General features: G+C 35.2%; 4 protein-coding genes and 1 pseudogene across 7 annotated transcripts; 2 read left to right on the top strand and 3 right to left on the bottom strand.

Moving 5' to 3' along the window:
* Positions 1–7,397: 7,397 nt before the first annotated feature.
* On the bottom strand, positions 7,398–13,388 carry LOC128133505 (uncharacterized). Its single transcript, XM_052770973.1, has 2 exons — positions 12,926–13,388; positions 7,398–7,573 (listed from the first exon to the last, which is right to left on the bottom strand). The coding sequence occupies exons 1-2, from the start codon at positions 13,386–13,388 to the stop codon at positions 7,398–7,400; spliced, it is 639 nt and encodes a 212-aa protein (XP_052626933.1).
* A 31,856-nt stretch (positions 13,389–45,244) lies between these two features.
* Positions 45,245–48,484, bottom strand: LOC111899641 (probable hexosyltransferase MUCI70). 2 transcript variants are annotated; one of them, XM_023895489.3, is made up of 8 exons: positions 48,221–48,484; positions 47,974–48,122; positions 47,186–47,365; positions 47,019–47,087; positions 46,742–46,941; positions 46,248–46,663; positions 45,806–45,990; positions 45,245–45,705 (listed from the first exon to the last, which is right to left on the bottom strand). In XM_023895489.3, the coding sequence occupies exons 2-8, from the start codon at positions 48,053–48,055 to the stop codon at positions 45,332–45,334; spliced, it is 1,506 nt and encodes a 501-aa protein (XP_023751257.1). In that variant the 5' UTR covers positions 48,056–48,122; positions 48,221–48,484; the 3' UTR covers positions 45,245–45,331. The 2 variants fall into 2 exon arrangements, with proteins under 2 accessions (XP_023751257.1, XP_023751258.1); XM_023895490.3 differs by lacking the exon at positions 48,221–48,484 and having other exon boundaries at positions 47,186–47,370; positions 47,974–48,114.
* Positions 48,485–57,617: 9,133 nt separating this feature from the next.
* On the top strand, positions 57,618–62,747 carry LOC111899642 (uncharacterized). 2 transcript variants are annotated; one of them, XM_023895492.3, is made up of 4 exons: positions 57,618–57,850; positions 61,393–62,095; positions 62,250–62,444; positions 62,565–62,747. In XM_023895492.3, the coding sequence occupies exons 2-4, from the start codon at positions 61,415–61,417 to the stop codon at positions 62,583–62,585; spliced, it is 897 nt and encodes a 298-aa protein (XP_023751260.1). In that variant the 5' UTR covers positions 57,618–57,850; positions 61,393–61,414; the 3' UTR covers positions 62,586–62,747. The 2 variants fall into 2 exon arrangements, with proteins under 2 accessions (XP_023751260.1, XP_023751259.1); XM_023895491.3 differs by lacking the exon at positions 57,618–57,850 and adding an exon at positions 60,656–60,880.
* Positions 58,756–60,034, top strand: LOC111899643 (uncharacterized; annotated as a pseudogene).
* A 1,024-nt stretch (positions 62,748–63,771) lies between the features above and the next one.
* Positions 63,772–67,103, bottom strand: LOC111899644 (uncharacterized). Of its 2 annotated transcripts, none has more exons than XM_023895494.2 (6): positions 67,001–67,103; positions 66,380–66,432; positions 66,155–66,246; positions 64,418–64,557; positions 64,189–64,270; positions 63,772–64,083 (listed from the first exon to the last, which is right to left on the bottom strand). In XM_023895494.2, the coding sequence occupies exons 2-6, from the start codon at positions 66,414–66,416 to the stop codon at positions 63,970–63,972; spliced, it is 465 nt and encodes a 154-aa protein (XP_023751262.1). In that variant the 5' UTR covers positions 66,417–66,432; positions 67,001–67,103; the 3' UTR covers positions 63,772–63,969. The 2 variants fall into 2 exon arrangements, with proteins under 2 accessions (XP_023751262.1, XP_023751263.1); XM_023895495.2 differs by lacking the exon at positions 67,001–67,103 and adding an exon at positions 66,529–66,976.
* Between the last annotated feature and the right edge of the window lie 4,986 nt (positions 67,104–72,089).

Genomic DNA, 72,089 nt, shown 5'->3' with positions numbered 1-72,089 from the left:
TTTGATAATGTAACTCTGATATGTTGATTGCTTCCATTGATGATTCATATTATTGATGCTATATCTCAACAATACATGATTCACTTAACTCAATGACAACTTTTGGATGACGATTAAATATATGCAACAACATCTTGAAATACAAGATTTTGACGGTGCCGCTTCCTCCAATCATGATTACATAAAAAGGAAGAAAATTCATGGATAAATTAGGATAACTCTCTCTCTCTCTCTCTCCTAGGTCACTTTTACAACTCATTCAAGCAGCCGAATTTCTCTCACAAAGTCTATCTCTATCTTCATCCTCTTCATTTCGAGTTGATAAAGATTTCATAATGTCGAATGCTCTCTATGTATTTGCTCCTGATGCTAATGTGGTCAAAGGACCCCATGCTCCTGATACTCCCATGGTCATCGAAGCAAACAATGTCTCCTTCACAGATATCATCCCAAATCAATTCAAGAACTCAGGGATTGATTGGACAACTATGTCAAAAGCTGCCCTCTTCACTATGCATTCTGTGATTTTCCGGAGCCATTCTATCCTAAGCAAGTATGTGAGTTCTATTATTCTTGCATATCAATGTCAATGATCAAACTATCTCTGTAACTATTAGAGATGGTCATTCTAGGGTTGTTATCAATGCCGCCTCTTTTCAAATTGCTTTACGTCTCCCTCAATTAGACCACTATTCTGAAATACTTTATGAAGAAAAGTGCAAGTCTCTTCAACCCAAATTAGAGTATAATTTCTCTCCTCAGGGTACTATTCGTGATCCAACTAAGTATACCCTTCACCAATGTTATTGTGCCGATTGGAAGTATTTGACAAGGGTGATTGGCAAGTGTCTTGGACATAAGACTAGTAGTTTAGACCAGGTTAATCGGTTAGAGCAACGAATTGTGTATGATATGGCTTGCAACAAAATACTGGATTTTACTCAACTCTTCTTTGATTAATTGGTTAAATGCATCACTAAGAACAAAAAGCTATCCAATGTTCCATATCCTCGTTGGCTTGGATTAATTCAAGCTCGTACTATTGAAGGGTACAATATCAACCATGAAATCTCAATAAAAACTTCCATCTCTTTCTTCAAATATTATAAATGGCAACCCCATTGATGGAGATATGCATCTTACTCAGCGGATGGAGGATTAGGTTGCAAATCCTTATGTTGTTTAGTCTTATGAAAATGAAGAAGAGGATGATGAGGGTAATGATGAAGAATATCAATCTGATGTTGATACTAAATCATTAGATGTTGATATGGGAGAGGCCTCCGCTCATGGAATGATGATTAATTCTCCTCCAAGACTAAACAAGCACATTCATTTTTCCTCGTCTTCTCCTTCAGCTCCTTCTGTAGAAGCTATAGCACAGCATGAATCATCCCCAACTCAAGTGGAAACCATTGATCCACTAATTCATGTTGTGAATTCTCCAAGACAAGCATCTCCTCCTCCTCAAGCTACAATTGTCCCTCCAATGCCAATTCCTATACAGACTACTACTACCTTTCAACTGACTGTGCTCTCCCAACTCTCCCTATTGGTTTAGATGACTGATCTCTTAGAAAAAGACTGACCAAATTTGAGAATTATATGGTTGGCATCATACACATAATGGCTTTAGTTGATGACGATTATGATGTGATGATTGAAGACACTCCTCCTATCTCTCCAAATTATGATCAACCACCTCCACTACCACCACCATCTGGTAATAATCCACTATCCCTACCACCATTAAATCCCTCTCCACATGATGACCCTCCTACTCAAACTGATGATGCCAAAAAGTAGGAGAATAATCAAGAACCAGTGATGACCACTGTAACTCCAGTATAGATTGATCAATCTAATTCAAGAAGGGATGATAACCAAGGAAAAATGGTTGTCTTTCAGTCTGAAACAATGAATGATGATCAACCTAATCTAGAAGCTAATGATGATCAGTCTGACACTTATTAAGATGAATATGAAGGATTTCTTGATTTGGATTTCATGGCACTGACTGTTATTCCTTTGAATGTCGTTTACTTAGACACCTATGCTGAGGGGGAGATTCCTCAAGGAAATCACAGTTACATTGATTCAAACGATAATTATCGGCTCAATCTAAGAAAAAGGAAGGCTTCCTTCAAGCATCTAATTCATTCTCAATAGTTTTTCTTTATATATAAGTTATATATAAAACTGAAAATGATTGTATTCGCAAAGTTTACATAAATCAAGTTTGACAAATCTACTTGACAAAGCTCCATCATTAGCTAAAGCATGAAATTCATGCTGGTGTTCTAGAGCTTTGTCGATATAAGTAGATGTATTGATTCAAATTTAGTATTTGGATACTGGAATAGTATAAGCAACATATACTGTAGTGAATGATATATTGGATATGAGTCTCTCATTAAATAATTGTTGTGTTCTATATTAGCATGTTTAAATCCTTGAATAACTAGGTTATTCTAAATATCCATAGTCGTTCATAGTTATGGGAGAAACTATGAGATAAGACTAATATGAGCGGATTGGTGGATTCTCATGGAGATGAGAATGGCAAAGAGCTGCTACCAACTTCATAAGTACTTGATTAGGAGAATAAGTATTGGACTTGACCCGCATCAAAACCACTTTATGGATCGTAGTCAAGAATTATGTTTTGATCAAGGTTGTATCTTTTTAATCTTAGACTTGAGATACATATTTGGGACTTGAAGTGTAGGGATTGTTGTACTTAGACATGGTTTAATGTTGCTTCGTAAGAAGCAGTCATAAGGGTCATTGTAGGGTATGACATGAACTACATTGATAGGCGTATGTAGTCAAGATGACCTTTGTATTCTTAGACCTAAGATATATATTTGGGACTTGAGGTGTAGGAATTGTTGTGCTTTGACAAGGTTTAACAATGTTTCGTAAAAGGCAGTCATAAGGGCCATCGTTGGGTATGACATGAACTACATTGTTAGGCGTATGTAGTCAAGATGATATTTGTCCCTCTTATTCATTGAGAGCATGACATCTAAGGCCTTAGTTAAAGTTGAACAGTAAATGAGATTGATCGCGTTCCATATCTCATGTTCAACATGATGTCTGAGATAAAGGAATAATTGATATCACACCTTTAGTAACAATTGTCACTTAGAGCTCCTGGAATTGGCTGTTGATAAAATGGCACTCTTCATATGTTGTTAGGGGCAGTAGTTTGTTGCTAGATGTCAACTACTATCTATGTTAGTCTATAATGAATCTTGTGCAAGTGAGAGATTGTTGGATCTATATGCCCAATAATCATTATGGAGTAATATTGCTAATAATATATGATCTTATAGGGTCACACATTTATCAAGTTGGCACATTTTGTATATTTATTATTAATATGATTATTAATAAATATTATCAATTCTTGTATTTTAATTAGGTAATAATTATTGTTTTGTGAGAATAATAATTATAAGAGAGTATTACTAGTTATTTTTTCATATGCTATGAATTAATAAGTCATGCACATCCTTTCGGGCTAGTTGGATTCTTTTGTCTTTTACCTAAAGACAGAGTTTATATTTTATAAACTTTGAGTTTATAAAAAAAAAATAAAGAATCTTTCTTTTTAAATAAGCATGGCCCAAAGTATGATGAAGGTGTGGGAGGTTGCTTGTCAACCTTCCATCTTTTGTCTTCCATGCTTCTAAATGCTACCATTACTTTTGAATATTTTAATGGTTAAGTCATACCTCTCATGGACTATATAAGGAGTGTCTTATGTATGAGAAATATGCAAGTTTTTGGTCTCATTTCTTCTCTTGAAGCATGTGGCCGAAATTCTCCCTATTTTTCCTCCTCTCTCTCTTTTGAAGTTAGTTTTGTGGTTTAGAAGACCTCTTGAGTTGTTCCCTTTAGTGCTTAATTGAGTTAAGCACTTAAAGGCTTAAGACACTCAAGAATACAACAAGGAACTAGCATTCCAAGTGTCTTACTCTTGATGATGGATACATGTACAAAAATCATACACTTTGATTTTTGCTATCTTCATCAAAACTCCAAAACCAAGTGGGTTCAAATGCTTTAAAGGTTATCTCTAAAACATCATATGGTTGGTTTTATTCCATTCTAACCTCTATAAATGGATCCATGATGGTTCGATTTTGTTATGAACTAAAAATAAATTGTTATTTTTAAAGTCTCGGTTGCCTATTTTTATGAAAAAGAAACTTTTATTTCGTATCAAAATCCATCACAAAACACATGAAAACAACCCTTGAAACTCAAAGAAACACATAAACAACTTACAAACTCTCAAAAACTATGTTTAATGGGTACGGATCGTAAACGAATAAACAAATAAAAAAAAACTAATATTCAAACTCATATAATTGTTATGGGTTTGGATCGAATTCGCTCTGTTGTTATATTTATTTTGAGGCTTTAAATAGACAATACATGAAAAAGAATGACAAAATCTAAAAATGCTACAAGAATCGAAGTATTAAATTTATTTCTTACGAGTGAAATCATTTCCGAAATCATAAAATCCGATTACTAACAAAATATATGTATATTGACCATAGTTTCAAAATTTTATCAAATTCAAAACTAAGGACTTTTCTGATGGAAGTTATTGAAATTAATTCGAAATAAGTTTAATTTTTGTTTGATTTGTTAGAATACAAAAATGCAATAATGTATGGCAAGTGAATAATCTTGATTAACTTTCAATGGTCGTTTTATTAGTTAGGACCACTCATTCGCTAAACAGATATATGTTTTCAGTTATATTCCAAATACTAAAATGCAATTACTAATTCTTGGTGGACTCGCTTACATATAAAATCTTCTAGTTCTATGGCCATATATTGTTTAAAACGGCATCAATAATAGAATAAGTTAGTTTTAGGTCATTTTTTTTATAACTGTATTCGATTAATATATTATGAATGCTGCTGATGGTGGTAATGTTAGTGTTAATGTATTGATAATGATTTTTTCTTGATTGATATATCCATCAGAGTTCAAACCATCACCAGATTTGAATATTGATAGAACTTTTGCTTCATGAATAAACATCGTAGTCGAAAGATCGTTTTAATGGTTCCACTTTGACTTTCCATTTTGTTTCTACTTTGATCGTTTGTTTATTTTAAACCATTCAGACTCTTTGATTGTCTTCTATGTCGCTTGCCCACATGAGATGTCCCTCTCTTTTATCCAAAAATAATTAATTTAAAGAAAGAGCAAATTACAGTTTTGATCACTATGGTTTTGTTAAATTCACATTTTCAGTCCAGTCTTTAAAAATTTGACAAGATACATCCATATGGTTTAAAAAATTACACTGCATATCCTTATTCCACTTAAAAAGATGATTTTATCCTTACTTTTATATTTTTGTTTTATATATATATATATATATATATATATATATATATATATATATATATATATATATATATATATATAATTGTTTAATTTTTTTTTATGTTTTTTTGCTTACATTTTATTTTATATTATTTATATTTTGATTGTTTAGATTTTATTTGATATTTTTTTAGAATATATTGTTTTGTTACATATAGTTTGTTAAAAAAATTATGTTTTTTGGAATAATTTTTTCTAATTTTTTGACGTGTTGTTTGAATACATTTTTTTGACGTTTTGTTTGTTAATACTTTTTAAAATATTTTTTGTAATAAATGTGAAAAAGTTCGTTACATGTGAATATTATTAATATAGATTAGGTATAAAATTATTTATAATAGGATTAATAGATATGCTAACCAAAATTCGAAAACAAGTTTCAAGTTATATAATGGCTAATTGGAAACCATGTAACTCCAAAACGAATATAATTTCTAAAAATAAAAAATAAACTCAAAAACATTGAAACGTGTGTTTGAGTTATAAGAATTCTTATAACATTTACCATTCGGAACAAAATGTTAAAATATTTCTAAAATTAGAAAAATTGAACTCGAAGGCATTGACAATCGTTTCGAATCCGGTAAACCTATATAATAACCCTGTTAAAATAAATAGTTTTATACCTAATATGTGTTAATCATACTCACATTTAACAAAGTTTTTTATATTTTTTATCCAAAAAATATTTGTAAAAAGCTTTACAAAAGTATAAAAAAAAGATCAAAAAAAACATTTAAAAATATATTCGAACAAAACATAAAAAAAACTAGAAAAATTATTCAAAAAAAACGTCAAAATATGTAAACCACCAAAATATAAAAAACACATTAAAAAAATAATCGAATAAAATTTAAAAAAATATAAATATAAATCATAAGAAATATAAATAAACAAATAAAATGTAAATGGAAAAATACAAAAAAAATTAAACAAATATATATATATATATATATATATATATATATATATATATATATATATATATATATATATATATATATATATATATATATATATATATATATATATAAAAGTATATATATATATATATATATATATATATATATATATATATATATATATATATATATAAAAGGGTATATAAAGGTAAAATGGTCTTTTTAAATGTTTAAAGGTGTACGGTATTTTTTTTTTTAAACCATAGGAATGTATTTTGTCAAATTTTCCAAAGTTAGACTGAAACTACAAATCTGACCAAACCTTAAGGGCCAAAACTATAATTTACTTTTAAATAAATAATAGCTAACCTTTTTACTATTTAATAATATGCAAATCACCATCTACTTAATAAAGCTAGTCAATATGTTTCTAGAAATTGGAATTAAAAAGTCATAAAATGAGGAAAAGTTGCGGTAGTACCTCCCTTATATAAACAAGTTATAAAAATATATAAATGAATAGAATTGAAATACTTACCCGAATATGTATAAACAATGTTCACAAATTCAATCCAATAAAAGAAAAGTGTAAACGCTTAATTGTTACAATAAATTACCTAGTCAATTAAAAAAAGAGTGCATTAGTAAATCATAATATTTTCTATATAACAAAAATGAAGCTCGAGTTAGAACACAAGACATCAATTACGATTAACACATAAAAATAAAAATAAAATAAAATAAAATAAATTTTAGAAAATCAATAGAAATAAATAATAAAATATTTTGAGATATCTAATATTTTTTTTTTTACTTTACAAGCCTAAAGCTCATAGCTTTTTTACTTATTTATTTATTTCATTATTTGTATATTCTAATGTTGGTTTCATATCCATGTATAGTATAGAGGTCTTTTGTTTATTTTATATATTGTAATTTGTATATATACTAATGAGAGTTCAATACAAATTCTTAGGAGATCATTTCCACAAACATGGTATCAAAGCCATCACGATGTACGACGCACGAAAGTCTAGCAATCATGCCTTTTTTTTTCTCCCGCTCCTCAGACCTTCACCTGCTACTTGACGATTGATCAACCGCCACTTGTAATCGTTCAAGTACTGTTGCTACCTTCGTATATCCCCTGACTTCATGCTTCTCACAATCGATTCCTCCTACTCCCATTGCCTCGCCACTAATTAGAACGGTGTGGGTTCGTGTAGTAGTTATACTACAATTCCTTCTACCTACGGTTAGTTTTCTGGTTATTAAATTGCTCTTTTACTTCTGTTTATTCATCGATTTCTCGATTAATCATGACCTTGTCAAACTCCTCTAGTAGCACCACAACTCCTACTGCCTAACAACTTGTTTATGTAGTCATCCAGTCACTAATGTTTATAACCACTTCAATTTTAAACTCACATATGATGGATCCGAAAACAAGTTATGGTGTCGTATCTTCAAAGATATGTGTACAGGTGCTAAAGTTCTTGGCCATATAACTGGAAAATCCAATCCAGCCAGTAAAGATGATGAAGATTGGACATCCATTAACTCTCGGGTGAAATCTTAGTTCTACTCCACTTGTGACCCCTCTGTCTTATAAGTCATTACCACTGATTCCTACACCGCTAAAGACATGTGGGATAATATGCATGAGTACTTTCTTGATAACAAGATGCCTAGGATGCTTCAACTGATGCCTAGTGAATGCTATGGCCACTCTGCAGTCTTACAACACCACTATACTACCATGGTCCCAACCCATGGTCTTACCATTCAGCTACCATACCAAGCATAATCAATCATAAGTCAAGACCTTATCCGACCATACTTCAGTCAGGTGATTGGGTTATGCTTTGAACCCTAAAGCCTTAATCAGACAAGAACAGGAAGAGAGGCTCTAACACACCCTCAACCTGAACCTAAACACATATCCACTGATGCGCAAGGTAACCATAATCCTTATTCCTTGAGCAAACCTCAGTCCATAACATGACCAGAACTTTCTCTCATCTTGAATAGGGTATGGAACTCCTCCTTTTTTCTCATCTGAAATCATTCTCTATAAGGTCACAGCTTATGATCTGATGAGTCAAACACATGACAAGTTGATATATCAGCATCAGCTTATACAAGTCAACAGCGCTAGCGTCTCAAGTTCAACAGCGTCAGCACTTAGTATAGTTATCTAATTGTAATCCTTTGTTTATTAGGCAATTATTATAGATAAATATAGAATAGATATTAGGTTTGTAATCTTTGTGATAAGGATCTAATCTTTAGTATATATTAGACGCAATCTCTTTAATCAAGGGATATACATGTATAGATTAATATATATATATATATATATATATATATATATATATATATATATATATATATATATACAACATTGGGCAAACCCTAATGTTGCGATCGTGGCTTTGTGTCATTCGTCTTTGTGACAAACCAGTCTTCTTTGTGAAGACAAAAAAAAAATTCTTGGTGAAAGGAATAATTTGTAGAACTTCTATGTTATTGATTATTTTGCCTAGATTTGTTTTATGTTTCTTATTCATACATGAAGTGTATCCGATCAAATACAAACCTTCAATTGGTATCAGAGCATGTTTGTGGTACAATCAAGTAATCATGTCGACCTCTTTTGTTCCTAAGTTATCTGTCTGTAATAAGATCCCTCCGTTTGACAAATACAACTTCTTTGATTGGAAATCAAAGGCCATGACAGTTCTAGAGTTCATGGATTTCGATATACTCGACGTCGTCAAAAAAGGTCTTAAAGATGTTATTCATCAATCATCCAATAATGGTGCATCTTGCAGTAAGCTAAAAGGGAAATTTGTTCCTTGTTATAACAATGAAGAAAAAAGGATGTTGAATCTCAATGTAAAGGCTAGAACTGCTATTGGAAACTCACTTCCTTTTTATGTCTATTGTTTGGTCCAAAACTGCTCAATTGCTCAAGATATTGTAACATCCCCCTCTGGCACGTATCACAATATTGTCCGCTTTGGGCCACTCGGCACGAGGACTTCCCAGGGGGTCACCCATCCTGGTACTACTCCCGCCCGAGCACGCTTAACTGCAGAGTTCTTATGGGATCTGCTGCCCTCACGGCTTTAAAACGCGTTGTGATAGGGAAGGTATCCACACCCCTTATAAGGAATGCTTAGTTCTCCTTCCCAGACGATGTGGGATCAGATCTAACCCACTTTCACCCCCCATTATAGGGTTCGACGTCCTCGTCGAACACATCGACCCATGCCCTGGCTCTGGTACCATTTGTTTCATTTGGTCTTCGCGCTCCCAGGTGAACTCAGGTCCTCGTTTAACGTTCCATCGAACCTTCACGATGGGAATACGACTTTGTTTCGTTCTTTTGACCTCCCGATCCATAATCTCAACTGGCTCCTCTACGAAGTGGAGATTTTTGTTAACTTCGATCTCGTCGAGAGGTATTATAAGTGTCTCGTCGGACAGACACTTCTTCAGGTTCGATACGTGAAAGGTGGGATGTACCTTATCGAGTTCTTGAGGTAATCGAAGTTTGTATGCCACTGGTCCCATCCTGGCAAGGATTTCAAATGGACCAATATACCTTGGATTCAGTTTCCCACGCTTTCCAAAATGCACCATTACTTTCCAAGAGGAAACTTTTAGTAGCACTCGATCACCAACCTGGAATTCCAAAGGTTTGCGTCGCTTATCCGTGTAACTCTTTTGCCGATCTCGGGAGGCCTTCAGCCTTTCTCGGATTTGAACAATCTTTTCTGTGGTCGCCCTTATGATTTCAGGACCAGTGAGGGTGCTATTAGGGACTTGCCCCCTAGCTATCTGAGTATCCCCCACTTCAGCCCAACATAGGGGTGATCTGCACTTGCGACCGTAAAGAGCCTCGAATGGAGCAACCTTAATGCTAGTGTGATAGCTGTTATTGTAGGAGAATTCAATCAGCGGCAAATGGGTATCCCATGCTTTACCAAAGTCTATCACACAGGCTCTCAACATGTCTTCTAATGTTTGTATAGTGCGCTCGCTTTGCCCGTCGGTTTGTGGATGGTAGGCCGTACTCATGTCTAGCCTAGTTCCCAAGGATTTCTGCAGGGACTGCCAAAATCGCAAAGTGAACCTACTATCTCGGTCTGAGATAATAGATATTGGTACACCATGCAGTCGCACAATCTCCTTGATGTATATCCTGGTTAACTTCTCCATCTTGTGGGTTTCCTTTATTGGCAGGAAGTGCGCAGACTTGGTCAATTTGTCTATGATTACCCATATAGTGTCAAACCCGCCTGAAGTCTTAGGCAACTTGGTTATGAAGTCCATGGTTATCCGTTCCCACTTCTATTCCGGTATATCAGGCTGTTGTAGTAGTCCTGAGGGTTTCTGGTATTCCACCTTGACCTTGGCGCAAGTCAGACACTTGCCCACATAAGTAGCAATCTCGGCTTTCATATTCGGCCACCAGTATAACTTTTTGAGGTCTAGATACATTTTGTCTGACCCTAGATGGATGGAGTATCGAGTCTTGTGTGCTTCATTCATGACCACGTCTCGGATCCCACCGAACTTCGGTGTCCAGATTCGGTTACTGAGATAACGAGTTCCGTCATCCTTGACTTCTAAGTTCTTATCCATTCCCCTTAATGCCTCACCTGCCACATTCTCTGGTTTCAAGGCTTCTAGTTGGGCTTCCCTGATTTGCGTGGTCAGGTGGGAATGGATGGTCATGGTTAAGGATCTTACTCGGCGGCCCGAGTATTCCTTCCTGCTTAGGGCATCAGCCACTACATTGGCCTTACCCGGGTGGTAGCGAATTTCGCACTCATAGTCGTTTAGCAGTTCAACCCATCTTCGTTGCCGCATGTTGAGCTCTTTTTGATTGAGGATATGCTGAAGACTTTTGTGATCGGTGAAGATGGTGCATTTTGTGCCGTAGAGGTAGTGTCTCCAGATCTTTAAGGCGAACACTACCGCCCCCAGTTCAAGGTCATGGGTAGTGTAATTAACTTCGTGTGTTTTAATTTGTCTTGATGCGTAGGCGATGACTTTCCCTCTCTGCATGAGCACGCATCCGAGGCCATTATTTGAAGCATCGCAATATACCACGAAGTCATCAGTTCCTTCTGGAAGAGACAAAACTGGTGCACTGCATAGGGCTTGTTTTAATGTCTGGAAAGCGGCTTCTTGTTTATCTCCCCACTTAAATACCACACCTTTTTTAGTCAAGGTGGTGAGTGGTTTGGCGATCTTGGAGAAGTTTTGTATGAATCTTCGGTAGTAGCCGGCGAGCCCTAAAAATTGTCGAATTTTCGTCGGCGTTGTAGGTGCTGACCAGTTTTTGATAGCTTTGATTTTAGAGGGGTCCACGTGTATCCCCTTCTCGCTAACCACATGGCCAAGAAAATTCACTTCTCTGATCCAGAATTCGCACTTAGAGAATTTAGCGTAAAGCTTCTCAGCCCTCAGTGTTTCCAAGATTAGCCGGAGATGTTGACGGTGCTCTTCCTCGCTTCGGGAGTAGATTAAAATATCGTCGATGAATACAATCACGAATTTGTCTAAGTAGGGTCGACACACTCGATTCATCAGGTCCATAAATACCGTCGGTGCGTTCGTTAATCCGAAGGGCATTACCACAAACTCATAGTGCCCGTAGCGAGTTCTGAACGCAGTCTTGGGAATATCCTCTTCTTGAAATCGTAGTTGATGATAACCCGACCTCAGGTCGATTTTTGAAAAGTAGCTTGCTCCTTGGAGTTGGTCGAAGAGGTCATCGATTCGGGGCAGGGGATATCGGTTCTTGATAGTGAGTTTGTTTAGCTCCCGGTAGTCTATGCACATGCGAAAAGATCCGTCCTTCTTCTTTACAAACAGGACCGGTGCTCCCCAGGGTGAGAAGCTTGGCCTGATGAATCCTTTGCTCAACAGTTCATTTAACTAGCTGGAAAGTTCTTGGATTTCTGCCGGTGCTAAGCGGTATGGAGCCTTGGCGACGGGGGTAGCTCCTGGGATTAAGTCGATCCGGAATTCGACTTGGCGTGCGAGGGGTACACCTGGAAGATCTTCGGGGAATACATCGGGATAGTTGCACACCTCGGGAATGTCCTTGATATCCTTCACCTCTTGTTTCGTATCTATTACGTGGGCTAGAAATGTGTGGTACTCCTTTCGGAGATACTTTTGGGCCTTGACGCAAGAGATGACTTGCAAATTTGAACTGGGTTTGTCGCCATAGATGAAGAGGGTTTCGCCATTTGGCAGATTAAGGCGAACGGCCCTTTCGTAACATAGAATGTCGGCACGATGGGAACTTACCCAATCCATACCGATGATTATGTCAAAGCATTTTATTGTGACCGGCATCAGGTCTACTTTAAACGAATGGTTGTCTAGAGTGAGGGTACACCCTGAGTATATATCATTAGTGTGCTCTTCTTTCCCATTAGCCATTTTTACTACGTATGTATCTTTTAATGAATAAGGAGTTTGTTTTAGTAATTGTTTGAATTCATGGCTCACAAAACTCCTCTCTGCTCCACTATCAAATAGTACGCATGCATATGTGTTATTGAGGAGAAACGTACCAGAAACCACCGAGGGGTCCTTGACTGCTTCTCCGTGTCCCATCGTCAGGACTCTCCCTACACCTCCAGCATTGGTGTTTCGTGCTTTTGGGCAGTTTCTTTTGAAGTGCCCTGCCTCTCCACATCCGTAACAGGTTTGACTTGCTCCGGTGTTGGCGGTTGGGGCGACTTGAGGGGCGGATTGGGCTGGCACCTTACAAAATCGAGCAGTGTGCCCCTTACGGTTGCAATTTCTGCAGTGCATTTCCTGACAAGCACCGGTATGGTGGAAGCTGCACTTGTTGCACTTGGGAAGAGTTCCTGCGTATTGCTTTGGTGGCGCTGGAGCGGTAGCAGTAGTGGCTGCACGGACAGCAACAGTCTGTTGCTTCTTTGTGGGGTCCTGCACCGGTTGTTTCTTCTTACTGTTCCAAAACTTCCTCTTGTTGTTCCCTCCTTTCGTTTGGTCGGTGGTGGCGACCATGGTGCCACGGCTGGCCCTATGATCGATAAGTTGTTGTGCCAATTCATTGGCACTCTCAAAGGTAGTAGGTTTCGAGGCCAGAACACTATCATGAATCTGGGATGATAGCCCCCAAAGGTATCGTTCTACCTTTTTCTCCTCCGGGGTGACCATTGTCGGACAGAGGAGTGCTAGGTCATTGAATCGGGCAGTATAAGCTTCGAGATCCGTCCCCGACATCTTGAGATTCCAGAGTTCTTCTTCGAGTTTTTGTATTTCTCCCCTCGGGCAATACTCCTTTAACATCAACGCTTTTAAGTTTTCCCAGCCTATGGAGTTAGCCATTGTAGGAGTAAGTGACTTAACTCGGCCATTCCACCAAGTAAGAGCTTTTCTTGTGAAAGTGAATGCCGCATACTTGACTTTGCTCGCTTCGGGACAAGCACAGATTTCGAAGACTGCTTCGGTCCTTTCGAACCATTGCATCAGCGCTATGATGCCCCCACTTCCGTCGAAAAGATCGGGTTTGCCATTCGTGAAGTCTTTGTAAGAACACTCCTTAATACGCCCCGTGCTGTCCCCCTGATTCGAGTTAGTATTCCCGGATCCGGAACCGCCGGAACCATTTGTACCCATTTGCGACATTGCTGCCGCCACGGCTGCTGTTATTGCAGCCTGAAATATCACAGAATCAAACTCCGGAGGTGGTGGCAGAGGGGGTGGTGCTGAGTTTCCGGAAGGTCTTGGTCTTTTCCTTGGTGGCATGGTTCTGACACAAAAAAAATAAAAGAAAAGACTTGTCGGTAAGACTTCAATGGTGATAACGAGTCGAGTGTTACTTGTTTCATCTCAATTGTATTTTATCCGAGTTTACTAATTTAGAAGATAATTCATCGAAAAGTTTATGCATTTAAACTTATGAATTTAATAGTGTTGACCCGAGCAGAGTCATATGTTTGGTTTGTGTCAGCATCTAAGGAAGTAAAATACATGCCACATTCATTGATAATTTGTTAGTACATATTGTTTTGATACATTTGGCCTCATAAGGGTCTACATTACATCATAATAAAAGATAAAGTTTTGGCAGTACAAAAGCCCCTTTGACTAGTGTGATCACTTAGTCGCGAGGTCAACCTATTCGCAATAAAGTGTAGCACCAACGCATACTCGAAATCCTAGATTTATAACAAAATATAAGTAGCGCGAACACTACTCGTGGCGGGTAGCATCTGGTCCATGGTGGCCCTGGGATGAGGTCGAGGCTCCCTGAAGCTCCGCAATCTAGCGTTCGGTCGCGATCACTCTCTCCTCGAGAGCTGCGTGCCTCTCCTGGTACTCCCTTACCTCCGCTCGAGCAGCGATAAGGTCCTCGATGATTTGGTCCAATGGATAGAAGTCCCTCTCCAAATCCCGGGTGCGTGCATCGGTGGCTGCCGTAATAGCGCTGAGATTTCGAACCTGGTCTGCCATTTCCCTACCCTGGTTCCCCAAGTTCGTGATGTGCTGGGTCATAACGGGGAGAGCTCTGTCAGCCGGTCCCCCGTGACTGAGGTCATAGTAACCTCGTTGGTCGCCATAGGGTGACCTCTGGCGTTGTTGCCGGCTCCACCTCTCGATCATGGTTGCCCAACGGGGCTCAGGCCCGTTGTGCCCCCAGCAGTTTGCCGGTACCCTCGCGATGTAAGGAGGGTTGAAGACTTCCTCCTCTGGCTCTTCTTCACCTTCATCCTCATCCATGTCCACCTCGTCGTCTTCCTCTTCTTCTTCTTCTTCTTCGTCTACCTCCTCTTCTTCTTCTTCTTTGGGTTCTTCTTCGGGATCCTCTTCAATCAGCTCTTCGGGCTCTTCCTCAATCCAGCCGGCATTTCCCTGGTTGGGAAAGTATGGGTCTCCTGGTAGGTGAAATCCTGCCATGTCGTCTGCGCGAGAATAGAGGGGTAAGAAGCAGATAGCGGTAGATATTAATAATATTGCGATATAGCAACATACAAATACTCCTATAGTATTTTAAATGTTTAGATTTGGTTCTTATAGCATTCTTTGTAGGGTGAAGTTAGGTTATTAGATTTGTTGCCCTCCTACGACTATCCCCCGATATGAGTAAGTCACTTCCCGGACTAATATAGTTGATCAGGCTATATCCTTCCCAAAACTGATTACTCATACCAAGGCATACTCGTAGCGTTCAACTCCTCTTCTTTTAGTTTATGTTCTTCTAGTTATGACACTACGCGAGTATGCAATGCATGTAGGTATACTTTTAAACAAGAACTATTCGTTTTCTAAAAGTATAACCGGTTAGAATGTTTTAAAATCAGAGACTCTTAGTCCCAAATGTGTTTATAGTTTGTATATCCTATGTTGTTTGATATACTTAATTCACTATAAACCGTGCTCTGATACCAATCTGTAACATCCCCCTCTGGCACGTATCACAATATTGTCCGCTTTGGGCCACTCGGCACGAGGACTTCCCAGGGGGTCACCCATCCCGGTACTACTCCCGCCCGAGCACGCTTAACTGCAGAGTTCTTATGGGATCTGCTGCCCTCACGGCTTTAAAACGCGTTGTGATAGGGAAGGTACCCGCATCTTTTCCTAAACTCTTAAAGTCCCGGCCAAAGCGTAAATTTCGGGACGAAATTCCCTCTAACGGGGGGATGATGTGACAATAGTCAAATTCGGGTCAAGTCAAAGCCGGACAAAGTCAACGATTCAAACCGGTCAACTCTATTAAAACTTGTATATTAGGGTTTGCATTATGTAAATTCTGTATAACTCACTATCTTAATGAGAAAACATCACTTGGAAAGTTCGTGTGTTTAAATTTCTTTAACCTTAGTGCTAAACAATGAACAAGAACCATAAAACAATGTTGCATACTCATAGGGAGTGTGTAAGATCCTAAAACATGGCATAACGGGGCTTACGGACCTTGCATTGCGAAGCCGGACACTCACATTCGTCACACACGAAACCGCTCTCAATCGTTTTCACTCTATCTCTTCTTATCGAGAATCTCTCCCAAATCTCTCTAAGTATGTGAAATCTCTCCCAAATATCTCTCTGTATGTGAAATCTCTCCAAGTATGTCAAATCTCTCTAAGTATGTGAGATCTCTCCCAAATATCTCTCTGTATGTGAAATCTCTCCAAGAATGTCAAATCTCTCTCAAATCTCTCTAAGAAAGTGAAATCTCTCCCAAATATCTCTCTGTATGTGAAATCTCTCCAAGTATGTCAAATCTCTCCCAAATCTCTCTAAGAAAGTGAAATCTCTCCCAAATATCTCTTTGTATGTGAAATCTCTCCAAACATGTCAAATCTCTCCCAAATCTCTCTGAGTATGTGGAATCTCTCTCAAATCTCTCTCGAAATCTCTCCCAACTTTCTATAATCACTCGGGGCATCCCGACCCTCGAATTTGGCGAAAACAGCCCAAAAACGGAAGTCTAAGCGAAAAACGGACTTAAGGAACCGAAACCCCTCTTAGGAACCGAAACCCCTCTTAGGAACCGAAAGTCCTCTTAGGAACCGAACCCTCCTGATGAAGAAGGCTGCCGAACCGAACCCTCCTGATGAAGAAGAACCGAACCGAACCCTCCTGATGAAGAAGAACCGAACCGAACCTTCCCTTCTGACCACTTTCGCTTCTGACCCTCGCTTCTGAGCTTCGGACCGAACCCTCGGCCTAGGACCCTTCGCATCTCGCCTCTGGTTCGCAACCCACTTCCGACTCGGCACCAGCAAGGACCGAACCTCGGCCTAGGACCGAGAGGTCTTGCTGGGAATGCTTTTCTTCCCGGTTTTCAACTAAATTCGCGTTTTAGGCCCGTTTTTAATTGTTTTAACATGGGATTTTCACCCAAAACTTTATTTTAACATATAAGGACCCTTAACTATTAATTAATCACATTTTTAAGGATAAAATCTTATCCAAAAGAGAGTGGGTGAAGTACAAAGGTAGAGTGTTGACTTTACTTATTTCTATGACACAAGCAACCACTCCCATACCCACTCCATGTCACTATTCACCACCAGCCCATCCCTAGTCACTTCATAGGTCCTTTCTCACTATTTTCAACTATTCCCACGTTCTTAGGGCTGGGACATCCATCCTCTCTCCTCACACTTTAATCATTTTCTCATTTTTACCAAGAATCACACTCCAAACTCTCTCATCTTTTTCTCTCTAATTCGAGAATTTCAAGGCATACTCCAAGACTCTTCTCCTACAATTAGTAAGTATCATCATCTTTCTTATGATTATTACACATCCTCCTACTCAAAATCATAGATTGCTTACACAAACATCATCACATTCTTGTTAGATCTTCGAATCTTCAAGTGATTCTTCAAGTGTTCTTGGGTTGAACACATCTCTTCTTCAACACTTACCTACTGAAATCACTCAAGGTGAGTTCATACCCCTACATTTTCATGTTTTCTCAAGTTTTTAGGGGGGGGAATACAAGTTAAAACACCAAGAACATAACTAAACTTTTCTAACAGCCTTCATCAGAAAAGTTCAACTCCATTCACGGACTGTTTTGGACAACTTAAACATTTTAGTTTTCAAAACTGTTTTAGGTGCATGTAGTTCCACTTCTTAGCTTTAAAATGACTACTTGCACATCTCCATACGATTTTTCTACAATTTATGGTGATTTTTACAAAACTGCCTATCATTTTAAACATCAATCTGGACCAGTCTGCGATTATGGACTTTTTCACACAAGTAAGAGGTCATTAAAAATTATAATAAAAATTATGAACAAACTAGACTCATTTTCCAAACTCTCAGAAGTTACAGAACTTGATTTGGACATTTTATGATTTTTCTACAAATTTTCTAATAACAGTTACAGAAAATGTTAGAATCAGAAAAGCACTAGCAATTTCATTTCACTTTGTAACATGTTGAGCAAGGTGTATATTATTATGTGTTTTTGTGTTATTGCAATATATGACATTCTTGTGTTAGTATCTAGATATACACCAGTTAACAAATGGATTTTTACTAAATAAAGCATAGATTAAACAAAGGGTTATTATTGAAGTATACCCATTACACACAAACATTTTATTAAAACTATGTTAAGTATAGTTTACGTACTTTGCTTTTACTACCCTTGTTTTGATAAACTATAATAGGTATAGTTTATGATACATTTCCAAATGCATACATTTCAGAAGAGTACATTTATACAAAAGGGAAACTTTCATTATGTTAAGTGTAAATTCGTTAAGAACTTTGTGAGACATTCGCTTCGTATAAATCACAAGTCCTGTATTGTAACCAGAGTCTCCTGGAGGGAGAGCGTGATAGTTGTATATAGATCTATATTGGACTTGACAAACCCACAACAGAGCTGCTTGCAACAGCTAGACCGGCAGGTCTGTGGTGACAAGTGTCATTTCAGTTCTACGACGCCCGAAGAACGTCGTCTTCAGGCCACCTAGGTCATAGTATGGTTATAATAACTCACAGAAAGTATTAACAAACTTAAGAATTTACGAGAAATTCACTAATATCATACGCGTTTATATTTAAATAAACTCACGTTATTTCTGTAAATAAGGAAGATTACTCATACGTTTCAGTCTTTGGATACAAGACTACAGTATTCATTTTAAGGAAAATATCGGATTTTTCTGGAATAACTATACAATTACGAGACAAGCTTTTTTTCATAATCATATACAAAAACTTATGAACTCACCAACCATTGTGTTGACACTTTTTCAAACTACTTGTATTCTCAGGAAATCGCTAAACAGGTAACAAAGTACTTTTGAGGATGGGACGTTGAGGCGTCAACTTATCATCTTTTGTCAACATATTGTAATTGATTTTGAAACATGTAATTCATACAATGATGTAACTCTTTCAATTATATATATGTTGGTTGTGTTTACTTTCATCACTATTTCCATTGTTGTTATGATACTACACATGAAGTCCTCCACCCCCGGACGTTTCCGCCATCCTTGGTTTGGGGGTGTGACAAATATGATGACCATTCTATCATCTACTTTTGAAAAGGAAAACTCTTCAGGCGATCAAGCTAAGTGTCTCATGGCTTAGTTGTTGAATCTCACGCTGACACTTCACACGACAGCATTGGGATCCTTAATGTTGATTCTCCCCACACTGCTGATGACCTCAAGTCAGAATGGGACGATGCATCAACATATCAGGTAAAAATCATGTTAATCTTTCCTTTATTGATAATATCGGAAAAGATGACATGATTGATCTCTTACGTTTCAACTTATTGATCTCAAATAAAGAAAAATCTTCTTTCGGTCTTGAGCTAAAGATTCTCAGAGAAAAACTCCTTTCTCTAGAAAAAAATCTTTTTGTTTTAAAAAAAAGGAAAACACTTGTATCTCGCGTACCAATAATTTTCTTCACATTGAAAAAGAAAAAGCTATTGATCATGCTAATCGCACTCAACTTATTTTGAATTTTTGGGCATCCTCTCACTTTAATGTCACAAGAATAATTAATGCTCAGATTCCAGATCAATGTAAGAAAATTATTGGAGGTGACACAGAAGGTGTTGTTTCTTTAACCAAATTCGAAACTAAACAAACCTTTTTATAAAGTTGACAGCTTAAAAGAAGACTTGTGAGTTCTTACTTTATAAATTAAACCTTAACTAATACTCACTACTCTACTAATTCTAATGGCATTACTAAATGTGTTACTAAATTATCTACTCTTTAACCTTCTCATCGTGATTATGTTCTTCCCCCCACTAAGACTTTGCTAAATTTTCCTATATTTAATGGTGAACTTCATTCTGCAAACGAAATTGTTAGCATGTTTCCTCGGTGCTAAGTTAGCAATTATGAACTTGAAGGTCAATCAAAGCCTTTTACTCCTAATAACTCTTCAAAGGATCATAAGTCTCATGACAAGGTATTATATGAGCATACCATTGATAACATTCCTTGTTCCAGAGCTACATCAAAAACTTTTAAATCAAACAATAAAAGTTCTTTAGATTCAGCGGTTGAAAAGAAATCAAAATCTAATGTTAAAGGAAAGAATCCTGAAATTAAAGTTTGTTAACAATGTGGTGATGCCTCTCACAAAGTCAGCGAATGCACTTTTGAAAAGAACACCATTCGCACTGATAATATCATGACTCAAAATGATAAGTGGATCAAAGAGGGAAACTCGATGAACTATCTCTGTAACGAGTGTTATAACATTTTTTCTTAGTGGTCCTTTGTAAGTGGGTTAGTGTATATTCAATTTATTTTTTTTTATTTTTTTGACTTACTGTACATCTTAGTTACATGGTAAAGAGCATATTTGGTATTTAGACAACGGCTGCTCAAGACTTGACCGGTTACAATTCCCACTTAACAAATTTTGCAGAGAAGGATGGTCCAATGGTAACCTTTAGTGATAATAGTAGAACAGCTGTTTCAGGTGTTGGATCGTTTTAATGCAAAACGATTAAGTTGGAGGACGTCTTTTATGTAGAAGGTCTAAAAGGAAACTTCATCTCGATCAGTCAACTTTGTGATGTTGATTACAAAGTTCTTTTCAACCGTCATGAGGGAAAAGTGTTTGATTATGAAAACAAAATCGTGCTTTCTGCTTTCAGGGAGAACGATATTTATATGGTTTGATTTGTTGGTTTTGACACTAATACTTTATTTTTTGTTTTATGCTTTTATACTTTTAGAATTTTGAACATAAGTTGATACACTTTCAATTTATTTTTGGCACATTTGCATTAAAAAAATTTCTTTTATTCTATTAACAAAGGAGTATACATTATACATACACATTTTACTACTAACATTGCCAATGTTCGTTCTTCTCTTTACTCTATATGTGTCAGGACCTTCCATCTTCATTTCAACATTGATCTTAACTGATTAAGATCAGCGTGTCACTTCTTGAATGCATCACCTTTCTTGAATGCACCACCTGCCCTCTCACTAATGTTGATGCACACGTTGATTGACATGTTGCTTCATGTTGATGAGACCAGATGGCGGATAACTGTGCCACCAGGTGTTCTTCTCGGCACATATCTCTTTTGTCTTGAACTGCCTATTTCAGTTGAAATGAGATGAAGTGGAGTTTCATGACCCGACGCGACTAATTTTCATAGACGATGTCACTACAACTTCATCACCTCAAAGATCCAAAGGCGTATTCTATAAGACAGTGATCCCACCTTCTCTTCCTTCATGGATCTCAATGAATGGAACCTTCGATTTTTGTCTTGGTGACTCTCATAACTCGAAGGTTACAAAGATTGGATCCTTCTAACTCGTTGGTTACAAAGACTGGTTCATGTTCTTCTTTTGATCTGGGTGAATATGAAGCTTGGAATCAATCTACAGAATATGAACGACTAAAGGCATTCTCTCTCTTTATTTAATATGATTTGCATTCTCTTTTATAGTTGAAATTTCAATTGGTAAATGTCTCAAAAAATGGATGTGCATTGATGACCATTCAATTCTAAAAATTTGATGGAACGAGCCTTAATCACCTTTCTGAAAAAGCTGCAACTCTAGCTTCTCGTGCCTGGCAGAGGCCTATTCCAAGTCCTTCTTTGTTTTTCGTTTCGTTCTCTATGAAGGGACCTCGAATCTTGCTCTGGTTCATATTGATTTCTACTTGGTCATCCGAAGGTTGTCCTTTCCTCTCCTTTAGAATGAATTCGCCTGGACATGGCATCGTCTGGCTTCTTGTGGTGTCGTGAGGTAGAACTACCTCATTCAAGTCAAGGTAATCAATGCATTTTCACTATGGCTTTCCATGTTTTCTTGTTGCCATTTGGCTTATAATCTCGCTAGAGGAGTTTGGTTCCTGGGGGGTTCTTGCACCTACTATCCTAACGAATTTGGGTTTTGTTGTCTTGCTCTCCTCGCCTGCTTGCCCCCTCTCTGTTCATCGATTGGGGTTCGCGTTAGCCTTAGGGCAGCGAGAGATTCAAGGTAATGGCCTATGTGTGGGCTAAAGGCAACGATAGTGGTTGATCCATTGTTCATGCAAAATTTCACGGTTCCATGGATCATCGATAGTATGGCTCACAATTGGAAAAGCACCGACCGCCAGAGTAGGATGTCGTGATCTGCCAGGGAGTGTACTACTGAAATTTTATCGCACATATGACACTGTCTATGGCAACCTTCTTCATCAAACAATGCCTTCAGCCCTGTACCTACAACTAATTGTGAAACACTTATTAGATTGTGTTGTAAGCCTTTGACATAAGCTACCTTCTGAATCAAGAATTCGTCATTTGTAATCATTCCATAGCCTTTAATCTCTCCTGTGGAATTGTTTCCAAATTTCACTCTACCGCCATCCTTTAACGATCTAAACTCTCGTAATTCTTCTCTTCTCCCAGTCATGTGACGAGAACAGCCGCTATCAATATACCATTATGAATCGTACTGTTCGTCACGTATAACCTGAAAAAATTAAAGAGATTTAGGAACCCAAACCATCTTGAGTCCTTGTGAAGATTTCTTTTGAATAGGAAAAATCTTAGTTTTTATCAACCCAAAATGATTTTCTTATCAAAACATGATTCTTCCCATTTTTGATTTTGAAAAGTTCCATTTTGTTATCACAAAGATTAATTTCAACAAAATTAGATTTTCGTTGATTATATTCTTTGATTATTGGTGCCATTCTTTTTGAAAATACATTTTCCTCCTTTTTCAAATTTGATTCGTATTCCTTGAGAGTTATCCCTGGTTTCGAAACAACTTTGCTTTTACCCTTAAAAAATTTTGATTTGCTGAGAGGTTTTGAAAACTGAGATTGAGGAGATGACTTTCGTTTTCGCCTTTCAATTGGTTTCAAAACTTGTGATTTTGTAGAAAATTTTGACTTTGGTTTCGGAATTTGAGAGGAATCAACCTTTTTATTAGAAGATCATTCTGAATTGACCCTTGATTTGAATTCTCATTTTTCCAAAAATGCTTTCTTTCTTTCAAATTCTTCTTATATCTAGCATTCAACTGTCTTTTCTTAGCAATAAGTTCTTTTGCAGACCTATGAATGTTAGATTTTGGTTTTCCTTTTCTGACTGGCGTTTCATGTTGTTCAGAAGAAGTATCACTGGAAACATATTTTGTGCCACTTGGTCTAGCCTTATCCTAACAAAGGTTCACACGATTCAACGGTTCTGAAACGTATTTCCCTTTTGTATTCCATTAGGTCATTTCTGAAAGACCTTTTGTTTCATCACCATTATCAATCGACTTTCACCAGAAGAATTCATCGCATCCATTCTCATTTTCATTATTAACCAGGGACCTTAGTTCACATATATCATTTTTTTAGTCATGTCTTAACAAAAACTTGATTCGGAATAGTTTGGACTTTCAGAAAAACAGTTGCTTTTTCTTTCAAAACATTTGAACATTTTTTTTAACAATTCAAACAAATTCGATTGAGTTTTCTGAAATCAATTTGTTCTTAGGTTCATCAACATTTTGCACAAAAACAAAACAGTCAATTCCATCCATTACAGAAATCTCACTCATTTCGTTTTCATCAAATTCAGAAACATTTTTAGAATCAAAAGTGTTTTCTGAATTTAGTTTCTTGCATAATGAGTCATATTTTTGCATAGTACTCAATTTGATTTGTTCTTTATCCTTTTCATTCAACATTTCTTTCAACATATTTTTGTGGTCTTCGGACTGTATGTATTCCTTAATTTTCTCAAGTCCAACCCTATATGAACCAAAAATGTCATTTGATGAAACAATAGATTCGCATTTATAGCAATCAGCATCGATTTCATCATCTTTCAATTCAAGAAAGGGCAAAATCATTTTATGCAAACCTTTCCCTATTTCATTATCCAAATGCAATTGAGTAATACTGAAATATAAATGCTTAGCAATTAAACATAAAATATTCCTCTGTTTCATAAGTGCAAGACTATCTCTTTTAAGATAAATAACATCATCACGTGATCTAGTAAGCTCTAATTCCAAAGCTTCTATTCTTAATATTCTCTCTTCACTTCTAAATGTTACCCAGTTAAGTTGATCAGTCAGATTAGAATTACTAAGACGAGTTTATTTAAAACTATCACAAAAATTAGGAATAGTATATTTTAAATCGTCTTGTTCAGAATCATAACGAGAGACATGAATGTTAAGAGATTTGAGTATAGAATGTACCTTATCAACCACCTTCTCGCATTCTTTCACTTGCTCCGAAACAATCTTCGCAGCAAAAAAGCTTTCGAAAGCTTGAACACTATCAGTAGCATACCCTCTTTGTTCTGAAACCCCGTTCTGAACCATTAAGCACCTGCCTTCGTAACCCTGCAATTCTGACTTTGCCACAAGGCACCCTCCATGTGTGGGTTTCCTAACCTCATCATCTTCAGATTCTGTAGACCACACCTCAACTTGTCCATCGTCATCACTGCCTTCCTGTACAATTAACGGCGGCTTCGCATTTGACACATTCTTTTTCCGAATCCCCTCTATCTTCTGAAAATAATAGGCTTCGTCCTTTTCATTTTCACTCTTCACATTTTGCTTCCTTAACATACATTCCTTCGCAAAGTGATTCTTGTCATGACAATAATTACAATCATAACCTAAATCACCCAACAGCTTCTTTTCCTTCTTCTCGTCGTCGTCCCCGGAGTTCTTAAAAAAACTCATCCCTAGGTTTCTTTTAACTCGAGTTACCTTGCCTGAACTTGTTTTTGTAATGGGAAAAGTTCTTCTTATAGAGCTTCTTGGGATTAGACACCAAAAGAACCTTGTCTTTTTTTGAGATTTCGCTTTCTGAAATGCCTGGCTCGGAATCTTCTTCAATAGTCTTCTTTCCCTTCACAACCAAGACTAAGGATCCCATGCTTGAAACAAGCTTTACTTCTTTTGTTACTTCCTCTTCGTGAGATCTCAGATTGCCCATAAGTTTGGCCAACGAATAGATTTTAAATTTTTTTTGTGCCTTCACAGTAGAAACGATAGCCTTCCATTTGGATCTAAGTTCATTCATAAACGTGACTTTTTGTTCAATTATTTCACGCTTGAGTTTGTTCTTCAGCATCCTGCTTAAAAATGATTGAAACGATTGAACGTTTGATCCAACTTCTCATCAGTATTTTATACAAATGCGTCAAACTCCGATAAGAGTAATGTTTTCACGGAATGTTCCGAATCTACATCACTAGAATATAACTCCTTCAACCTATCCCATATAACTTTAGCAGTATTGAATGCACTTACAAGACGAAAACTGTCTTGAGGAAGAGTAACTCGAATGATTCTCATTGATTTTATATTACTCATCAGTTTATCCTTCTCATCTTGTGGGACGGTATGTTCAGCAAGAAGAGAATTGTATTCAGCCATAGTCTTGATTTCCTTTTTGGTATCTGTATGTGTGGATGTCTCTTTCATAATTGCATGCCATATTGTGGAACCATGTTCTTCTATTCCAAGAACATAATCTTCTAAGTGGAGCATCTAAACTTCATAGTCGTCTTGAAAAAGAATTGCAATCCTTGTCGTGGATCCAATACTGCTTGAGATTTTGAAAGAAAGAGAGTGAGGATCTTCATGAACCATCTAATCAAGAATTCACAAAGACAAAAATAGAACCATATGTGTAAAACTTGAATCGAGTTCAAGCGTAAAACTTGAGATATAGATTTAGAATCTACAATCGATTGAGACGACTGAGATAACAAGAACAGATCTAAGTAAAATGAAAAACACTAGTAAAACTCGACAGAATAATAGCAAATTAATTACACTATCTCCAGCTTTGATACCAATTATGGGAACAATAATTAAGATCGATAGATTCTATAATAAATAACGTGAATTCAATGATAAGAACATTGAAGATCAAAAGAGTGTCGAATGCTTTGATTATAAAAGCTCTAAAAGAGTTCTCAAGAACTTCTTTGTAAGAGCGTACAAACGGAAATTAGGGTTTTTAAGTCGTTAACACTAATGTTACATGCATGCAATATATATATATATATATATATATATATATATATATATATATATATATATATATATATATATATATATATATATATATATAGTCTAAACTACAAAGTGGATCCGTTAATGGACAAGACCAAACCTAAATAAAACTAACTATAATATGCATATAGTTGACACAATACAATTAAACCTAACATTGTCTATCCCATCATGACTGGTTATAGTGAGATGGAGATGTATCATTCCTAGCGGCCATAGACTGTGTACTGTAAACCTTATGATGATATCAGCGGCTGGAGGCGCTAAGCCTTCCTTCCAGGATGCTGGTAGTTGTTGGAAACGGTGCTTGTAAAGGATGTCGGTACCACTGCTATTGTCTATGTAAACACGGTTGATTTGTATCTAACGTATGTGGGCAGATATCAGGAGTGGATCCTTGGGGTTCCAGCATGGTATCCTTGGGTCCTCTGACGAAACGCTAATATTGAGGATGTTTTTAGGGAGTACCTCAATTTCGACATCAGTTTCGCAGCACCCACTCCTTTTACGAGGCCCTGTCATGGTAAGGATATCCTCCTTAACGTGGCATTTGTCGGCATCTTTCCGATCTTGGGTATTCCCCAGGTCAGCGGCGAACTTGGACCTCAAGTCCTTTGCAATTGACGTGAGGTCGCCAGGTAGATGTTTTTCATCCATCTCTTTCCTCAAAACTGTGCACTCGCCTGTATCGTCGGTTTTACTCTTGTGGTACTGTATTTCCCTTTCTCTTTGTCCACATTTGGTGGTGTTTTCTCAACTACATGCACCTCAGCCCAGTGGCTCCAGGGCTCATCTTTTCCGAAAGGGAGAAATCTACAAGGTGAGTGTCGTGAGTGTCGGTTGTGCTTGTCGTGGCTTCTGTAATGGTGATCTCGGTGATTAGATTATGTGTGGGAGTTTTCTTCCTTTTGCATGATATACACATTTGTGAAGGCCTTTAGTTTGGCTTCCTTCTGTTCCTCACCTTCGATCTGTTGGATGTATTTCTCAACTCTGTATTTGAGTTCATCTCTTGACTGAGGTGTCATCCCCTGCATCTTCTTTGACAAATGGTCGGGGAGGAATCCTTGGGCGAAGGTGCCAGTTACAAGGTACTCCTCATGGCCCGGGACGTTGAGTGTTGCCAACGCAATCTATCGTAATATTCCCAAATCGACTCTCCTTCTTTTTGCTCGCATGCCATTATTGAGTTTTCATCTCCCTTCCACTTCCTTGGTCGCATAAAATTGTTGATGAAAAGGTATATTAGTTGTTCGAAACTCGTGATGCTTCCCAGTCGCAGCGCCTTGAACCACTTTCCAACATTTTTGGATAACGTAACAGGGAAGTACATACACACCACTTTTCCATCCTCAATGATGTCATTGTCCACTCATATGTGTCGATGTGTTTGTCGGGGTTATTTATTCCATCATACTTGGGGATATTTTGTATCATCTATAAGTGTGTGATCTCATGCTGCAAGAGCTTCTGGCAAAAGGCGGAACTGTACTTCTTACCAGGTTTTCCATGCGAGAGTATGGAAAACCACCGTACATCATAAACTATTCGACGTAATATGGCTTCTCATATGCTTGACTGTTCATTGCTGCTTGAGAGATGTATAGCTGTTGTCGGGAGCTCGATTGCATGATTTGATGCAGTTGTGAGCTTTTCCCTGGCTACTGGAGCATCTTCAGAATTGAACCATGAGGCTTTTGAGTGGAGGTGTTGAGCTATTGTGTCGATGACAAGTGAGGTTAGACTCTTGTGACGGTGGTGTTTAGTAGTTGGATCTTTGCAACTGCGAGAAATAGGGGTTGAACATCGGAGGTTGTTGAGCAAAAAGTGGGATATGCGACATTCCTGCTACAGGGGAGAACTGATAGCTTGACATCGGGTATTGTGGAGAGGACAGTATGTTCTCTAGGGACCAAGTGTTCATCCCCACATATTTTGGTAATGATTGCGGCTGAGAAACTGTCGGTTGTGACTACTGAATCGACAGTAAGGATTGTTGGGTCAGCGGTTGCGACTGTTGGGTCTCTGTCGACTAAGGTGTTGTGATCGCGGTTGCAACCGATTGCTCTGTTGTGATGGGTGATGTTCACCATAGGGTGGTGATTTCTACCGTTGCGGTTCCCATTATTGGACCTAGCGTTTGTGTTTCTGGTGAGTGGGTGGAGGCTTGTTCATCTGATGCAGATGGTTATGTGTCATCGAGCAATGACATTGATCTGAGTGGGCTCGTTTCTCCCTTGTCGGACGCCACAAGTGCCTTTCTCATCATTTTCATTGTCTAGGGTCCTTTTAAGGTTGTGTAACTCTAAGTACACTCCCGAATGACACCAAATGTTGTGATATGTCTCCAAGATTAACACTATTTGTGGTGGTTTCTCCTGAGTTAAGCCTGAGAATCATAGCAAAGAAAGAGTCGACGTTAGTCGTCGTCCCATAGGGGTTCTCAGAACGAGACTCTGACGGTCTAGTCACTAAGCATATGGGAGAATTAGGGTTTTGTATTAGATAGAGAGAGTGATCTCTTCTTTTGGAGAAGAAGGGTCCTTTTATACATGTCGTTCGAGGAGCATGTCCCCGACAACACCTTTTGTCTTGTTTGGAGTGTTAGGACGTGGAGGCGTCCTATTGGTGTTTCATGCACCACTAACAGTTATCTACTATTGGTGCAGTCTTACTGAGAAGCGGTGCTCTGAGCGCTATACTTGTCCTTTTGAGGAGCAATTTGGTACTATTTTGGCTTGTTATGAGCCTTGGTGTTATGATGTCGGGGCCTAAGCACGAGGTCGCGAGGGTGAGGGCCCGGGCCTAGCATTTAGTTCAGGTAAAGACTGTTAGCTAGAGCGTCCTTTGGATAGTCGTCCCATTATCTTTGGTGTATTCCCAGAGGGATATGTTAACAGTATCGGAGGTAGGGTCCATTTGATATATAAAGATATACTATTTGGAAAATCCACTTGAAACACCTCACTGATCTAGCATTGTCATCATTCCGTAGTAGATCCATCCGTATAACGATTAGTGTTACTGAGAGATCTTATTTATTAGTTCATAACAATGATTATAAACATAAATATAAGTTATACTTAAAGCACGGTAAGCATAACTCAACTAACAGGTTGTTTGAAGAAAAATCAAACATTATGCAGGTAGAACTTCAAAACTGAAAGCACTTTTTCTATGCGCTCTCTGGAGCTCCAGAGCTTTGTGACTAACACCTAAGAACTACTAGATTCAGGCCTCATGGTATCGTGAAACATTGAGAGAGATTTCAAGTGAATTAGTACCAAAATGAGCTACAAATTGGAAGCTTATATAGCAAAAATAGAAAGATGCGTCGCGCCTAGCCGCATCGTACCTTGCCTATGTGGCAGCTCCTCATTTATCCACGTGTCAAAATTCGGGCTCTTTTCTTGGGGAGGAAGTTGATAGGTTTTACATCCAATAACGTAGCTAAATCCTTATACAGTTAAGGGTACATGCAACCTATTAGATCTAGTCATAACATTATTGAAGTAACATTCTATTGAACAACAACAAACCCTATAAACCTAGCTAATTTTGAAATTCATAGAAGAGGTTATATAACTCTTAGTTATTGTAATAAATAACTAATCAAATCCTTCTTCAAAAAACTCTTGGACGCTAGCACCATAGATCTCGTGCCTCTGATGGTTCACACCCAAACCCTAGCAACTAGGAAACTTGAAGAGAATAAGAAAGGGGAAATTTCAGCTGGCTCTTAGCAATAATGATGATGAAAATCAGAGGTTCTATGGACCTATTTATAGTTGATAAGAAAACCTTAAATAACCCTTAATTAAAATAATAATATCTCAAATCAGGTAATTATTTGGTTTCCTAATTATCTTCAGGGCACATTCCAGAAGTCCTTAACTGCCTCCTTAAAACCGTCCATCACTCAGGAAGGTTCTGGAAATCCTATTTGTTCAACTATTAAACAATTACAACTTAGGTCTTTGCACTATTAATTAATCCGATTAATTCCAAATTCTAATTTGTTGGATTAGGTGTCTAAGCCCATAACTATAATTGGTATGTACTTGAATTGATAGCAGCACAGTCCTTTTGGGTTGCCCTCAAACCTAGCAACCAGACAAGGAAATTATGAAAGGAGAGATATTAATTTATTATAATATTAATAAATTAATATAAATGAATTTATTAATATCTTAAAATATTAATATATTAATAAGAAATCATTTTGTTTAATTAATTGTTAGCCAGAAATTAATTAGAATTAATTTTGGGGTTAAAAGAATTGATTATAAGGTGCAGGGACTAGTTTGCAATTATCTAATAGTTGAGTGGAAGGCTCTAGAACCCCCTTGGATGAGGGTGGACGAAATCTTTAGGGGAAACCCTAATAATTTCGTCCATAGGGGCTTGGATAAGGCCATTGGGTTTGCTTAGGCCCTAAGCAAAGGATAACTAGGGTTTCCCCTAAACCCTAGATCCCTCAGCTATATAAGGAGCCTCATGGTTCATGTTTTGGTCACTCTTTTCTTTTGAAGAAACCCTAAGGGCCGAAATTTTGCATACTCCCTCTCCTCTCTCTCCTCTACTTTCCTTCTTGCGAGTTTGGGTGTGATTCCATTAGAGGCATTACACTTGTGGTGCTAAGCTTCCAAGAAGATCAAGATCAAGATCAAGGGAATTATCAATTGTTTACTATAACAATTGAAAGGTATGTAATTACTAAACCCTAGTTTATAGATTTCGAAAATAGCCTCTTGATATGTGTATTTATATATATATATATATATATATATATATATATATATATATATATATTTATGCACTTTATCTTAATATTTTGGCCTTATTTATTCTCTTTTAGAACTAAAAAGTACTTATAATACTTTGAATTATGTTTTGCAGCTATTCGTTGGCAATAAAGCACAAAAGAAAAGACTGAAGCGGAAACCGGACTTAGAAGCTAAAAGAAATTAAAATGCTGGATTAGACGGTTACGCCCCGCGTAGCACACCTGTACGCGCCGCGTAACGACCAATTTGACTTACGCCCCGCGTAACTTAAGGGTACGCGCCGCGTACTGGTTGGCCTCGGATATGTTCAATCGCATAGTGATCCTTAGTACGCCCCACGTAATCCGACTTACGCCCAGCATACGTAAGTCGGCTACAAAGGTTATAAAAGTCGATTTTCAGTTAACCAGGAGGGGGAATTCGACTTCCAACTTAGTTTAGTCGATATTTAACTTATGTTAAGCCGTTTTGAGGGTTTAGAAGGCGGTCGGAAGGCCGTTAAGCTAACGGGAGCGGAGATCGGAAGGATTGGAGAGCGGATACATGTCGGTAATCATATGGATTGTTAACGTGACCATGTTTAGCATTCCATTGTGGTACTTTTCTGTATTTAGTTTCTGATTTAGGTGTAAAAACCTTTTACTTTGTATTTATGATTGAATGAAGCTTTGATTATTAGACTAATTGCTATATTGAATTGTTTATTTATGTTTAATTTATCTTGCCAAGCTTGTTAAAAGACCCTTATGTGTTAATGATGATTATTTTCTGTTAATTGTTAAGTGAATTAAGTTGCATGAACATCTGCTTGATTTGCTTGTCTCTTATGATTTTTGATGACCATCGAGATTATAAGTCTAGAAATAACGAATGTGAAACTAGGATTAACTTGAGAATAAGTAAGTTAATGTGTGAGCCTTGTTTGATGACCATCAACAAGAGGTTAAATTGAATTAATAATTCGATTAACTATATTTACAAGTCTTGCTTGATACGAACTGAACACTAGGAAGCATGTTAGTTTAATCAAGTGATCACTGTTTAAATTGACTTGTTTGCTAAAGGATTAGTTATAGTGAACACGAATCTAATCATTTTAGGAATCGGTGAACATGAATAAATGAATTTATATATGCAATTGTCTATGTTTTCAAGGTGTAATTTGTCTAAACCAAAGTACCTGAAGAGATTTGTTTTCCTGTTAGTTTATCGAGAGTAGTTAATTAATTGTTAGTTTGAAATTTATTTCTTTATTTTTTTCGTGTGACCTATAACCTATAATTAAATATATTAAATTAATCAACCGTTCCCTGTGATTGACACCCGACTTACCTAAGCTATACTGTAATCTGACTAGGTACACTGCCTATAAGTGCATAGATAGTCTAAGTTTGTTAGGTTATAAATATTAAAATTAATGGATACTTTTGTGCACATCACCTCTCTCCTCTAGGGTTCTTGTTTTGCAATTCAAAGTTGTATGTTCAATAGTTAAAACATAGATCCAAAGTAGGTTGCATGTGAACTTAGGAATTGTTTTCTAGTTTATTTGTTTTACCTAAAACCCATCAGTGGTATCAGAGCCATTGTTTGTTTTAAATTGAATTGTTATAATTGTTGAATTGCAAATTAGGGTTTATAGCTATTAAACCCTAAAGGCCATTTTTTCGATTTTTAGGGTTGTGGATCAAAGGGTTTTTGAAAACCCTAGCCTCCAAAGAACCCTAATCGAAATTAGGGTTAGGGTTTTGAAAACCCTAGCCTCCTCCCTTGAAAATTTCGAAATATGCTATAACTCTAGGGTTCTTGTTTTGCAATTCAAAGTTGTATGTTCAATAGTTAAAACATAGATCCAAAGTAGGTTGCATGTGAACTTAGGAATTGTTTTCTAGTTTATTTGTTTTACCTAAAACCCATCAGTGGTATCAGAGCCATTGTTTGTTTTAAATTGAATTGTTATAATTGTTGAATTGCAAATTAGGGTTTATAGCTATTAAACCCTAAAGGCCATTTTTTCGATTTTTAGGGTTGTGGATCAAAGGGTTTTTGAAAACCCTAGCCTCCAAAGAACCCTAATCGAAATTAGGGTTAGGGTTTTGAAAACCCTAGCCTCCTCCCTTGAAAATTTCGAAATATGCTATAAAGATTAGGGTTTCTTTGTTTTGGATAATAGTTGCCTTATTGGATAATTGAGAAAAATAAGGAAATTATCCTATCCCCATATTTTCGAAATCTAGAAGGGATATGGATTAGCATTAAATTAATTGTTTAATTTAATTAGATAATCCTTACAAGATTTAATAAATTAATTAAAAGTTAATTAATAGATAAATATTAAATCTAATTAATTGGTTTATTTAAATTTAAAATTTAATAGTTTAAATTTCGAAAAAAAATTATATAAACCCTTGGAGTTTTAAAATGTTTTTAAAACACACCTTATATATATTATAATTAAAAGTTAAATATTATATATGTATAAGAATATGGTCAGTCAAATCGCTAGTATGCCTCATTCACGAAGCTAGTCTATAAGGGGGTATAAGGAAACTGCCTATAAAATGGTAGTTGAATGGGTGTCCACTCTCACCCACCGCTTCCTTGATTAGTGGAGGATCATTAGCAGAACGGATTTGATAGGACAACTACTTCCCATTAAAAGTATAATGCTATTAAAGAAAGTACTAGAACACTATTTTTCAAAATCCCAACTCTAGTTACTTTAGGAAAAATGTGAAAAGTATGCTAATCCATGAAATTGCACATTATGCTTTAATGGTCGTTAGTGGAGCGTGTGTGGTTAACCGGCACACTAAAAGGCACTAATAAAGAGTAGTAATGGGTATCTTATAATTATCATTTTGATGGAGCGTATGTGGTTTACCGGCACATCAATAGTTAATGATAAAGACAATAAGGTTACCAAGCACATTTGCATGGTTATTCACATCTAGTTTGTGATCCTTGGTATCCCAGTCACAAATAGTAGAGCATAATCCGAGATTAAAACATGCCATTAAATAGTTTTAATGTATCTCAAAAGAATTAGGAATTTCACTTCGTTTATTTTGTCTAATGGTGGAATTGGTGAATCGTCATTCACTTACCTTTATGAGATTTGAACTTGGATCTCGGCATCCCATTTCTAAGTTGTAAATCGTCATAGTTGGGTCCTAACCTTGATATGATATCTTTGGGTTATTATATTGAGGTGTCTTGGAATCTAACTAAAACTATCTTTCTTTTCAGATGTCTACTCCTGGAAACACTTCTGCTTCATCATTCTCCAGCCACAACTTCTCTCTACTAAACATCTGCTCCAAAGTCGTTATGGATGGCTCCAACTATAACAATTGGATGTGTAACATCAAGATGGCGCTTAGATTCGAGGACAAAGAGTATGTCCTTGAAAAGGAGCTCAAAGAACTTGATGAGTCAAAAGCCACTCCCGAAGAGTATGCTGCCTACAAGAAACACTATGATGATGCTACCAAAGTGGCATGCATCATGGTTGCAACCATGTCCCCAGAATTGCAGAGGTACTATGAGGACTACTGGCCTTTTGAGATGAACAAGGACCTTATGGAAAAGTACCATAAGCGAGCTCGTCAAGAAAAGTTTGAGGTAGTCAAGTCACTCATGGCTTGCAAGATGAAAGAGGGGTAATCGGTTGTATCTCATGTGCAAAGAATGCAACGCTACATAGAGCGTTTGATCAAGCTCAACATTCACTTCGATGAGGAATTGGCCATTGACATGGTCTTGAACTCGTTGCCTGATTGTTATGGTCAGTTTATCTTAACTTACCATTTGAACAACATTGAGAAGACTTTGGCCCAATTGCACAACTTGTTGCAGACAGCTGAGGCAGGGATGAAGGGTAAAAGTATACCCTCCACACCTGCAAGTGCCCCTGTCTTGGCCATTGGACAGGGAAAGGGGAAGAAGAGGAAAGGTCCTCCCAAGCAAAACTGGAAGAGCAAGGCTCAAGCTGTGTCATCTAGTAATGGCCCGAAGGCTAAGCCCAATGGTTCCACTCCCCATGTTTCTGATCCAAAAGAGGCCATTTGCTTTTACTGCAATCAAAAGGGGCATGGGAAGAGATCTTGCCCACAATATCTGCAAGATATCAAGGATGGCAAAGTGAAGCCATCCTCGGCAGGTATTTACACTATTTCTGCTAATAACTCATTATCTTCTCGTTCATGGGTCCTTGATACAGGATGTGGATTTCATATATGTTCTGATTTACAGGGGCTAAGGGAAAGTGAGGAGATAGAGCATGGGAGAATAAACTTGATCATGGGGAACAGAAAGTCTTCACCAGTTACCAAGATCGGAGTTTATCAACTTTTGCTCAGTAATGATGTTAGATTAGATTTAATAAATTGTTGCTATTCGTCTGAGATGACGAGAAACATTATTTCATTTCATGCATTGTTCAGACAAGGTTTTAAATATTCTTTTAATGATTTGAATGGTTCAATTTCTGTTTATAAGAATGGTGTTTTTGTGTTTGAAGCTTTACCTTGTGATGGTGTGTATGAAACAGTGACTTGTGTTGATAGCTTAGGAAATAGTGTACTTAATATTGACTTGTCTAATAGTGTAGACAAGGCATGCTTGTGGCATTGTCGTCTTGGACACATTAACAAGAAACGCATAGCCCAACTCCAAAAGGATGGAGTGTTGGAATCATATGACCTAAAATCAGATGATATGTGTGAATCTTGTATTTTGGGAAAGATGACAAAATCACCATTCACAGGGTCTTGTGAAAGAGGTGAAGGTCTGTTGGATCTCATACACACAGATGTGTGTGGGCCCTTCAGATCAACCACAAGGGATGCTAATCGATTCTATGTGACTTTCACTGACGATTATAGCAGATATGGTTACATCTACTTGATCAAACATAAGTCAGAAACCTTTGAAAAGTTCAAAGAGTTTAAGCATGAAGTCGAAAATCAATTGGGCAGAAAGATCAAGATACTTAGATCCGATAGAGGCGGGGAGTATCTTAGTACCGAGTTCAACGACTATCTGAAAGAATGTGGGATAGTCTCACAATTGACTCCTCCTAGGACACCACAGTTAAATGGTGTAGCTGAGAGGCGTAATCGAACCTTGTTAGACATGGTTCGTTCTATAATGAGTCGTGCCTCGCTTCCTATTCACTTCTGGGGGTATGCCTTAGAGACAGCCGCCCACATCCTCAATCTTGTCCCTACAAAGAAGGTTGCCAAAACACCTCACGAAATGTGGACAGGGAAAGTTCCCTCGTTAGCACATATTAAAGTCTGGGGTTGTGAAGCTTTCGTAAGACGAGAGACTCACGACAAGCTAGCAGCTAGAAGTGAGAAATGTGTTTTCATTGGTTACCCAAAGCAGTCTTTTGGATATTTGTTCTACAGACCTAGTGAAAACGTGGTGTTTGTAGCTCGAAGAGGAGTCTTTCTGGAAAGAGAGCTCATATTCAAAGAGGACAGTGGGAGTACCATTGACCTTGAAGAGATTAAAGAGTCAACCAATGAAGGAACCTTATATGACACTAGCACTCAACCAGAGGAAACAGTTCCTGTTGAACCGATTGATAAATCATTACCTCTTCGAAGATCCACTAGGGTGAGTATGCCACCTGAGTTGTATGGTTTTCATATTACTTCAGATGGTGACACATTCATAAGTGACAGAACACCGGTAAACTTAGATGAACCAGTTACTTATAAGGAAGCAATGGCAGGCCCAGAGGCTTCCAAGTGGAAAGAGGCAATGGACAGCGAGATTAAGTCCATGTATGACAACCAAGTTTGGAATTTGGTTGATAGTGCACCAGGTCGGAAGACAGTTGGGTGCAAATGGATCTTCAAGAAGAAGACAGACATGGATGGGAATGTGCATACGTTCAAGGCTCGACTGGTTGCAAAAGGTTTCACTCAAACCCCAGGGGATGACTATGATGAGACTTTTTCACCGGTGGCTAAGATTAAATCTATTAGGATATTGCTCGCCATAGCTGCCTTTCATGACTATGAAATCTGGCAGATGGATGTCAAGACTGTCTTCCTTAACGGGAAGTTGGCTGAGGATGTTTACATGAGTCATCCAGAGGGGTTTGTTGATGCAAAGTTTCTCAATAGAGTATGCAAGCTTGAGAAATCCATTTATGGATTGAAACAAGCATCTCGCAACTGGAATCTTTGCTTCCATGAGAAAGTCAAAGAGTTTGGTTTCTCTAGAAGTAAAGATAAGTTTTGTGTGTATATCAAGGCTAGTGGGAGTATAGTAACTTTTCTATTGTTATATGTCGATGACATATTACTCATTGGTAACGACGTTCCAACCTTGAATGAAGTTAAGTCTTGGCTTGGAAAGTGTTTTGCCATGAAAGACCTAGGAGAAGCCGCCTATATTCTTGGGATTAGAATATTGAGAGATAGAAAGAAGAGACTAATTGGACTTAGTCAGAGCACATACTTGGATAAGGTACTAAAGAGGTTTAGTATGGAAAATTCCAAGAAGGGAGAGCTACCTATCCAGAGCAATACCAAATTGAGTAAGACTCAATGCCCGAGTACAGATGAGGAAATAGATGACATGAGTCGTGTACCTTATGCTTCCGTTGTCGGATCGATCATGTACGCTATGACATGTACTCTCCCTGATGTGGCATTTGCTTTGAGCATGGTCAGTCGCTATCAGGGAAACCCAGGTAGAGCTCATTGGATAGCCGTGAAGAATATACTCAAGTATTTACGAAGAACAAAGGACTGGGTCCTTATACTTGATGGCAATGATACTTTGAGAGTAGATGGTTACAGTGATGCCAGCTTTCAGACGGATAGAGATAACTTCCGTTCTCAGTCAGGCTAGGTATTCTTATTAAATGGAGGAGCAGTTACTTGGAAGAGTTCCAAGCAAGATACGGTGGCTGATTCTACTTGTGAATCAGAGTACATAGCAGCAAGTGAAGCGTCGAAAGAAGCAGCTTGGTTGAGGAACTTCATCGGGGATCTCGGAGTTGTTCCAACCATCCAGGAGCCTATGGAACTGTTCTGTGATAATGAAGGAGTGGTTGCCTTGACAAAGGAACCGAGAGATCATGGTAAAACCAGACATATCGACAGAAAGTACCATTTCATCATACATAGAGTAGAAGAAGGTCATCTTATAGTGAAGAGGGTGTCATCTGAAGATAACCCAGCAGATCCCCTCACAAAGGGTTTGAGTAGGGCTAAGCATATTCAGCATGCTCGGAGCATAGGACTGAAAGATGATATTAGTTTTAGTAGTTAGATTAGTTTTCTGAAACTTGTAACAAAGTAAATGTAATTGACTTTGGGTGATTAAATAATAAAGTATTATTTATAAGTTTGGGTTCTACCTTTTGTCAATTGTTTATTATTGTGTTCCATTTTTGCATGTTTTACTTCCCGAATAATAAGATTATTCAAACTCCACAGTCGCTCGTACTTTTGGAAGTAAGTAGTGAATCAAGACTGTTATGAACTGGATTGTAGATTGTCTAAGGATAGACATGGCAATGTATTTGCTGCAACGTTCATGAGTACTCAGAAATTGAGATTTGAGTATTGGATAAACCCTCGCTCAGAGTATTACTTCATGGAATTCATCACGAGTAATACTGAGACGATAATATCTTATAATCTTGAAACAGAGATATATGAGTTGTGATTTGCAAGTCGGCTATGTATTGGTGATACGAAAACGCATCAGTAACTTGGTGTTATAAAACGTATTATCATGTATGGTTTGATGAGTAAAAGATACAAGCATATGAGTCAATGTTTATTCGTTCCTTTTGCCCTAACGGGAAAAGCGATATATGTGGGCCCCTCAATGATTTGGTGTTGACTTGTGTGCTGGGCCCAGCCAGGACTAAATTGATGTGTTCAATTAGAAGTCCTACATCATCACAAACCAGGAATCAGGAAACATAGATTCTGGACAAAGAGGTTGATTGCATTCCATGTCTTTTGTCTAGGGATATCTAGCAGAACGAAGGATTATATGATCACTTATCTTAGGACACGTAACTGACTGGGTCAGAGTTCGGTAGCAGTTTTTTTTGGAAGCTACAATTTGCTGGTCAAATTTAGAAGGCATACTAGCAATTATAGTTACAGACTTATCCAAGTGGGAGACTGTTGGATTAGGTGTCTAAGCTCATAACTATAATTGGTATGTACTTGAATTGATAGCAGCACAGTCCTTTTGGGTTGCCCTCAAACCTAGCAACCAGACAAGGAAATTATGAAAGGAGAGATATTAATTTATTATAAGATTAATAAATTAATATAAATGAATTTATTAATATGTTAAAAGATTAATATATTAATAAGAAATCATTTTGTTTAATTAATTGTTAGCCAGAAATTAATTAGAATTAATTTTGGGGTTAAAAGAATTGATTATAAGGTGCAGGGACTAGTTTGCAATTATCTAATAGTTGAGTGGAAGGCTCTAGAACCCCCTTGGATAACTAGGGTTTCCCCTAAACCCTAGATCCCTCAGCTATATAAGGAGCCTCTTGGTTCATGTTTTGGTCACTCTTTTCTTTTGAAGAAACCCTAAGGGCCGAAATTTTGCATACTCCCTCTCCTCTCTCTCCTCTACTTTCCTTCTTGCTAGTTTAGGTGTGATTCCATTAGAGGCATTACACTTGTGGTGCTAAGCTTCCAAGAAGATCAAGATCAAGATCAAGGGAATTATCAATTGTTTACTATAACAATTGAAAGGTATGTGATTACTAAACCCTAGTTTATAGATTTCGAAAATAGCCTCTCTCTCCTCTAGGGTTACATTTTTTGCAATTCAAAGTTGTATGTTCAATAGTTAAAACATAGATCCAAAGTAGGTTGCATGTGAACTTAGGAATTGTTTTCTAGTTTATTTGTTTTACCTAAAACCCATCATAATTGTTTTCTGATGAATTTTTAATTAAATAATACTATTTTCAATTAATATATTATTCTCATATATATTAAAAAATCATTTATTGATATTTATTAATTATATAATAAATCAAAAAAATCAGTCTCTCTCTCTCTCTCTGGAAGTCATCCTATTCAATTACTAGGTCTAAGGGCAACCCGAAAGGACTTTGTTAATAATGCAAGTATATACCAATTTAGTTATCGGCTTAGAGACTTAATCCAATAGTCTCCCACTTGGATAAGTCTATAACTACAATTGCCAGTATAGCTTCTAAATTATATGCAAAGGGTGTTTCTAAAAGCAACTCCAGCCTCTGATTTGATCAGACGTCATTCCTATGAAAAGTGATCAAATATTCATTTTTTTCTACATTATATCGTATAAACACGAGACGTGGATTAGAATGAATCTCATTGCCCAAAATTTTGTTTCCCGAATTCCTGATTTGCGATGATGTCTTAAGACTTCTAATTGAACACATCAATTTAGTCTCAGTTGGGCCCAACACTATAAGCCAACACCAAATCACTAAAGGGCCAAAATATATCGCTTTCCCGTCGGGAAAAAAGCAACAATAAACTTTTACTCATATGCTTGTATCATTTACTCAGCAAATCATACATAACACTACATTTTATAACACCAAGTTACTGATGTGTTTTTCAATACCAATCATAGCTCATATATCTCCATTTTAAGAATATAAGACATTTTCGTCTCAAAATTACTCGTGACAGAATCCATAAAGTAGTTCTATAAGCACGAGTTTATCTAATGCTCAAATCTCCATTTTCTAAGTACTCGTGAATGTTATAGCAACATAATTGCTATGTCTAAACTACTTAGACAATCTATAATCCAATTCATGACATTCTTCATTCACTACTTACTTCCTAAAGTATGAGCGATTGTGGAGCTTCGAATAATCAAATTACTCAGGAAGTAAATCATGCAAAACGAAACACAAGAATAAATAATTGACAGAAAAAAAAAATTAATTCATTTTCCTTAGTTGTACGTCTTATAAGAAGAGGAATGAAGATTTGAACTAGGGTTTTTAACCATCTTAGCCACTATTGAGATTACACTGCTGCTATCGAGGGTATTCTACTCTTTGAAGATTGTTTCACTATTGCATGGCTGAGAACGATAACGAAGCTGTATATCTGAGAGTTCATCTACACTACAATAGTGTATTTGTTCGACATCCTTCTGGATATGTTGGTGGGAATCACTTCCTATTCATTGATGTTGATTGTGCAAGTATGAATGTAAGGGACTTTTTTTCTTTTCTTGATAGAGCTATTGGGGAAGACTTTCAAAACGTCTACTACTGCTTACTTAACATCCCTGTATCTAGAGGGATTCGTCCCATTGTAGATGATTTGGATTTTGCCCAGTTTATAGATATCTGGTATGAATACGGGGAAATTTCATTTTATGTTTGATCATAATGGGAATGGGTTAGAGGAATCGTGGGATGATGACATGAATCTGGTTGTTAGTGAAGATAATGAAAGTGGCATTGAAGATCATGGTGTACCAAGAAATGAAGGAAACATTGCCCCTGATGAAACACATCCCAATGTAGGTCTTGAAGATGAAGTAATTGACATTGACAAAATACCTTTGAACAAGACGAGTGGGGATGAGTTTCTTTGTAATTTATGTCCTCCAGAAGGTGATACTGGTGACAATGAAGTTGAAGAAGAAGATTTTGAGATCCATTCCATTTTTAACCATGATTTACAATGGAAGAGGCAAGTACATGTTCTTGGGATGAAATTTAAAAGTCCAAAGCAACTGAAAAATATGTTATGTAACTATTTTGTGGCAAATGGATACCAACTATGATTCAAGAAGAATAACAGTAAAAGTTTGTTGGTGGTGTGTTGCAAAGGAGCTTACCCATTCAGGTTATGGGCTACATGGATGAGGCAGGAGGTGTCATTTCAAATCAAGTCATTGAAGATTGAGCATAATTGTGCTAGAAACTACATAATAGGATCAATTGTCAAATACTCTTGGATAGGAGAACATTATACTAAGGAAATTTTGCATAGACAAAAGTTAACAATTAGACAACTGAGATTGGAGGTCATCAGGAAGTTTGGAATACAGTTTAGTTTAATTCAGTGCAGAAGAGAAAAGGCACATGCCATGAATCTTGTTGAGGGGACCTTTACTGAGCATTATGTAAAATTATGGTCTTATGGAGAGGAAATTAGAAGAAGCAATCTAGGTTCAACAGTCAAAATGGGTGTCCAATGCATGTCTGATGGTTTGAATTTCTTCAGTAAGTTCTATGTATGTTTTGCTAATGTGAGAGTTGGTTGGTTAGAAGGTTGTAGAAAGGTGTTAGGGATAGATGGATGTTTTCTTAAGGGTGTATGCAATGGGGAGTTATTATGTGTTGTGGGTAGAGATGCTAACAACCACATATTTCCAGTTGCATGGGCAATAGTGTGTGTTGAGAATAAGGAAAACTGGATGTGGTTTTTGGAGTTGCTGAGAGATGATCTTGAACTAGGTATAGGCATTGGGTTCACCTTAATGTCTTACCAACATAAGGGTCTTATGGAGGCAGGTAAGGATGTGCTTCCTTGTGTTGAACATCAACAATGTGCAAGGCATATTGTTGCAAAATTTTAGAAGAGGTTTGCAAGGGCTATTTTTGAGAACCTTTTTTGGAAGGCTTGCAATGCAACAACACCACAATCTTTCAATATATTCATGAAAAAATTGAAAGATTAAGTCTGGAAGCCCATAACTACTTGATGGAAAAGGAACCAAAGACTTGGTCAATAGCATTTTTTGAGGTAGGGAGGGCATGTGTTGCAGTGGAGAATGGTCTTTCTGAGAGCTTTAATGTAGTAATTATGGAGGCCAGGAGGAAACCAATAATCACTATGTTGGAGGAGTTGAGGTTATATATCATGGAGAGAGTTTTTAACTTGAAACATAAGAAATGGACAACGGATGTAATTCATGCAATAAGGCAGTTACTGAATGGTTTAAAGATTAAAGTTAGGTACTGGAAAGTGCTCCCAAGTGGACTAAACAAGTTTGAGACAAGAAATAAAGGTCAAGCTTGTGATATAGATCTTGACACCAGGACATGTTATTGTAGATTATGACAACTAAATGGGTATGGGTGTGCCCATATAGTTGCTATAATCTTATTTCTAAATAGGGATGTGGACACCTATGTGGATCCTATTTTCTATAGATCAAACTACAATAAAACATACTTGAATAATATCTTGCCTATGAATGGTAGTAACATGTGGCCAGAGACATCATTCACCCCACCCTTACCTCTCTAAAGAAGAAGAAGGATGCCTGGAAGACCTGCAACAAAAAGGAAGAGAGATATGACAGAGAAAATTGGGCAGCATAAGGTATCAAATAAGGGTAAACCCATTGCGTGCAGTGTTTGTCATATGCCTAGCCACAACAAGGTGACTTGCCCCACAACAAATAAGCTAGTTAAGCTCAGAGTGAAAAGAGCAAAGATAACCAAGACTACACAGGTATATTGAAATGATGTTGTCATTTGAGCAAAGCAAATTTGTAAATCTTAATATTTACATGTTATCTTCTACAGGAATCTGTAGGTGAAGGGTTAGTGAATGGTGGTGCAGTAGGTGTGCAAGGATCAGTGAATAGTGGTGCAGGAGGTGAGCATGGATCAATGAATGGTGGTGTAGGAGGTGTACATGGTGGTGTCGAAGGTATGCATGGTGGTGAAGGTGGTGTGTATGGTGGTGAAGGTGGTGAGTGCAATGTATTCGAAAGAAAAAGGTATATATATATATATATATATATATATATATATATATATATATATATATATATATATATATATATATATATATATATATATATATATATATATATATATATATATATATTAAACATGAGTTCATAGTATATATTTATCATGTTAATTAAATGGTTACCGGATTAGAGCCTACTAGCCTCGTCGACTGATGTTTGCCGTCTCGCCATTAAAAAAAATAAGAATTTTTTTTAAGAGTAATCTGTGTTTATCCATAAAATGTTATTTTTTAAACCTTTAATATAAACTAAATGTTTATTTGGGTTTTAAGCTTTGTACAATTAAGATATTAACAAAAATAACCATTATGAATAAAGGTTTAAATTAAAATAACTAACTTTTTTTATGTTTTGAAAAATGATGCTTTTTCTTAGATTAGGTCATTTCATATAATATAAAATATAAAGATGCATTTTTCTTTTCACATTTGCATAAAAAACTTTTCGTATAACTCTACTCATTTCCAAAGTATTAATTTCGAAAGTTTCTAAGATCACTGTCTTTCAACAAAATTTTAAACTCATTTATCATACATACTTCTACTTTGCTATGTTTTTTTTTTTAAAAAGATGCTATGGTTACAAAACATAACATAGTGGATAATGGTAAGTTCCTTTGGATCAAGCAAGTGTCAATTAAAGTCAATAGCTTGAATTGGAGGGCTAAAATGGGAAGAATTCCATTAGATGTGGAAACTTTCCAAAATACTTGTGGTTTCCAATAATGTTGTCAATGTGAATCATATGCATCATATGTAGAAACAAGTGATCACGTGCTTGTACAATGCCAATTTGCAAAAACAGTTACATAGTGGATATTTAAGTGGTGCAATACTCAAATGGCAAGCTTTCAAATAGTGTAGGAGGTATTAGAGTATGCTTCAAATTGGGGCAATTGTCCGATAAAGAGGAAGAGGATATTGGGTATTTGTTATGGTGTCTTTTGGAGCATATGGAAATCAAAGAATGACCTATTATTCAACAACAACAAAGTATCGGCAACGAAGATGGCAGATATCATAAAAGCAACCACGTTCTTATGGTTCAAACATAGGAATGGTAATGGAAGTTAAAACAAAAAAAAAAAAAAAAAAAAAAAAAAAAAAAAAAAAAAAAAAAATACCCGATCATAATTACATTTTTAATTTCCCATATTGTAATATATTTACTCATTAAATTAAATATTCTTGCCAAGTACTATTTCTTTTTAAACATACACCATGAGCTTAAAAACAAAAAATTATATGAGATGCTACACAAAACATTTCACAAAAATGAGGATATAATAAACATTTCATAAAACCATGTCGCTATTTTTTGCATTCAATCCTAAAACCAATTACATTAAAAATCATCCAGCTTTCGATGTTCTTTCTACCCGTGGAAGTACAACCGAGGTAAGGTCAGCAGGGTAAGTTGACCACAACCCTAACCCACCTCGGCTTTCTTTCAAACCACTATTGTTTCCTTTAAACTCATTTAACGACTTCACCCACTCGATTTTTGAGGAATGTTCACGTGTGTGAGGGTGCAGGATAAAAATGGAGTTATACTCACAATTAGGAAACATAAAGAACTTGAAATTGTTTTTTAGTCTGTAGACAACAAACCCGAAGCTTAATTGATCTCTTGGTGTAAATAGATTCACCTCATTGAACCACAAGCAATTAAATAAGTTGTTTAGTGGGGTGTGTTCGCGGATGATTATAGCCCCTTCTGGCACATCTATTTCACAACCAAAAAAAAAAAATCATTAATAGCAATGTACTTTTATTTATTTGTATAATTATACTATTTGTTTTTTTTTTCTCAAAAAAATAATTACCACTTTTGGTTTGTTTTAGTGGGGTCCACGGGTCCAATCCTTCATAACGATATATTTTCATTTGGTGATCAATAAGAGGCCGAGCATATCGTTTCCTTCTCTTATTGGAATCCGCCTCTTCGTATATATTTCTATGATGCTTGTGTTGAGCTATTGCAAATGTATGCTTCCCACGCCATAAATATCTTTTATAAAAAAAAAAAAAAAAACAATTTCGGTTTATTAAAATTACGAGTAAATTACAAAATTGGTCCCTGTGGTATCCCAAAAAAAGTACAGTTTGAGTCCATTTTGTTTTTCATTCGCACGGTCAGTCCAAAATTGAAACTTTTATAAATGGTCACTCGAGTAAACTACCATCTAAAACAAAAAGGACTCGAAATGTACTTTTTGGGAGACTACAGGGACCAATTTTGCATAAATTTTGATTTGCAAAACTCACCTTTCCAACATGAGCAAAGGGTCAACAATGAGCTCCATTTTTCCATCAATCCAAATACTATATAAAGCTTGTGGAAAGAGTCTATGAGTTAATATCTTAGGAACTTTTCCATTTCTTCTAGGCTCATCATAAGGTGGATTTTTAAGCAAAATAATACGCCAAATTCCCACCCATTCTCCTCCATCATTATCTTCTTTAACACTAACATTTTGCTTTATGAATTTCAGAGACACTTCATCCACCACCATTAAAAAGCAAAAAAGCTTCTTGGATCTTGGGCTTATGTTTGATGGTTGATGAGGTGTATCATATCCATCAAAGATTCCAGATGCAACCACAAATTTACATTTTTTAACGTATTGTTTGTCTTTATGAGACATTTCTGCACCACCATTTTGTATAAACCCACAATGTACCTAACATGGGAAAAAGACCAACTTACCCCTCCTTAAGATTAACAAGAAAAATACCTCAATAATATAACGTTCATTTACCTTCATGGTTGATTTCAGCTTAAAGCTTTCCTCTCTCTGTTTCCAGCTTTGATGGCCTCCAAATAGTGGAGAAGATTCTGATCCATTTGTGTTTATATCATCTTCCTCAAAGTAGGATAAACTTTGAACAAATTTTGAAGGTGATTTTTTCTCTGGGATAACTACTTTTTCTGGATCATTGGCTAGGGGAATAGAACAACCTAAGACATATTACAAAACTACATTAAACTCACTCTGAAAAAGTGAAAATAAACAGTTTCAAATGAATATAATATACGATGTGGTGGTGTTACTAGCCCCATTGTGTGTAGCATTTGAAAAACTGTGCTGTCTTTGTTGCAGATTGCTGCAGAGTAGTAAAAAAAATTGTTATATCAGTTAGGGTTATGATTTCCATATATGAAATATGAAAGAAAAGAATAGCATTGCATACATTTCAAGTACCTGAAAGGAAAACTAGAGAAGATTGACAAGTCCATATATGAAATAATAGTACGGATAGAATGAGCAGCATCCATAGAATGCCACCTACTAAAAGCAAACGAACAAATCCCCTTTTCCAGATGATTTTGATTGAGTAATCTGAGGATGATTTGTCTGAATCAAAGAAACCATCACCTCCATCTGCACTAATCAAAAGTTCAAAACACCATCATTGTTCATATCAATGTCCTTTCAATGTGTGTAGGGTTTAGAAGAAGAGATATTGCAATAGAATCACAATCTCAATCATGTTAATGTCATAATGATCTCATTCCACAATGCATTACATAGTAACACCAAAGGACTAATCACACTCATGACTCATCTTCTGTAGGTGTGTATGCATGCTCTTAAAGTTATATGGAATAAGCATCAAATTAAGAAGCTACTCTTAAAGCCTTTATCTTTTACTGAAATCAAGTTCCAACATCAGCTTTCTGATAACTAAAAAGGCTAAATTCACCACAAAAGTTCAATCGAATTGCTCTTTTTGTTAGTCCTTTAGTGAGAAACTTCACATTTGATATTGAATTCCAATATGTACCAAAGAGAGATTGGTGTAACTTCATTAAATTATGAAAACAGGTGCTTCAACAAGTGTTTGTGGTAAGCAAGTATACATGCCCACTTCGGTTTCTAGCTCAGTTAACTTCAGAAGGACAATGAGTACTAAAATTTGTAAGGGAAATCATAATGACTAATCAGATAACACAAAAGAGAATTCATGTCAATCAGTTTTTACAGATTACCTTTAATCTCAAAGTTATTGTTTAAACGGTCAGGCCTACGGCTTGCCCGTAAAGATACGGAAGGGTGACCGTCGTTGTCCATGATTAGAGCTCTACAACATTCAACAGCAACGAAATCAAACGATCTGAAATTTCATTCGAGACAAGATCTACAGAGTTTCAAGGGCAAAACATTAGATATTTAAACAGGTAAGTTAAATTAAGCAGCAAAAAAACATGAATACAGTAGTGGCTTCAGTAATATTACCTTACTCCTCCGAAATTTGGATGCCCGGTGTATTATCAAATGCTTCGAAGAGTTTACGGATATGGATTTGAATATGAAATGCGGAAGTTGTTAGAATCTGAGGAAGAAAGTGTCGGAATTGATAGTAGTGTTAATGGAAGCCACCGACAGTAGCCTTTCCTTGTGCGTGATTTGCTGGCTAGCCCCTCCGATATGCCTGTGTGATTTTCCGGCCAGCCCTGCGTGATTTCTGTGTGAAACCAGTCCAAAAAAATTCACAAATCAGATCTCCTTTTTATGAACCTTTTATATATATTCTTTGGCTGTTTAATTTATTTTAATTTTGAGTTTATAGATTTTAAGTTTACTTAGTTATATCGTTATGTTTTACTTTTGATTAACCTAACTATTATGTGATGTTAATGTTAATTTAAAGAAAATAATATTTTTAATTTTATGTAAAATGACCAAATGATCCGGAATCGGGTATTTTGGACCTCCGCCCAATTAATCCGCTTAGGTATCGGGGTCCTCCAAATACATAGAATTTCAGACAATTTTTTTGGAACATGGGCATTTCGAAGTAAATATTGGTTGCATTTGATTATTTCAGACATTTTGGATTCATGGTTTTTTGAAGAATATGGCTTCGAATGATGAAGAAATTGACAATGGTTTGGGTAAATTTTCTTTACAATAAGTTATCTTGAATATATTATCAATTAAAAACTAGTCTATAATACGAAGATCTTTCTGGAACATGTAGATCAACATGGTTGTAATGTAGTAATTTTTTATGAACTCATTTCCTTCAAGTATGTATTATTATTTAGGGATAATGTTATAAAAAAGCCTTAATTTTACAAGAAAAAGTCGATTTTACCCTTCGGCGGGTTTTTGGTTCGTTAATATCGCATAGTTGTCTCATTTTTTATATTTATTCCAAATAGTTGGTTGCAAGAGGGTTTACCGGTTACCCCTCCACTATAGCAGACTTTTCCACCCCTGTTGCTTAACCCTATTTACCAAACGTCCACAACCGGGTATTTGAAGAAGATCATCACCAAAACAAAATCAAATTTCCACACCAACGTTTAAATGACAACTTCGAAATCAAATTCAAGCTGGAGCAGCACATCAAGAAGGAAAAATAAAGGAGATAATCTGATGTAGTTGTGGTGATGTTTGGCTTATTTATGTTTCACGTACTCCAGAAAACCCATGAAGAAAGTGATTGCCCTAATTACCAGGTAATTGTGGTGATGTTTGCCCTAATTATGTTCTCTCTATTATCGTCCCTTCTTTATGTAATTTTATACTTCTTTTTGTAGTATGAAAATGGTGTTTGTGGTCATTTCAAATGGGTTGATGATGATGATGAAGAAGAAGAATTTAGGGCTTTTAAGAAGCAGTTAAACCTCGAACATAAAGATACCGAATATGTGATGTTGCTCAAATTGATTGTAGGGCTACTAGTGAGTATTTTGGCATGTCTTGTTGTAGTGGTTATTAAGATGTAAGCAAGGTCGGCCCAATACATGGGCGACTTGGGCTTAGGCCCATGGCAGCATATTTTTAAGGGCATCAAAATATAGTCCACCTATCATATATTAATGGCTCAAAATTAACCGATATATTGTTATCTCTGATCAGTTTATGGAGGAGAAAAGAAAGTAGATGCGTCGAATAATCATCCATCATACGCATAGAGAAACAAAATGTCGCCTGGTGCTTAGAAACTCGTTGTCGTTGGCCTCGTTCTATGGGAAAATCAATGCCTACCTGGAATAAGTCTCCCATAAATCAAAAGTAAGAACTACTTTCTCTATTTTTCACTTCTAGTTGACGAGTCATAAATCGATTTTATGTAGCTTTGATTTCTCCGATCGATCTGCTTTCTCTATCTTTCAAATCTCAATTTCTTAGTATCAGTTAACACTTAGTCCCGATATTAGCAGCAATTTCTCTAATTGGGTCCGATTTTAAGGTCTGATTTTGTCTAATCAAACACATCATAGCCGATTATGAAGTTCTGATTTAGTGGTTCACTGATTTGGGTGTGATTCATTTCTTGTTGGTTGTTTCAGAGAATCAGAAATCATATGTAGGTATGGTGAGTTCATTGTTCATTCGAAATCTATGTTTATTTAGGTTTGTTCAGAAATATGATTACTCTCTTATATATCTGAATTCATCTCTATTAGATTACAGGAAAAGAGTGCAAGTCTTAAAGAGTAAAGACTTATTTGAATTTATTTTTTTAATCTGATTAATTTATTATGTATCGGACTTCTCATTTATTGAAATTTGGATTTGTATTTTTTGTATCTGATTTCTTTATTGTTTTTGAAATTAGATTTGGGTTATTTCTCTATAATTTTCTCCATGTTTGAGCTCAGCAATCAGATTGGTATCTGATTTCTTTACTGTTTTAGCAATCACATTTGTGTATGTTGTTTCAGAAATTAGATTTTAAGATTCTAGTGAGTTTAAATTCGTTGATGTTTGTGTTCGATATTTTCTGTATAACCATCCTTTCTAATCTTTTGTGGTATTGTTTATGTGATGTGAAGCAAGTGCTATATTTTTTATTTTGCTATCTTCATAATTCAGATTTGGGTTTTGTTGTTTGATAAATCAGATTTGGGTGAGTTTATTTGATATTTGTGTTTATTTCAAAAATATGATTAATTTCTTATATATCTGATTTGTTAAAAGGGGATTATTGACGGTGCTGGTTAAAGTTGCTTTCGTGAAAAAAAAAAGTTTTTCAAAATTGAAGCTCTTGAAATCGTATCTCCAAAGTATCATGACTCAATAAAGATAAGAAAAATTGAATGTATTAGTAATTTTAAGTATTGAAAGTGATTTTTTACAAAATATTGATTATTGTAAAATTAGAAATGTTTTCGCTTTAAAAAAATGCACGAAAACATCGTGTAAGGTGATTTTTGTTTGTATAGTTTGTTTGACTATAAGGGTTACTATATTTTGATAATTTTTTATATATAAGGGCACAAAATTATAATCTCGCCCCGGGTAGTAAAAAACAACAGACCGGCTCTGGATGTAAGTTAGATGAAATGATAACAGGTTTGTAGTGTACTTTATTCCATTGGTAGATGTACTGAATGTGTGATAGTATTGAAGTTTGAATGGTGTAATGGTATTAAAGTTTGAAAAACTGTTACAAAAAGTAATTTCTTACCAGCTCATTGGTGACATGTCATCCATATCTAGCTGTACCCCTCCCATACCTTCAATTTCTTCCATGTTATATCCTGCTTCCAACATCATTGCAATCTGTCCAGCATCCAACTTTACCTTATCTACAAGGACACCATTATCTTTTCCATCATTAAACTCAACCTTAGTTACATCTTCGTCATTACCCCCATTATCAGATTGAGTGGCATCATAAGTGTGTGATTGTTGTTGAAAACTACCCTCCCCTAATATTTCGTCCAACCCCTGCTCAACCTCATCAAGTACTTTGTGTAGTTCTAAACCAACCCTTGGAAGCAAAACATCTTATTTTCTAACATCAACCACTTTAACTTCTTCAGCAATACGACCATCTTCAACAATAACATCATTTACTCCTTCTTCAGTACCAGTACAATCACCATGATCCTTAATTTGAATATCGACAAGCACTTTATCTCCAGTCTGAATACCCTCATTAACTCTCTCTTCAGTCTCAAGAACACGATCATCTTCCCCACTTTGAATACCATTATTAACCCCTTCGGTGTTAATACCATCACCAACATCTTCTTTTTTAATTGCATAAACATCTTATTTCTAAGTTGTAGTAGCCGCTTCTTTGGACCTTGATGCTTTTAAAACCATGGAATTTGATGCTTCTTTCTTTGACTTGTTTTTCTTCTTTGAAGGTTGAATGGATTGAGAAGCCCTTAATGCTTCATCATGTTTAGCTAACGATGGATCTTTCCTTGGCATGCTTCTCTTCTCTGGTGGCAAGGGAACTACTGGCTTTTTCTCATTCTTACAGCCTTTTTTATTATGCCCATACTCTAAGTACTTCCCACATCTTACTGTTCTTGGTACAAATACCCTTGTTGATGAAAACCTCCCCTCTTGTTCACTAGCATGCCTCTTCCTTTTGATAGTAGGCCTACCTAGCATTCTCTTAGCGAAAGGAGGAAATGGCTTAATGAACCCAGTTTGGCTCCAAAGATTACTCCTATTCACTAGTTTGATATTAGATAAGTAAGACTGAAAAAAAATCATTTGAAAAGTACCCATCAATATATACATTTGGTGTTTGATTGATGTAGTTGATGGCTGCATTTTCATGTACAAATGGGATCCCAGACAAATCCCATAATCTGCAACTGCAAGCCCTGTTGTCCAAATCCACCATATAGTTGTCACATCCTCTTCTAGTTTCAAAAACATGTCCTTGACTACGAACAACACACCATAACCTACATACATTTGATTTCCATTTAACACTTTCCTCTGTCATGTGGGAAAACATGTCCATTATCTATATAGTAGTCTCCTCAAGCATTGTGATAAGGGGTTTTTTTCTAGCATCAACAATGATTGAGTTGAAACACTCAGAGATTCCATTCTCAGCTGCTTCACAAGCATAGCCCCTATTAAAAAAAAGCTCTACACCATGTTTGTAGTTGTTTTGACATCAAGTACTCATGTGCAGATGGGCTCAACTTCTTAACGGTTTCCATGTGCCTCGTAAAGTCACTTTCAACACAACTCATTGATGCAGACCAAAACAATTTCTTGAACTCCAACCCTGTGTATGCTTTCTTGAAATTGGCATAAACATGTCTGACACATTGCATATGCTCAACATTTGGAAGTATATCTTTTACAGCTTCAACCAATCCCTATAATACTAGAACATTCAACTTAATATGCATCCTTCTAAATTGTGTTAACATTTATATAAAATGGAGTATTGAAAACAAACCTTATGTTGGTCATATATCACCACCAATCCTCTATCATCATGAAGGTCTAGACTATCTCCAAGAAGCTCAATAAATCAAGTCCATTTAGGCTTGTTTTCAACATCAACAACAACCCATGTTATAGGGTATATCTGGTTATTGGCATCTCTACCAATGGCAGTTAACAACTCACCCTTCACGTGTCCTTTCAGAAAGCATCCATCCAACCCAATTACTCTTCTACACCCAAATTTCCATCCATCACTTAGATCTTTGAAACATATGTAAAATTTGTGGAAGTAGTTCTTCCCATACGGATTGATTGTGACACTAACTTTGCATGTAGAACTTGGGTTGGACCTTAATAATTCATCAGCATAATCCCATACCCTAGCATAATGTTCAGTTATTTTTCCTTCAATCAACTCAGTGGCCTATTTTTTCCCCACGGAATTGCCCAATAGATACTACACATCTCAACCTTTGTTTGATATCAACAATCATCTCACTAAGTTTCATCTTAGGTGTGTTTGCAATTTCAGTAATGTAATGCCTACTTATCCATTAAGGGTAAACATGACTTCCAAATTTGAACTTCCTACTGCAATGATGCTCTCCAACCAAACTTCTAACTTGAAATGATTTTTCATTGTACATCCATCCAGTATACAGTCTGAAAGGACAATCATTCATCTATGTCCTCTTCCCACATCTAGCAACTAATCTTGTTCTATCACATTTTTCAAAGTATAACGGATATCCATTTGACACCTCATAATTTTGAATACAAAACTTAAGTTGTGCAGGAAACTCACACATGTCACCTACCTTAGGCTCCATCTTGTCCCATGGTGTGTTTGGATCATGAGTTCTGTACTTATTCTTCACCGCCTCTTGTTCACCTTCTTCATCACTTTGTCATTCATTAGCATGATAAACTTGTGCTCTGATTTCATCAGCCATGCTTGAATTCCTTAAGTTTTCATCGCTAAGTAGAACATTGAGAAAGATGTCCAGTTTAGTTGGCATAATGACATGGAAACAAATAGGTTAGTTGGCATAATGACATGGCAAAAAAATAAGTCATGCCATTTACACATAGGGCGTGTTTGGCACAGAGCTTTTGGAAGTGTTTAGGAGCTTCTAGCTTTTAGCTTTTGATAAAACTCTCTAGTTTAAACAAAAAGTTTCGTTTGGCAGTACGGGCGTTTATCTTTTAGTTTTAACAAAACGCTCAGATTCTAAAAGCTACTTCATGTAGCGTTTAACAAAACGCTCCTGATCTTTTGAAATCAATTTTCATAGTTACCCTTAAAAATATATTTATATATTTATTTATTTTTAATCAACTGTCATTTTATGTAATTTTATATATTTCAAAAGCTTCCAGTTACTTTTTCTAAACATTCATATAACAAATAAAAGCTACAGCTTCCCGTTACCATCTACCTGCTACACGCTACCAACTACCCGCTACCAGCTAACCGCTACCCGTTTCCAGCTAACAGCTACTTTTGCCAAACACGCCCATAGTCACCAGAAACTTGTATCTTTTTTCGACCCTAATCCTATAGATCCTCGATAATAGCTTCACAAATTACCATTCACAATTTTAGTAAATTGGTTAGGGTATTGAAATTAGGGATGTGAATTAAAGCCGAAAAACCGGATCGGAACCGGTTGAACCAAAATATGCTTATCCGATCTGGGTCTTGGGTTTAAAATTTTGCCTTCTCCGGGTTTCGGGTATGGTTCTAACGGGTCCGGATAAACCGGGTAAAAGAACCGGAAATGCTAAAGAAGAACCGAAACCGAGTAATGGGTCGGAACCGGGTGATTATCCGAGTGTTTTTTTATTTCTATAGATCGTATTTAAGTTTCGACCCCTTCAATCATATAATCGTTTTCGTTTTAACTAATATTTTTAGTTTTTTGAGTTTTTATGCCTTCCAAGTTCTTTATTAAAGATTTGTCATTTGTTACATAAGACTACAAACTGGTTTATCCATCAAAAACTACATTTGATAAAGCAAGTTTGATCCAAAGAGATCATATAAAATATTAATAAATCTATCATAAGTCATAACCATATATAAGCTCAATCTGAAAATATACACCAAACTTTGACCATAGGCATAGGTTGAAAAAACTCGACTTGAAATTACTAAATTAGAGCCTCAAATTAAACAATAAAAGCTTTACTAAATTAGAGCCTCAAATTACACAATAGAAGCTCTACTGGATGGCACATGTTACTCACCTCAATTTGATTCTCCAAAATTCCGGTTTCCGATTCCATTTCCGGGTTCCCCGCTATTTTCGGGTCTAATACACAAATCCGGTTCCAATTATCAATTTTCGATTCCAACCGGCTCCATACCCACTTTACCCAGTCCGATGCCCAAAATCGAATCGGAACCGGTTCTGGTATACCAGTCTAGTTTTCTCGGTTCTTATAATCCGTCAATTCTGGTTTCTAGGTTTCCGGGTCTGGGTCAACATGTCCGAGTTTGGACCTACTTTCATTAGGACTGACAAAATTGTACCACGAAAAACCAACCAACATGTTACCAACCGAACCAAGAAAGTTGATAGCCAATATGTTCGGTTGGTAGTACTGTACCAATTGAGCAATGTTGGTACGATAATGGTAGAAAAGTATGAATATCATGGTAATACCGTACCAACCAATTCATTTATTATATATATATATATATATATATATATATATATATATATATATATATAAACGAAATCGTATATTTTAACTGTTAATTGTGTTTAGTGTTTACATGTTTAAGAACATTATACAAGTCATTTGATCTCATTAGTCAACATTTATTACCACATTAAAGCACCAAATTAGAACATTCCTTTAGCGTTACTTCAATAGAATTCTTTTGTAAAATAAACGAACTACATAACTACTTTCTATACTAAACATCAAAATTACCATATGTCTTTGCTTATTTTTAAATCGTATAGTAGAAGATTAAAAGAAGTTGGTATATACCAATATACCATTACCAATTTGTACCAATCAAACTTATTGGTAGCCAAATATATTGGTACCAAGTGTACCTGGTACAATACTGGTAACAATTTTTTTTATACCAATTATAGTTAGTACGGTACACAGTTTAGAGAAAAATGAATTGGTACCGTACCAATTCCATCCCTAACTGAAATTTCCGTTTGATTGATTCATGTAGACAATGATTCTATTATTTCCCAAATGCATCAGAACACAACACACACAAACACATATAAGAGCAACCTTTATTGATCGTGTTTACAACATTACCATCCCTTCATCATCATCACAAACCCACCTTCATCAAGCCAACGCCACCTGCAACCATCTTATATTTTTGTTTACTCTACCTGCTGCTTGTTCTCTCTCTTTAAACTTTAACTTGAGTAAAGAAGGAGGAAAGGGAGAGCTAATCACAGAGACCTACATATAGGAGCAACAAAAAAGCACAAAGACGAAAGGGAAGAAACATAGGGCTAATCGCTGAACCACCATCACCACTCTTTTTGCTTGTACCTCGTGCTTTGATGTTGATACTGTGAGTTTTGATCGCTAGCTTCGCATAGTACATCGTTGAGTCACGAAATCCTTTTCCACTCGTTTTGCTTTCACAACCCTAACGTAGAGAAATGACATCCGATCAACGAGATCGAAGGCAAACTAGTGCATCATAATCCTTTTCCACTTATTTTGGTTAGGCCACTGAGCTACAATGACATTCTCAATAGAAGGAGGTGGCGTCGATGGCGTTGTAGATGTCGTTGCATCGGTGGATGGAGTAGTCAGAGCCGCTTTTCTTCTGTTGCAGCTGACGGAGGTGCATCTACATAAGAAATCTTAAGCCCAATTCCACCTTAACCCGTTTCCGAGTTCAACTTAACGAGATAAAAGAAAGGAAATTTATGGAAATGAGAAGAGAATAAAAGAAATGTGTGTTTCCGAGTTTCATTAAAGGAAGGAGGGGAGGGAAATGAAATGATCACTTTCCCTACTAACTTTTCTTTTGATCTGGAGAGATTTGGAAAGAAAGAACAAAATGATTAATTTTTCTTCCACTTCTTTCCAACTCGGGAACACAAAAGAAAATTTTGTTTTCCTTTCATTTCTCTCCTGACTTTCTTTTCTTTTGTTAAACTCGCGAACTAAGCTTTGAGAGAAAACACTCATCTTCTCCAAAGGATAATAAACCAATGCCTCCGATCCACACAGGAAAAGTACCTCCGACGATTTTTACTTTATCGAGAAAAATGGTCCTCTCATGTGGCTATGTGGAAATGACCTAGCCTATAATTGTTGCCAAGTATCAACTAAACAGGTTAACTTTTTAACGGGATGAGTTATTTGACAGTGTAACTTTAATCGTCTATTGTGAAAAAAATAAATAATAAATAAATATGAATGATCAATGTGAGATAATAACAAAACTTGATTGTGCAACATTCTCCCAAAATAATTTAACTAACTTCCGGAAAAGTGGAGAAAGCAGTTACCCTCGGCCCTCGCAGAATCCTAATCAGTACCACCAAATCCTCCTCCTCTCCGTGCCGACTTGCCGCTACGCCGCCGGCACCCTACAAGTATCTTTTCCAGGTTCCCTCGTCCACAACTTGTCGGTCTCTGCTACTCCACCTTTTTCGGATTTTTCTTCAAAAATCTTCATTGACGAGTACGCCACCGGTAAGTTTTATCTCCAAAATCAAATTCTTGAGCCAAATTTTCCTAATTTCAAATTGCATCTGATATTTCTCGGGTTTCTTTATGTGCTAGACTGCTAGCATTTGCTTTTACTTTTGTATTTGTAATTTGAGGATTAGGGCTTTGTATAGTTCGGGGGTTTATAGATTTTGTAATCAACGGTCAATTCCTTTCATTCAGACCTCTATTTTTTTCATCTAATTAATCTTTACCTAAAAGCCCCCTTCTTTATTGTTCTTTCTATTGATTTTACAAATAACTACAATCTTTAGGAACTCTTAACCCTGCAATCTTTGGTTGGATCTTGGAATTAGATAGAGGATAATGTGATAGGAAACCAGACCTAAAGCCCTTGTTCTAAGGCTAGTTAGTTACAACTATTTAAAAGGCCACATTACATATTCATGTACAGAAAAAGAATGCGTCCATTTACTGTCATTCAGACGTATCATTCATTCCAAAAAAAAAGGAACGTCTTTGTTCATACAACACTTAGGTGGTGTTTCTTTTTGACTTAATGACCTTTATATTAGAAAAACTTAAAAATTACCATGTTAAGTGTCATACTGTTCTTCCCCTGTACATAATTTGTTTAGTGCCTCTCATCTTCATCACAGATTTTGAAACTTATATTGTTTGAGTTGTTCAACAAGCAATTTGTTTTCGGATTTTTTGTTATTAGAGAGTTCTGATAATGTGAATGTTGATTAGGTTTAAATAGATAGATATTTGGTATGAGCCTTTCGTTGAAGCTTTCTTTGATTTTACTTTCAGTTCTTAAAATTAAGTTCTTTCATGGTTTTCCAGCTTCTTATGAGATATGAATTTAAACTAAAAAAAACACTTAACTCTCTTGTTTCAGGTAGAAAGAAGAAGAAGAAGAAGATATGAATGTTGACATTGACCACTACACTATTCTTGGATTATCAAGAAGGATCGAATCTCCCAGAAAAAGAAATAACAAAAGCATACCGATCAAAAGCTTTAGAATTACACCCTGACAAAAGACCCAATGACCCAAACGCCCCTTCAAATTTCCAAAAACTACAAACATCTTACGAAATCCTTAAAGATGAAAAAGCCCGAAAACTTTTCGATGATCTTCTTCGATTAAAACAACAAAAAATTCAACTCCAATCACAACAAGACTCCAAACGTAGAAGAATGATGTCAGATCTTGAAGAAAGAGAGAAGAATGCTTTTAATCATCAAAATTCAACTGCAAAAGCTAGAGATGAAGAAGAAAGTATTGTGAGAAAACTTAAAGAAGAAATTAGTAGGATTCGTGAAAAGCATGGGAAAAATAAAATGAGTTTTACTGAAACCGGAGAATCTTCTAGAAGGATAGAAAGGGTGATTGATATTGATATGGATATGGATAAGGAGAAGATGCTTAAGGTGTTGTGGGAGAAGGGTGGTTTGGAGTATAGTGAGGAAAGATTGAGGGGTGTGTTTGAAACATTTGGTGAGGTTGAGGATGTGGTTATTAGAAGCTTCAAGAAAAAGGGTTCGGCTCTTGTTGTCATGGCTTCCAAAGAAGCAGCTGTAAGTTTTTCTCAAAGAAAAGAAAAAAGGGTACTTAAGTCATGTTATATCAAGTGTCCTCATGAACATGAGTTTTAAGTGTGTGTGTGTGTGTGTGTTTTGGACAGGTGGCAGCAAATGGAAGTGTGTGTGGAAATGTTTCAAATCCTTTATTGGTTATACGACTTCAAGCAGCAGTAGCTAATTGTGAGCCTATGAAGTCTTCTGATGGTCAACAACATGTAAATGAAGAAGAGGTTGTTGGTGAGGCATTTGAAGATTCTGTTTTGCAAAAACTTCAAAAGGTTTGACTATTTGACTTTCACTTCAATGTCTCTTTAATTCTTGATGTTTCTTTTTGACAGAATAATTTGTTTTTTTTAATTTTTTTTTGCAGGCTGCTGACAATACAAGGGTAACCATTATGAAAAGTTATAATTTGTTTTTTTTGGGTTAGTTTTAATATTTGGTATAATGTTTGAGATAATGGTGTGTAATATGTTGGTTTTTTGTATTTGTTTTAGGTAAGGTTTTCCAATTAGTTTTTGGAGGGAATAAAAAGTAACTAGAAAGAAATTGGTAAATACTAGTTTTATTGTTCGTTTTGTTTAAATGTATTTAAAATGCAACATGTTTATATTCTACATTTTGTTTAAATGAATTTTAAATACAATATGTATATGTTGTTTTTGTTTAGACGAGTTCCAAAAATGTTTTTATTGTTATTGCAATTCAATTTTTTTTGATATATTATGGATAGGAATCGAGTTCGAAAGTATCTATTATTTTATTAATATTTCTTCATGTTTCTATAGGGTACTGGTCACAAAAAAGTATGTTGTTAGACGTGAATAAAATAAATTAACTTGTTTCTTTTGCAATATTATACCCGGCATGTATAAAACTAGTTACTAATGATTTATATTTATTACTTCACAATCAAAGAATAAAAATGCTATTTGAAATCAATCTTTAAAAATTAACATTTGTTTAATTGCGTAAGAACTAAGAAGAATAAATACAATATATAAATAAAACAATACCCATATCACCATATGCCATATGATCCACAAAAGCAATTAAACAATTCAATTGTAACTGTTTATCCCAAACAGCCATGCTCACCCAACTATTGAAAAGCAGTTCAGGGACTATTTTTGTAATTCACTCAAAAACTTTTCTTTTAGTGCAAAAGAGGAGAAAAGAAAATAATTCAGGGACTATTTGTGTAATTATACACCATCACATCCTCCTCTCCGTTTGCCGACTACGCCACCCCACAAGAATTGAAAATTCCCAATTCTTAGAGCCAAAATTTCCTAATTTTAGATTGCATCTCAACCCTAATTCTTTACAGCCACGACTTCTCCACGACTCCCACTCCGGCGAATCAGCGATCCCTATCACTCTACTGGCTCCGTTCTACGGCGGCGGACCATCTCCGTTCGTCAGCGTCAGGCGATTGTAAAACTGTTTCAGTGTTTTAAGGTAATACTCTCTTTGCACCCTTTTTCATCGTTAGCACATAGCATATAGACTCGTTTAACACCTAAAGTGATAAAAACCGTTTAGGGTTTATAGTTTAGTAAAGACTGTGAAGATCTTTTAGTTTGCACATAGGCTCGTTATTCTAGTTGTTAAGTTTTCAGATTTTCGATTTTAGTATTGGCTTAATAGTTAGTACTGCACAATGGATCAAACAACATGCTCTATTATAATCGTATTTGTAAATCACAATTAAGCTATCATGACTCCATGTTGAACTATGAACTAGAGCAATTATCAAGATTCTTGTTCATAACTTTCATGAATTGGGTTCAATATCTTTTCTCCTCAAAAACCATAAATGGGACCCATAAATCCATAATCATGTATCCTGTTTTCTTCTCGCCAGATATGTTGGAACCTTGAGTTCTTTCATGGGTTTCCAGCTTCTTATGATATGAATTTAAACTAGAAAAAAACACCTAACTCTCTTGTTTGTTTACACTTTCCAATAGGTAGAAAGAAGAAGAAGAAGATATGGATGTTGACATTGACCATTACACCATTCTTGGATTACCATCTGGTGAAGAAGGATCGAAGCTCACAGAAAAAGAAATAACAAAAGCATACCGATTAAAAGCTTTAGAATTACACCCTGACAAAAGACCGGATGACCCAAACGCCCCTTCCAATTTCCAAAAACTACAAACATCATACCAAATCCTTAAAGATGAAAAAGCCCGAAAACTTTTCGATGATCTTCTTCGAGTAAAACAACAAAAAATTCAACGCCAATCACAACACGACTCCAAACGTAGAAGAATGATGTCAGATCTTGAAGAAAGAGAGAAGAATGCTTTTTATCATCAAGATCCAACTTCAAAAGCTAGAAATGAAGAAGAAAGTATTGCAAGAAAACTTAGAGAAGAAATTAGTAGGATTCGTGCAATGCATGGAAACAATAAAACAGGTTTTACTGACACCGAAGAATCTTCTAGGAAGAAAGAAAAAGAAGATGAAAGAAAAACTAGTGGGGTGGATACGAATATGGATAAAGAGAAGATGCTTAAGGTGTCATGGGAGAAGGGTGGTTTGGAGTATAGTGCGGAAAGATTGAGGGGGTTATTTGAAACATTTGGTGAGGTTAAGGATGTGGTTATTAGAAGTTCCAAGAAAAAGGGTTCGGCTCTTGTTGTCATGGCTTCCAAAGAAGCAGCTGTAAGTTTTACTTTCTTTTTTTTTCCATAATTTTTTTGCTTTATCTGCAAGAAAAAATAGATTTTTTAAATTACTTTATCCACACAGAACTTAATGGAAAAAGGGTAACATGAACATGAATTTTAACAGTGTGTGTGTGTGTGTGTTTTGACAGGTGGCAGCAACTGGAACTGTGTGTGGAGATCTTTCAAATCCTTTATTGGTTATACCTCTTCAACCTGCTGTAGCTAATGCTTTTCCAACATTTCGAGAGCCTGTGAAGTCTTCACATGGTCAACATTTAAATGAAGACCTTGTTGGAGCTAGATATCAGGCGTTTGAAGATTCTGTTTTGCAAAAACTTCAAAAGGTTTGACTATTTGACTTTCACTTCAATCTCTTTAGTTCTTGTTGTTCCTTTTTGAGTTAATGTAGAAAGAACAACTTAACATGTGGACAGAATAACTTATGTACTTTTTTTTTTTTGCAGGCTGCTGAGAGACAGAAATGAGTTTGCAGAATATTGAAAATTTAAATTCCAAAATTGCTACTTATGTACATTGGTTATGTTATAACAGAAAAGATAGATAACATGCATTAGAAAATTTGAGTTATTACAAATCTTGTGCAAATTTGAGTCCAAAAATTAACTCAAGAGAGTATTGTTATTGTCTATGGTGTGTGACATTTATTTGCTTTTCTTTAGTTAAATGAGACATGACTTCATGAGCCAACTCAACTAAAACTTTTTTATTGATGAGGAAGAGAAGGGCATTTTTGTCTTTTGCACAAACAAGAGACCTAGAGAAGGGACTTTAGAGTTTAGACACAACCTTTTCTTTTAACAATCATCATTACTTTATAGAAGAGCAATTGAAATAATTATGAAATTGCATATTATTTTTATATTGGTTTCTTTCCTATAAATAATGATTCTTAAAATAATAATATATGATAAAATAAGAGATTTAATATCAAAATCAGTGTAGCTACTAGCTATCTTTTAATTCATATGATGTCTTAATGTAACATAAGAGTAAGTGTGCCAAATAACTCGAAATCAGATAATCTAAAATTGATTACGCCAAATTTTATTCAATATGATTACTTGATAGTTGATACGGTTACTTTAAAAATGTTAAAAATCTGAACTAAAGAATCCAAAAGTCGATTAAACCGAAATAACATCCCTAATTTAAAAGCCAATAACCTTAAAAAGAGGAATTCATTTGTCTTTTACGAGTGAATTTCTAAAACGACCATACACCTGATAAGTAATTTACAAAATTGTTGTTTTTAAATCAATAAGACACTTACACATTTAAATTAAATAATACTCCTATCATTTCTTTTTTGTCCTTTGCAAAAACTACTTTTAAAAATGGAAAAACTTGACAAATTAAGAAATATTCTTAGGTGATAATTAAGAAATTCCACAAATAATTAAATATTTATGAAAACACACACATAAAACTATAAGTTCTTGTGCCAAAACTCCATTTTTATTTATTTATAATCTACAACTAACCTAACCCAATTAAAATTTTATCTAACATTGCTATTACCAAAACTCTTATGCCAAACTTTTGTACAATTTGCCTTCCAAAAACCTAAACCGAAACATTTTTTAATAAATAAACTGACATTATGATAATCTAGAAATCTAATTGTGTTAGAAAAACATAAGAAAACACGAGTAACAATCAAAAGTTTCTCCGATCAACATTACCAAATTATAAACACATACACATTGTAATTTGTAAAACCATATTGGAACCATTGAGATGATCATTTTATTATAAAAAAAAAAGGCTACCAAACCTAATAAAGACAAATTTGTAAAAAAAAAATAAGGACTAAATCAAGTCAGAATAAAAACGCTTGTAGAAATAGAATCATGCAGGTTTCCTTAGAATCGTTACAAGCAAATACCAAAGACCAGAATCAACAGACGATAAGCCAACAATAAGCATTGCCACAAGAACAAGAGTCAACATAGCTGTTTTCAACTGCATACACAAAATATTTGTATTATGAATTATTATTTAGTATTATAAATGTGAGAAAATAAGGTTTCATATTTAAATGTTAAAAAAATAATTAAAAACACAAACCGTATTTTGGAAACCTGGCCACTCTATGTACTTTAGCTGGCTAGGTTGTTCAGCCAGAAAGGCAAACAAAGATTTTATTCCCCTGAAATTTTACATCCAATAATTAGTTACCAAAAGTTGCATATTTCTTTTATTATTTTATACAAAATAAAAATAATCTGACTTTTGAAGTGAATTGGTATTTGATTAGTTATATGATTTTTTTTTTCCCGAAAAAACAAGTGTTTACCTGATAAAGCCCTTTGTAGGTGATAACCAAAAGGGTTCATTATTTAAATTAAGCCCATTGTGGTTTCCTCTTGCTACTGAAATAGCATATTTGGCACCATAATCTTCTCCAATTAAAAACTTAGGTCTTGTTATACAGATCTTCATTAGACAATAAGAAAAAAAAAAAAAAAAAAGGTTAAAAGCTATAAATATTAGGTAGATTACTCAAAGTGTAAAATGTCTTGATCAGAAGAAAGATGAAAATATAATGTTATACAAGAAAGAAACGAAAGCAATATGCTATAGGGAAAATGACTTGTAAGGGTAATGAAGTATCGGCATTATACAAAAAATACCATTAAACTTTTTTTTATATACATATCGCCAACTAACTATAAAGTTTGTACACATATGACCATTAAACTTTACCTTTGTTCAAAAAATACCATTGCGTTACCGGTGATAGTAGGTCAACCGCCACGTGTAATGCCACGTGGTTGCTGACATGGATTTTGCTGTTTATTATGTACACATTATACCATTAAACTTTTTTTTTGTACACATTATACCATTAAACTTTTTCTTATACATATTTTACCATTAAACTTTTTTGTACTCATTTTTCCATTAATTTTATTTTATTTATTAAAAAAATAACATTTCAAAAAATACATGTTATTACATAAAAATGGGTTTTCTATCATTGTTACTCATTGATTTCGTAATGTTTAGGGGAGAGGGTTCATTTTTACAATGATTATAAGCACTCCCTTTTGCAACAACATCGACACTTATGTTGGTCATACATCGACTGAAAACCATATGTTGGTTATGTAGTATATATTATTATATCTAAATGTATAAACATATAAATACTCAATTATCCATTATTTTAGTTGAAGTTTAATACATTTAAATATATAAATATATAAACACTCTATTATCCATTATATTAGATTTCGAATACCCCCCCCCCCCCACGCGCTCTCCCTTCTTGATTATTGTTGATGATTAGAAATATGCATTAAAGTTATATTGTTGTTTACCGATAGGAAAATGACTTATAATGACAAGTTTATCAAAGTTTAGCTAAAATAATGAAGAGTTGATTATTTCTTAGACACTCTATAGGGAAGTCTCAAGTTCAAACCTTGTGGTTTTCAATCAATGTATGACCAACATAAATGTAAGATGTTGTTGCAAAAGGGAGTGCTTAGAATCATTGTAAAAATGAACCCTCTCCCCTAAACATTACAAAATCAAGGAATAACAATGATGGAAAACCCATTTTTATGTAATAAAATGTATTTTTTGAAATGTTATTTTTTTTAATAAATTATATAAAATTAATGCCAAAATGTGTACAAAAAAGTTTAATGGTAAAATATGTACAAAAAAAGTTTAATGGTATAATGTGTACATAATAAACAGTAAAATCCATGTCAGCAATCACGTGGCATGACACGTGACGGTTGACCTACTATCACCGGTAACACAATGGTATTTTTTGAACAAATGTAAAGTTTAATGGTCATATGTGTACAAACTTTATAGTTGGTTGGCAATATGTATACAAAAAAAAGTTTAATGATATTTTTTGTATAATGCTGATACTTGGTTACCCTTACAAGTCATTTTCCCTATGCTATATTACACAAATCAATGATACGATGCTATTTCTTGCATTTAGCACAAAAAATATGTACTAAAGCTAAATTTAGTGAAGAATGAAAAAAAAAAATGGTTACCTATTTACCTTTTTAAAAACATGGTGGCTTTTTCGGTTATTTATTGATGTGTTTGTGTTTAACTTCTGAATTGGAGATAGTGCTTTGGGACAATTCATACCTGTTCCAAAGTGGAAGATCATAATTCAATGAAAAATAAAAATACCCAAATTCCATCATATACTAAACACTACCTTATTTTGTTTATCTTTTTTATTTTTAAATAACAGAGTTAGAAAGATAAGAGAAGAAACCTGTAAAGATTGTCACCGGATCAAAAATTAAAGCCATTCAATTGCTGAAGTAGCTGAATACAAAATCGTAAATAACAAGTATTAGTAAAGTCACCATAGTTGTAAATAGTTTATCGTTTGCAATTCTATAGCAGAAAAATCATACTCACAATCCACAAACAATCTCATAATTGGGTTTTAAACAATTGTTCACTACAAACTCAGAATGATCAATCTTCAATATAAGCTCAGAATTGTCGGAGTATTCAGTATGATTGATGATTTGAGAAAACAAGTTCGCTAACCCCTAACCCTATTCAACGACTCTGGTAAGAGTGGATATAATGCAATTAGGTCAAACCAATTAACCTGTTAATCGCATAAAAGTGGACACCATATTATGGTAGAAACGAAATAATCGACTACTTTGGATAAAAGAAACTGCAGAAACATATCCATAGAACTTGACGGAAAGGTGATAATGCGATATCGCATTTGCAAAATTTCAGATTCCTATAGAAAGTAGAAACTTCATTTTTTATAAAGAAGAATCAAAAACTGAATGTAGAAACCCTAATTTGTGATTAAACAATTAAATACATGAATAAACCAAACGTAATAATAGTGAAGTTGAACACAAACCTGGAAATTGCAGTGAACAAATGATGTTCGAGGGGGAAAGATGATGATTGATGACGAGGAATTGAGGATGATGCAAAGCTATTCTCCATTAAGCCCATTGAGCATTTAGGACCACAACTAAAGTATAGCCCAAAAACTTAAAGTGATAGCCCAATTTCTAAAAAAAAAGGTAAAAGTTTTATTTTTATTTTTTATTTTTTCTTTTTAATGAGTCGGCACACTTAAGAAAATGTATAATTTTTAATTGGGTCAAATTTAAATATATTATCTTTTATATTTACCATGTCTAGTGCTTATATTGCACATATACACCGATAAATCTTTTAATTGTCCAAGAGGTTAAGTATAACAAAACTCTAACCTCTCCAATAATTTAAAATAGAAAAATTAAATTTGGTTATACCAATTCTACTAACCACTGAATCCCAAATGCAAACCTCTATGTCACACCACCACCTGTACCTCACGTGTGTCACGATTACTTTTAATTATTATATTCAATTGTCATTTTTTTTTTAATTATTACATAAAGATTTTAAATTAATTATTAGTATATGATTTGGTGGGCTTAGTTATCTAAATACAAATCACTAGATAGTAGCAGCGCCTGATGTTGCAAAAATTTTAAATATTTACACAATACGATTATATTTAGTTATGTATAATGTATAATAATGTATTTCTAGTTTGTTTTGGTCATATTAATAAATAACAAACCCAAATTATATCTATGTTGCCACACCCTTCTACACTATCTCGATGATCAGTTTCCCTCCATATTACTTATTACTAAAAACACTATATAATTCCTTAATACCCTTTTGCTTCTCATGTATTGTAACATGCAACCCTCCGAATCTTCAGGTAAAACATGTTAAAGCAGTGGCGGAGCTTCAATATTTCATTTGGGGGCCGAAAATATAATTTATATAAAAATTGGTGAAAAGGGGGGCCATAGTCAAAATTTTATATTTTTGGACTAAATATGTATAAAATTAAAGCATAGGGACTATTTATGTCAAAAAAATCGGGGGGGGGGGGGGGGGGGGGGGGGGGGGGCTGTATCCCCCTAGCCCTTGAAAAGATCCGTGTTAAAGCATGCATCATATACAATTTTTATACATATAGTACGGCAATATTTCTCTAAGTGAGTATTCCCATTTACTAAATTTAAGAGGATTTTATATATTGAATCGTTTAGAGTTCTACATTTTGAACTATAAAAACTATTTTGTATTTTGAGTAACTTGAATCATGAGAATTCCATTAACCTTGATGAAATTCATTAGAAATTAGAAAATGTTGTTAGATTTCATACGCTTTTAAAAATCCCTACAAAATAAGTATAATATTTATATAAAACATATTTAAAAAGAATAAAAAATACTGAAAGATGATAATTTTCTGTCCTTTGGTGAGTGAAAAATAAATGAGTGAAAAACTGACATGACACTCAAAAAGTTAAAACATGAAAAATGGATATCATGGCATTATAAATGGGAAAAAGCATAAGTTTGTCTCCGGTTAGTAAGTTAGTATAAGTGTTGATTGCCAAACAAATTTATTTGAGAAAATTTACTTTGAAACAAATGAACCAGCAAATTCTTGTAAAATATTATGGGTTTAGAAGTAAATCAGAAAATACAAACCCACAGAAGAGCATAACAACTGATAGAAATTATTCGGCTCTCTAACTTTTCCTACCATCTTTCAAATTTCTATTTTTCCTCACTAGAACCATCAACCATGTATATCAAAATATAGTATTGAAACGAAATAAAAAAAACAACTTTTGCATCTCCAAAAAGATTGAACATAAACACACGATCCACAAAAAACACAAGATTGCAGGATCCACTAAAGGGCTAAAGGTGAATTGGGAGTTTGGGACCACAATATCTTTATTGTAAAAGAAAAACAATATATATATATATATATATATATATATATATATATATATATATATATATATATATATATATATATATATATATATATAGAGAGAGAGAGAGAGAGAGAGAGAGAGAGAGGTAAGTTCAATTGAGAAAACATAAAAGGTTGAGAATGGAGGAATCATTCTCAGCCAATCATTTTATATATGTAAAACACATTTAGATTAAGTCATTAAAGACACGCTGTTTTTCTGAATCGTTCATTCGTTCTTCATCAACATCTGTTATTCATTCATATGGATCGTTCCTCTTTTCTTCATCAACATCATATCTTCTCCATCAACATTATTTGTTCTTCATCAACGTCATATGTTCTTCATCAAAAAAACATCAACGTCACTTGTTCATCATCAAAAAAACATCGACACTTCATAAAACATCAATTCTTCATCAAATATCTTCATTATTTCATCAAAATGTTGTGATTCATCATAAAAAACATTTATTCATACTATTAAGTGTAAGTCGTGATTCAATCTTGTCCAGTTTCATTGATGTCAAGCAAAATCGATAAACATAATCCATATTTATCGATGTCACATCATTTTGCGACCACCAGTCATCGAAACTTCATCAATCGAACCTTTACCAATATCAAAAAATAGATAGCAATCGAAAGTGCATTAACATAACCATATATTTGAAGATTTTTTTTTTTGAAATCGATTTTCAGGCTTGAAAAACTTCGTTTTTCATAAAAATTTTCACAATTTTTGATCTAAGCCTACTGATTATTGATCAATTTTGATATGATTTGATTTGTGTTGTAATTATTGGCTTCAATTGTTAATTTTTTTACCATAATTATATAAGTTAATTTATTTGCACGCCAACTGTTTGATGAAATGCATAAACTAAATATATCACGTAATATTCACAAGTGAATATGTCTTTACACGAGAATCAATGTATGTCTTTTAAAAATACAGAGTAACTAAGTAATTCATATGTGAATAACATATAAAAATTATTTTCACATGCGAATACATGTAATATTCACAAATGAATACAAGTAATATTCATAAATGATAATGTATTTTTTTCGAGGTCCTAAGCAAGTTTGTAATTCATATGTGAATAACATATAAGAATTATATCTGCATGTGAACATATGTAATATTCACAAACGAATATATATGTAATAATCAAATGTGAATATATATGTATTATTCACAAATGAATAAAACTGTCAATAAAACCGATGACTATAAAATATATAAAGTTAAAGATAAAAAAAAGTATATGATAAGAATATATATTTATTCACATACAACTAATCTTTTTAGGTTAATAAAATAATTATATAAGCATATATATTTTTATTAATGTTCTATTCATTTGTGAATAAATGATAACTTTTTTTTCGGAAAATTATAAAAATAGAAAAACGTCATTTTAAGGCCCTAAACAGTCCCGAATGGCCGAAAAACACCGTATGTCACGGCGAAGCGGTGAGTTTTGTAAATTGCACCATTTTACATCAAATATGCGAATTTCGTCCAATTCTGAGACTAAACTTCATTGCGGCAAATTGTTTTGACGATGTCATTAAATTTTCATTCCTACTAGTGATGACATCATCATGATATGCTATGTATTCATATATGAATAAAGTTTAGATGTTACTCACTTCCATCTCACTAGTAAAAATATCATTGAAACTGTTATTTGTATTTATATGAAAAAACTATACATGTATATTTATTTATTTTGTGAATACAACCTTTATATATAAAAATAAACAATACACTATAAGAATTGGTTTGTGAATAGTTTTTTTTATATATTGTAAAAATATTATTTTACATGTAAAATCAACATTATACTAAGACAAACAACATTGTATTGGTTAATGAATATCATTTGCATTTGAATTTAACACGATCAAAATGAAGAATATATTAAATTGTATAACATTTACACGTGAATATAAAAACATATTGTCTTCGTCAATGATATCTTCTCAATTACGTCAACCAATTGTCAACCACCAGGATATGAACAAACCATTGATTGAAATGTTATTCTTTTATTGAGTTATAACGATACCTGAAAAACATGTGAATACACATAAAAAAATGTTAAAAATATACTTTTAGTTCATAATAATAGCGATTTATCACATTCTAATTATCACATGATATATTCACACATGAATGTATAATCATATGTGAATATTATATGATATATGTTGTTTATATTGTATATTTACATGTGATATTACATGGTATATTCACAAATGAATATTACATAATATATTCACATATGAATATTATATGGTAGATTTACATGTGAATATTATATAATATATTTACTTGTGAGTATTACACATTCTAGTCACATCTAAATATTGCATGGCAGTATATTCATATATGAATAATATATAATATATACACTTGTGAATATGATACAATATATTTATATTTAAATATTAAACGATGCATTCATTTGTGAATATTACATAGTATTTTTAATTGTAAGTATTAGATGGTATATTCACTTATGAATATTAGATGATATATTCATATGTGAATATTACACAATTTATTCACATATGAATATTACACAGGATATTAATATATGAATATTACAAGGTATATTCACAAATATATATAATTTTTATATGTTATTCACATATGAATAACATATAAAATTATATATTTGTTTTGTGTTTTAATAATCATATACTGATTAAGGTGCGAAAACATATTCATATGTGAATATAACGTGATAATTTACTTTATGCATTTCATCAAACAGTTGGAGTGCATACAAGTAAACTTTTTTAAAAATGCTAAAAACATGATACTTTGACTATTTAAAACTTACAAAATAGTAGATTGATAGAGAATTATATGAAATTTTTCAAAAAAAAAAATGATTTGATGTTTTTCTAACCTTAATTTCAAAATTTTGTTTGAGGATCGATGTTGAATGAATGATATGAAGTGAAGCATTTGTTGATTATCGATGATGTTGATCTAATGACACTGAGAGTATAATTAATCGTAGATGTTGAAGATATGCTCGTATTCAAGCAAAATTGAAGGTTGGATTGAAAGAACCAAAAACGAAATTTTTTTGTTTACTGTTGAATGACGTTGATGAACGTGTTTTTGGCGAAGATGGATGATTGA

Source organism: Lactuca sativa, chromosome 4 (assembly GCF_002870075.4).
Source record: "Lactuca sativa cultivar Salinas chromosome 4, Lsat_Salinas_v11, whole genome shotgun sequence".
NCBI lineage: Eukaryota > Viridiplantae > Streptophyta > Magnoliopsida > Asterales > Asteraceae > Lactuca > Lactuca sativa.
This window is presented reverse-complemented; position numbering and strand designations above follow the sequence as displayed.

Coding starts and splice junctions, on each gene's coding strand:
- LOC128133505 (XM_052770973.1), bottom strand. CDS start 13,388: ATGGTCGCCACCACCGACCAAACGAAAGGAGGGAACAACAAGAGGAAG. Junction 7,574..12,925: donor GGACCCCTCGGTGGTTTCTG/GTACGTTTCTCC, acceptor AACTAACCGTAG/GTAGAAGGAATTGTAGTATA.
- LOC111899641 (XM_023895489.3), bottom strand. CDS start 48,055: ATGGACAACGACGGTCACCCTTCCGTATCTTTACGGGCAAGCCGTAGG. Junction 47,366..47,973: donor CAATAACTTTGAGATTAAAG/GTAATCTGTAAA, acceptor TGATTAGTGCAG/ATGGAGGTGATGGTTTCTTT. Junction 45,991..46,247: donor CCTTTGCTCATGTTGGAAAG/GTGAGTTTTGCA, acceptor TTTTTATAAAAG/ATATTTATGGCGTGGGAAGC.
- LOC111899642 (XM_023895492.3), top strand. CDS start 61,415: ATGGATGTTGACATTGACCATTACACCATTCTTGGATTACCATCTGGT. Junction 62,096..62,249: donor TGGCTTCCAAAGAAGCAGCT/GTAAGTTTTACT, acceptor GTGTTTTGACAG/GTGGCAGCAACTGGAACTGT. Junction 62,445..62,564: donor TTTTGCAAAAACTTCAAAAG/GTTTGACTATTT, acceptor TTTTTTTTGCAG/GCTGCTGAGAGACAGAAATG.
- LOC111899644 (XM_023895494.2), bottom strand. CDS start 66,416: ATGGCTTTAATTTTTGATCCGGTGACAATCTTTACAG. Junction 66,247..66,379: donor TCCGGTGACAATCTTTACAG/GTTTCTTCTCTT, acceptor ACTTTGGAACAG/GTATGAATTGTCCCAAAGCA. Junction 64,558..66,154: donor GCCACCATGTTTTTAAAAAG/GTAAATAGGTAA, acceptor TGTCTAATGAAG/ATCTGTATAACAAGACCTAA.